A 72,089-nucleotide genomic window follows, 5' to 3' on the forward strand; every position below is an offset into this window, starting at 1 on the left:
CTTCTTGTTTTAAAAAGATAGAAGTTTTTTTATCGGTTGCTTGAAAGAATTTTTAACTGCATAAATTTTTGATATATGCAAAAAAGATGCATCTGAATAAATAAAGCATTTAAATGTTTTTGTGTTTAGTATTTGTACAGTTATTACCTTAAATGTAGGATGTAAATTTTTAATGATAACTATTTTTTTTAATATGGGATTTTTCAGAGGCATCTCTTCAGTTTGGCTACCATATTATAAAATTCTATAAAAAATCCTCAGCCTTCATTTTATAACGTGACTTATAGTAACTTCCAAAGTGTTGCAGATGTTTCCTTTCCTGCTAGCATCTAAGGAAACGTTGACCACCAGGCCTGAACTTTGGAAGTCATTGCTACTACTGTGTGCTCTGTAACACCACTCATGTCGATGGACAGAGCCATTGCAACTCCATCTCCGTCTCCAGTGATGTTGATGCACCAGCTGCAGTAATATTTCAAGTCAATCCCTGATTAGTTAGGGGAAGGTCAGCTATTTCTGACTGGCCTCGCCCAGACAGCGAAACAGAGCAAAGCTCTGCCATCAGTGTCCTAAAATAGAAGGCCCTTTTCATCTGTCAGACTTGAGTCAGCCACATGGAACACACACAAATTTGGAGACACAAATCAACTCACAGGGCATTGGGAAGAAGGGCACAGGCAGAAAGTCAAGTGAAGAGAAACTTCTTCAGATATGAGCTGTAGTCTCCAAACAGTTTAGTTATTTGTACAATATTTTTTTTTTATTTTACTGCTAACCTTTTAATTAATTAAGATTTTGATTTTTTTAAAATAACTTCAATAATGAAACTTAGTGTGGGGATATTTTTTGGAGGCTTCTTTGCAGCTCTGGGGGTTTTGCTTTTTTTGGTGGCATTTGGAACTGATTATTGGCTTCTTGCTACAGAAATAGGAACTTGTTCAGAAGCACCTGAAGATGCTGGGGTTAGTATGGACTTTTTATTTATAATGAGAATTATATATGTAGAATTCTTGGATGTGTTTATTTTCTAAGAATTTACTTCTGTATAAACTTTTGAATATACTCATTTTGACCTTCTGGAGGCTTACAAGCCTGCCTTAAAACCTCTTATAATAATTTGTAATCAGCTCTAAAATGAATTTTTATTTTGTGATACTGCTTTTGCAATATTATATTCTTTCAAAAGAAGAATGACCGTTTATATAGGCTATAGCTGACCTAAATTCAGACAGGTTGTGTGTCATGATGGTGGTGTTTTTTATGTCAACATCTAATTGAGCTTAATCCTTTCAGCTGTCCAAAAATTGAATAATAATGACTTTCTTTTTTTTATTTTTTCTCCCTCTGTAGGGAGAGAAGGCCACTTTCCATCATGAAGGTTTCTTCTGGAGGTGCTGGTTTAGTGGAAGTGTAGGAGATAATAATGCCAGCATGTGGAAGTTTTGGTATAGTAAGTAAATTTTTCCTTTTAAATTATCTGCAGTCATTTTTTCGCAAAACTGTTGCGGTTTGGTGTGTTTTTTATTTTTACTCATATCTTACAAATAATTAGATTTCATATAGCTTCTTTGGGGATCAGGTTCTTCAGCTACCCTAAAATAAATTCTTGACGTACACTTTTGTAATCTGTACTATAGGAAACACCAGGACAAAATGATACAAGTTCAGCTATCAGATTACACTACAATTGTTACGGATGCCCTCTTAACCTGAGTACATTCTTAGTTACACGGTCTTTTGCCACTTGCTGTTAAACAGATGGCTTATTTCTGTTAAGTAGGGAAAAAAGAGCTTGGTGGTTAGCCTGGTCCATGAATTTTTCTTTGATAGTTTCTCCATCTACTTCTTAACCCACTACAAGTGGGTTAAGATGGGAATGGGCAGCTCCACTGTGAAAATGGTGTAGGATACATCATCTCCGGAAGAGTTCCTCTATTACATTCACAGATGACCTGTTGCTTTTTTTCACTACGTCCAGGGTTTTAAGACAGATAGAATTCCAAGATCAGATAGTGTTTTACAACCAAAATCTCCCATTAAGAAGTCAAACAAAACTTCTTCTCCAGTCTTTGACACTCCCTCTGAGGTCAGGAGCTCCCTCACCTTTTTGCAAGATTTCCATAATCCTTGCGAAAAGCAGGTGCCATCATACAAATTTGACTTCAATAGCCCATATTTTGCTAAATATATTGCTTAGTCTTAGGTGAAAAATGTAATATTCACTGTAGTTAATTTCCACTTGTTATTTATCTGGAAAATTCTGTGGTCAGGAATCTGAAATTTAAATGGGGTTTAAGTTATAGTCAGCTTTTATCTTTCACCAGGAAGAAGTTGATATTTTTAGAAGTATTTAATATAAAGGGTGAAATTACCCTTTTCTTGAGGATATTAATTCGATTGACTAAGCTCATATTTATGGACATTGCAAACTTTCTGAAGCTGCTTGATATTTTTGTTCTTTCACAAAAGAAAAAGTAATTGCCTGGATTTTGTTTGTTTGATTGCTTTTTTTAGACATGAAATAATGAGAAGAACATAATTAACCCTCAAATGAGAAAGGTACATATGCATCCTAAAGCATACATATGCATCACATATAAATTGCAGTGTGCCTTCAGCATGGCTCATTTGCTGTCCCAGAGTACAAATCTGTATTGCTTTTTAAGAAACATTCTTGTTTGGATAACAAGACTCGTATCTCTTACTAAACCAAATTCACTGTAAGCTGTTGCCTAGGAAAGAACCTGAAATCTTGACCTATGAAGCTCAGTTTGCCCATTTGAAGAACAGACACGCAGTATTGTAAAGGTGGTAAAATATTAATCTTTTGCTTTCTTTCATTCTTAGCCAACCAATCACCTTCTAAGAATTGTACACATGCTTACCTGTCCCCATTTCCTCTTCTCCGAGATGAACACAACTCAACTTCCTATGACTCTGCAATCAGTAAGTATTGTTTGGTGCAAATGAGTACAATGCCTATAGTTTCAAGAAAACAATTTGGATGCTTCAAAATAAAACAGCCTTATCGCTCCACACAGTTTAATTAACAGAGTTTTGGTATTTCTCATAATTTTACAACATGCATATTTAAGCCACTGTTTAACAAAGCGCTTAAATGAATGCTTAGCTTTAAGCATGATGGCAGAATGGAGGTAATTTCTGGAAAAAAAAAAAAAAAAAAAGACGTTTCCTTTTTAGTGCTTTTTTTCCCCAATATAGTAAGTATCTTCCTTGGGCTGAATGCATTAAACAAGTACTTCTTGTCATGTATTTAAATAAATCTGTTTTTGATTTTGGTTGGGGTTTTTTTTGTTTGTTTGTTTTGTTTTTTGGGTGTTTTTTTTGGTTAAATAAATAACCACATACGGAAATGTATTGAATTTTTACTTTATGAGGAAGGAGGAGCAGAGCCTTGATGCTGTCTAAGTTTATTTAACTGACTCAGATATATTTCACTGAGAAATCTTGTACTGTAACATAGAGACATAAAAGTATATATTTATATATATGTGAAAGATATACATTAATAAAAACCTTTGTGTTTGAATAGTGCCTAGAAAGCTCTGTTTTTGCAACATTTAGAAACTACTTAAAAATATCAGGTACACTTAATCAGATTGAGATCTTTACGCAAACATATTTGAAGTAAATAACTTCTGATACCTATTTCATATGACTTTTTAAACAACCTGTGATGTGTGGATGCTACATGTCTCTGAGCTTGCTAAGGTACTTAAGTGATCCTTTCCTGTCCTGAAGCTGTAATTTTGCTTTTGCTAACCTTGAAGTGTCTTTAGAATCCAATTTTTATGCAGCAGACATGAAAAAGAAAATAAACTAGAATTATAATGGTTCTGTTAATCTTTAGAAATTATGAACTGTTTGTCCAGGAGGAATTCAGACCTCACCATTCAGAGATCTAATCTGTAACTTCATAGCACATCTAGAACAGTTTATCTTTCCATTTGAAAGTGACAGAGTCATCAGCTCCTAATAGCCTAGACAGAAATTGTATTCCACCGTTCACTCATACATTCACAAAGGTTCTTCAAATTATATTGCATGATTACACAGAAGTGGACAAACAAAGAAAAAGTAAAGGAGAAGGAATATCATCAAAAGTTTAATTAATTTTAGTTAATATTTGCCAAAAGAACCACTGCTCAAATATATTTTTCCTATCTATATTTCATATTAGGAGATTAAAAGTAGGCAGAACTGTACTATAGATGCTGGTCCAGGTAGAGTATATTCAGAGCCATTCCTGCTATATAAATAGATACAGTTGGATTGCTTTCAAGCTCATTAAAACTGAAGAGGGTTTGAGGGTTTTTTTGCCTACATTTCATTTGCAACATCCAAGCTGAGTTATTTACTAGAACAGGTATGATTGTTCAAGAGTCTTTCACAACTTTTTATGAAGAAGGTTATGTCATCAGCTCTTCTGTGAGTTCAAAACTTGTTTCTCCTTTAGTCTAGTTTGACAATCCTGCCCATGATATTTGGCAAACAAGTTTTTAAAACCTTGCTGCAACTGCAGTCACTAAGTTAAGAAATACTAGAAGGTTATCCTCTTCTTCTTGACTCCCAGTGCAGGAAATGGTTTTCTATAAAGCCAGTGGCAAAAGGCTTCAGTTTGGTTTCATGAATAACATGATTTCATCTATGATTTGTATATCTGGTTGTCTGCATCTAATACTTTGCATCAGCTAAACACAGTATAAAAGGGCACTACCAAAAAATGGAGGTTATTGTCCCATTTTTTGGTTCTGCTATTGTTTCTTGATAAAATATTAACATTTTCATGGCTCATAACTTTCTTGACATACTCTCTTCTGGGGATGATAAAAAGCCCAAATCTTCTCCCCAGGTTTATAATTTTTAGTGAGTCAATCTATTTTAAGTTCTATTTTAAGTAGGGGTGTATAACAAGAAATTTTCTCTTTCATAGAAAAATAAACAGCTGAATAAAGAGCTTTAAACTTCATTACAAAAATCAAACATGTAAGCAACACATTTTCTAAAAATCTCTACCTTTTCATTCAGAGGGCTATTAGTTTCTGAGCAAGTAAAGGCATGTGCCTTTTTTACAGACTATTTGGCTTAAGAGACTTTTGGACCTTATCAGAGGAATTTGAATTCAGCTGCAGGCCCTTGTGCAGTCCCTTGTGTGGAGACACAAGTGTGGTTTGGTTTTGGAGTGTGGTGTCACCATCCAGCTAGAAGAGCTCAGGCAAAGATAAGTTGCCTGAGGAACATGAAATCTCCGATGCTTTTTGAGTGCAGTGTCTGGACCAAGTTCTCTGTTGACATAACTGCTTTGGCTTTAGGAGGAATTTGGCTCAGCGCTTTTCTGGGCCAGATTTCAAAACAGGCTCACCTATCCTTTCTTAGTTTATTTACATCTTTTTGTATGTTGAGTTTGTGTTAAAGCACTGAGGACAGGGAAGTCTAGTGTTAGAATATGCCTTACAAAGATTTAGAGCAAAGGCTCAGTTCATTCTGAGGTACAAACCTAAACTATGAGCTCTTGGTGTCAAGGACTATAGCCTTAGATGGAAATGTAAAGACACAAAAGCCTGCAGGGGTGCTTATACTGGAGATTTCAATGTATACTTTAATGTGTCAGATATCTTTTAAACATTACTGTTAGATGCATGATCAGCTTCAAAGAGTTAGACAGCACTGCTTTGAAATTGCAGTTTGCTATACCTTTTAATCATGGTTATAATGTTTTTGTGCATTTATTGGTTTTGTTAAATATCTTGGCAGAGTGGGGAGGACTTCCCCTAGCTGTACTGTAAGGTATGGTTTCAAAAGCTGTATGAACCATCCTTCACAGTTAATGTGCTGAAGTTCATAGGCCATGTCATTTATCTTAGCCTGAAACAGGCTCTAAATGAACTCAGGGGAAGCCTGAGTCTAGTGACTTTCTGTGATGGTACAGAGGTGTAGAGTGACAACTATTATAATGTACAGCTCTTAAGTTGACTTAGCACCTCATTGTGTTGCTAGCAGATACATTTTTATGATGATTCACATACATAAGTGCAACAAACTACAACCTAGGAATAAAAAATAAATTAGACCATGCAATAGAAGTACCACAGCAGCAACCTACATATTCTAAAATAAACATACATTTGCATAATCATAACCAGATTAGTGGCCCCATCAGGCTATTCTGAAAACTTAATATTATAGTTCTTTAATATTAATTAATTGCTAGCTAGATTAATGCACAGTATTATGTCATTAGACTACTTAACACTGATGTTCAAGGGCTATCACACTGTTCTACAGTTCTTTTACTATAGGACAATATTAGGCCTCTTTTTGGAAAATGTGCAAAGTTCTTACTCATGGAAATAGTCCCATTGGCCATAGTGAGATTATTCCTAAGAAAAAGAAGTGAAAAATATAACACTTAGTCACTAATTCATTATTTTTACTTTTGAGGGGATTTTTTTCAACTTAATTTGGAAATAAACAAAAATTCCCTAAGTGTTCCCAAGAGCTTTTGAAGCTGAAGTGGAAGCATTTTAATGGGGCAGCACAGGCACATTAGTTTAATACTCTGATTTGTAGCTGCTAGTGTTGTTTTTCCTGAATCTTAGTATCTTATTTTGCCCAGTACTGGGCACATTGCCAGCATTTGAAATAACGCCTAATGGATTATACACAATGTTTATAGGACTGAAGCAAAAGTATGATTCAGCAACTGTTAAATCCAAAATGGTGAGATGAAATTTATTGGCAGGTTTGTTAATGGGTTGAAATTAACCTAAAGTAATCTGGAAAATATCAGCAATGAAATCTGAAAATAGAATTTGTACAAGTGAAATGTTAGCAGCAGTCTATTTCTAGGGGAAAAAAATGCTCTTATGTAATACAGTCTTATAATTGCCCATGAGAGATTGTAATACAGTACATTTATAAGGGAGAACTCTGTAGCCCCCAAGCAGCAACAAAGTAAGAAACATCTTAAACAGCAGTGTATCCATCCTGTGAATAATGTATTTGTTTTACTGTTAAAGTTATTTAAAAAAAATAGTACTAAGGGATAGTAAAGGGTGCTGAATGAAGCTGAGAAAAGTCTTGCAAGGTTTACTGTGTTGCCAGGTATATCTCCTGTGCTGCTGCTGAGATAGGTGATTTCATTTACAGTTGTTTATCTGCGGAGAAGATACTCCTGGTTGAGAGCAGATCAGGCACTTCACCTTTCACTGTATTGGCACTGTGTGTGGCAATACTCTTCTTGAAAGGATTTCAATATCTCTTACATTAAATAGAGAGGTAAAAAAAGACATACTCTAAAATACAATCTGCAGTCAGATGACAGGAAATGTTCCCTTTTGGATGTGAGCTTGTCCGTGATAGTTCAAGGCAACTTTTCCAAGTCATTTTGCCTTGGAAATGTCTATGTGGCATTGTACTCACACATTTCAAAAGGTTTTTCATCCTTATAGTGCTTAATAATTCATATTGATATTAAATTCAAGATTAAGTGGCTGGGGTTTTTATGGTAGACCACAGTACTTGTATGGACTGATGGCTGTGTTTTGAAAACACTTTAACTCAGCAAGGGCAATAAAATACTTGGTATGCTTTCATGAGGCTGATGTTAACATCTCCAACAGTGGAAGGGTGTTGCTTTGAGTCATTAACCTGGCTGTCCCTGACTAACTATTATGGAGCTTCAGAGGCGTGCATGACTGCTGCACAAGCGTGTGTTGTAGGTGACACAGCTCTGTAACTTTTCAAACATGTTATTGCTTGTCTTTTATATCATGCATCAGTAAAATCTTAAAATATGAATCTTTAACTTCAGTTTGTAATCAATGATGTGATCTACTAGATAATAGGCTTTTCTGATACTAGAAAACAAGGCTTTTGGTAATTTTCACACATTTCTCCAAAATTTGGTCCTTTGCACAAACCCAGATACTTCTTCTAGTTTTCAAATAATGCAAAAGTCCCTGGAGGGACCTAAATTAGGATCTTTAGAGAGAAAAGCAAGTAACAAGGGAAAACTACAGGTCATGCAATTTTGGAGGAATATAATGTTCTCATACAGGCTCAATGGTGCAGTTGTGTACTCCTGTTTTCTGCTCAGTCCTTTTTTATTTTTAGGTCTGCCTGTCATTTCCAAGGCAATTGCTGTACTCAACAGAGGGGCAACTTACCAAGACACCTTACAAAACCTTCTGTTTAGCACACTTGCAACACAGAGCAGTGGTATCTAAGATTTTAAACACTGCAGATATGTTTACTTTGCACTCTGCAATTATGACAGAGGGGTGAGGGGTCAGTAGCTCTGACCGAGGAAGCTGTGACTGGTCCAGAGAGATGGTCCCGAAAGAGATCGTCTTCCCGAGGCCCGGTGTCTTCCCTCAGCTGCTGGCTAGGACGGCCCGTGCAGAAGCTGTCAGCTCTTTAGTGATTGTCAGCTCGTGATTTCAGCTCAGCTCTGCAGGGCAGCCTCCAGGCCAGACCAGGGAGAGAGACGAGAGGCCCGTGTAGCTGTTCCGCACGAGGCAGCTTTATTGGTCCGTACTCTGGCGAAGGGGAGCCAGGGACAAGCATCTCTCTGCCCTCGCAGGGGCAGGGGGTTAGCTTTATAGGGATACAGGGGGTGGGTGTCAGAGGGTAAAGGCCAATGGGTTACAAAAGATCTGCATAGGGTCTCCCAGAGGATTCTGGGTCTGTCTTCTTCTCACCTTAACTGAAGAGTAGCTGCCTTCCCAGAGGTCCTGCTGGGAGATGGCTCAATCGCCTTATCTCAGCAGATGTCCCTCCAGGGCACTGGCTGGGCATACCCTGTTGGGGTCCCTCCCCCGCCGTGTAGCCCTGGGAGAGGGGCCCTGAGGGCACAGACACGGGGTTTCCCTGCCCCTGCTCAGCCTCGTTCCCATTGGTTGGTTTGTGTTCCCTGCGCGGGCAGAAGGACCCTTGGTCCCGTGACTGGAACAGTTCCTCAGCAGAGCTCTGGCCATGCGGCTGGAGAAATAAACATCTCTGAAACATCTAGCAAGAATCTGTCTGTCCAGATATATTTCCTTTCCACGGGACTCCTGGTTTGATATATGCGTGTTGCAGGATCCCCACTGCAACAAATGGTGGAGAATGCGGGCAGAACGATCCCCGATCCCTAAGCGACTGATTTGTGTGAGTAAACCCTGGAAACTTTGGATTCCTCTTCTTGGTTTTGCTTTGCTATTCCGTATCTAAACTATGGAGGAACCGTGGGAAGACTCTTGGCTCTCAGAGCCGCATATGGACATTTATCTTAAACTTAAAATGATTCTTGAACAACGATTTGTGAATTTTAGCTTGATTCAAGCTCAGAAAGAACTGAAACACTTCCTGGCATGGTTGTTTAAGAACTTTTTCTATGTTTCTTGGGATTTAATTCTTACCAAGGGCTTTTGGAAAACCGTTTGGACACAGTTAATATTTGAGTCAAAATATATGCCGATGGAAGAATATTTTCGTGAATATTATTTAGTTACCGAGACTGCTGAGCAATGTCAGCTGTGTCCTGGCGAAGGGAAGCCTGGCGCAGGGACCGTGCGGCCCAGGCCACGTGCACCGAGCGCTCTGCGAGCAGCAGCGAGGCAGTTCCCGCGCGCGGGCGGAGCCACGCGAGCCGCAGTGTCGGTGGCGGAGCGAGGAGCGGCGGGAGCGGCGGGACCCGGCAGTGTCTGCCCGGTTCTGTGCAGTGAGTGGTGGAGCGAGCCCCGTGAACGCCCGACCGAGAGGGGCGGCGCGCGGGCGGCGGCTGGCGGCAGCGGCGGTGGAGCGGAGCCGCGCCCAGCCGAGACGCGCGCTGGAGCAGGGCGCGGGGGGATCGTCGCTCGGGGGCCCGGCCGAGACGTGGATGCAGCGCCCGGCATTGGCAGCGAAGCTGCGACCAGAGGAGGCGACGCACGGAGAACTGAGCGGCGCGGCCCGGCCCGGCCCGCGCAGCCCCGAACGCGACCCCGGGAAGAGCGCGCAGGCACCAGCAGCCCCGACAATTCCAACACGGGAGCGACCGAAGGAGAGAGCAAAGACGCAGCGAGACAGAAAACAGCAGCCACTCGGAAAAAGGAAAAGATCATAGAAACTAAGATCTTAGGGATAGTAAAATGGTATAATGTTAAGCAAAATTATGGTTTTATAACAAGGTGTGACAACCAGCAAGACATATTCGTGCATAGAACTGCTATTAAAAAGAATAACCCTGAAAAATGCATCCCAAGCTTGGGAGATGGAGAGGTGGTGGAATTTAATATTGTACTAGGTAGAAAAGGGTTACAAGCATCGCAGGTCACTGGGCCTGATGGTGTTCCTGTAAAAGGCAGTATATATGCAAAAAATCGTAGTCATGTTAGACAATATCTCCATTGTAAGCCCCCCCTACAGTCTCCCTTTCCTAATCCCACCTTTCCCTTTTACCCTATGTCCTATTACCCCCAGTGTATTCCCAATCCGTTTTTTCATCCATGGTTTCCCTCACAAAACCATGCTTTTGCCAATTGTTTCCCCAAAAATCCCTTTCCAATGCCGAGTGGGGGATGAAAAGGGGGAGGGAAGAAGTTAAACCCTCTCCTGCCTCAGTTTCCCCACAAAGCATGCTCAGAGAATTCTGTCTCCCTTCTGTCAGCCCTAAGATGTTCCAGAGAATCTGTTTGGACATTTAAAGACTCAGGAGGGTGGCTTGTTTTGTTTTGAAACTGTTCTTGTTATGTTTATCCAGTTGTTTTCATTCTCCTTTTATTAAAATAAAACGGGTGAGGTGTTGGGGTCCCTCCCCCGCCGTGTAGCCCTGGGAGAGGGGCCCTGAGGGCACAGACACGGGGTTTCCCTGTCCCTGCTCAGCCTCGTTCCCACTGGTTGGTTTGTGTTCCCTGCGCGGGCAGAAGGACCCTTGGTCCCGTGACTGGAACAGTTCCTCAGCAGAGCTCCGGCCATGCGGCTGGAGAAATAAACATCTCTGAAACATCTAGCAAGAATCTGTCTGTCCATATATATTTCCTTTCCACGGGACTCCTGGTTTGATATATGCGTGTTGCAGGATCCCCACTGCAACAATACCCTACATAGTGGTTGTACTTTATTTCTTCTGTTGTAGGAAATACTTGGAATGATGCCTGTATTTGAGGTGGGTAACTCTAACATATCTGTGAAGTACTTGGAAGAGACAAGGGTACTCCTTGTCATCTGGGCCCGAACTTGGGATATCCTGTGAACTACCTCAGTGAGACTTGAAATTGTGCAAACATCTATTAACACTCTTTGTAGATACACTTTGCATGGGTACACCAAACCATTATTTCTTGAAACAGACTTTGGATCACAGTGTCAGCCCTTTTCATCGAATATAAGAAGAGTAATTTAAAGCAGCATCTTCTGTTGCATTTTACCTATCATTGTTCATCTCAACATTGGAGCAGCAAGGTCTTTGACTTCAAGAGTCAGGAGACTTAATTTCAACCAGCTCTTTTGTGTCCATCTGTAGGTGACAGCTAAGCTAAATGACAGCAGTAGGCCTGAGTTGTAATTTTGAATGATTAGCCCTGTAGGAATTGATCTTGCCCATCTAGGCAGAGAAGATGGGAAATGTGGTCTAAGCAAAAACGGTCAGAGTATAAAATAAGTGAAAACTTCTTTGCAGGAAAATGATGGCTTTTTAATTCCCTTACAAAAGTAAAAGTCTAAGTGCCCACTGGGTGTTTCCTCACACCTGGGCCACAAATGAGCTGAATGACTTTCTGCCTTGCAGATTAGAGGGGGTAGTATTTTGCTTGCAAAGTCAAAGATTTGTGAGCAGACTTTGTACCTGTCAATTACGCTCTATTTTTTAATTGATGTTTAATGACAGAATTAGCTTAATAAACAAGTATTAGGATAATCAGACTTTATCCATGATTCTCTAGAGTAAATAACTATTTCTAGAGAAATAGAATGGAACGTTCTTTCAGGTGATAGCTAGGTGAAATCAGTATTTCATATATAATACATAAAATAGTTACAGGGTTGGAGCAGAGGAACAGCTTTTCTCTTGTATAGTTGCAGAGAGGTTTAAACAAATTTTCATCAGTTGTATTTGTACTCCTTTTGTGCTCTGTTTCTAAGAATATTTGAGCATCAATTCAAAATTTTCTCATGAAATTTCACTAAAAGCAGACTTCAAAGCTTCCTGTATGAAGAGCAGATAATGAAAATGGATGTTGGTTTTGTAATGCTGGAGAATCTTGTGTCCTCATCCATTCAGAAAATAGAAACACTGCTGCATTACTTAGGTGACTGACCATAATAATAAAAAGAAAGCTTTTTCAAGGTCCATTTTGGCCAATGTGTCCTATTATGTAGTATGACTTTGAAGTACCTTGGGCCACCCACGTAAAAGAGTTGGGTGGTTATAGATTGATTTAGTGGTATTAGGCTTTAAATGAGGAAGTAATGTCCCATGGACTTGGAGACTGCAATGAAGCTTATCAAAGTAGCCCCATGAGTAAAATAATATGAAATTGCTTCAGAAACCCAAGACTGAAGGACTTGAGAGATTTACCTTTCTAGGTCTCCATTCACTGTCCATTTGCATTAAGTGAATCATTTAACTATGTGTTTAACTTTAAACAGGTGCCTAAAATCCCATAAGAGGTATACTATTTAAAGCAAAACACACATTTAACTGCTTTGCTGAGTCATAGCCTTATTTCTTACCTACTATTCCAATAATTTTTTGTTTATGTGGAGTGGAGACTTGGATATGAACCAAACCCCAATTTTAACCCTTCTGCCGGGTACTTTCAGACACATTCATCCTTTTAATGCCCAAATCTGCTGATCAGTGTGGTGGAAAATTATGTCTCTGAATGTTTGCCTAGATTAAAAAGGATGTTATTTAAAAAGAGTGGTGAATGTAATGTGATGAGTGTGATCTAGCTAATACATTTACAATGCTAGTGATGTATGCTTTAACTTGAGTTAAGCTGGTCAAGTTAAAAACCATAGATTTTTGGAATACATCAGTGGGAAACACAAGCTGCTAATGCCCTAGTGCGCCTTCAGATTTCAGATGAGAGCAAACCTGAATCATTGTGAATAGCTGTCTCTAACAAGCTGTATGAATTTGAATCTTTCAGGATATGAACTAGTATAATAGTTGCTTGGTTGTGTTTTTCCGTAACAGTAAGTAGGTGCTGTCAGATGATAAGTGGCAGTTTCTTTTGTGATACACTTTTCCTGACTTGCCAGCTGGCTTATATGCTTTCCCTCAGTTGGGTGGAAATGTTTTTCACTGACTGAATTGTCAGTGCTTCAAGATTTTCAGATCTGACGATGGAGATCTTTACAACTCATAATTTTACTAATGGGTTGTGTTAATGTACCAATTTTTAAATTCATGGGAGAAATTTATGTCACTCTTGTAGCATTTGTAAAATGATGACTTTGTTAAATGGATGTGCAATTAACCAGCTAAAAACTAATTGTTAGAAAGACTCTTTTGGCCAGAGTATGTCACAAAACTCTCAGCTCATTTATCACCAGCTGCATCCATTAATTCAGCACTGCTTGGCACTGTCTAACAGGGGCTTCTGAAACATCACATTTTAAATTTAATAAAATACAAAGAGCTTTAGAGCAGAAATAGGCTGGTTTAAAACTTAGCTGTTTTTCAGAAATATGGTTTACATTTTTTTAGTTTCTCCCTGCTCCTAGCTTAAGTTTCTTTCTGCTGAATATGGGTGTATATAAGGAATATTATCCTGCTGTAAATTGTAAAGAACTTACAAATTGTTATTGGTGATATAGTCTGGGAACTAAGAATTCAAGATACTGCATCTCTCTGCTTCTCCTACACAATTTTGGTAAAATAATTGCATCCTGTCAGTCCAATCATTTATGCCAAAGAATCACTGCTATAGCTTTGCCATACCATTTTCTAAGGAGCGTCAATTTGGTCAAGATGCTATCTTACAAGGTACTGCTAAATATTCAGCAGATGCATTTCATTCACAAGAACTTAGACCCTGTTTTCCATGATCATCAGGTAAGGACTGGTAATCAAACCCAATTTTATCCACATGATATATAAAGTATATGCAAAATAGAATTAACATTTCATTTGTTAATAAGGCAAGGGATAAAAGAAGGGGAAAGGAAAAATCTTTGTTAGCCAACTTGGATAAGTTCTAAAAAACATTGTATATTTTTCCTTTTTCTTCCTTCTTCCTTTTCTCCAGTTTATCGAGGCTTCTGGACGGTTCTGATGCTCCTGGGAGTGCTCACTGTTGTGGCAGCTAGTTTCCTCATCATCTGTGCAGCTCCTTTTGCCAGTCACATTCTATACAAAGCAGGAGGAGGCTTTTTCATCATTGCTGGTGGGTATACTGTTTGCTCAGTCAGTTAAAGAGTAGAAAAGATGTGTTATTTCTTCCATTCTCCTTAACCAAAAATTGTATCAATCATGGCTAAAAGAAATAGAAAGCATATGGTTCTATCCTTTGGCTTGTGGAGTGCCTGCACTTGGAGACAATTCTTTCCACAATTATTTAGTCATGAAGCTATTATAAAAGCTATTTTGGGGTTAAGGTTAAAAAAACCCCACGTCCAGGACAAATCATGGAATTACACTGCAATTTCAATCTACTTTTTTTTTAACAGGAAGAAGAATGCATATTTAAGGATCTTGCCTTATAGGATTCTCAAGGGCTTTAGCTAAGGAGAGGGTTTTGTCCATTATCAGTGATGCAAAAGATGATTACAGTGGACTCCTAAGAAGTTGGGAGACAGAACACATTTGCATGACCAATACAGGAAAATGCTTTGGATGTGATAGGACTAAACAGAATAGTTGTCATATATGAGTAAGTAGGAGCTCTAAACCTCTGTGAATGAAAGATAACAAGTAACTGAATTCCCTCCTTCCTCATAACCCACACATACCAAGGAGGATGCACCCCCCCCCAGGATTCAGCTGATATGGACAGCTCACTGGCACGAGGTTTGCTTAACCTTGAAAAGTCTGTGAAGACGTTACACTGGTGTGTAAGATATAGTTATATAGGATATAAATGATAGTATGTGCTCCATCACTGTTCTCCTTAGTTTAAAGCCTGGTGAGAGATAGCCCTGTGAGAGCATATTGTGTTACAGGGTAGAGCTACCCGTGTCAGGACCAAAAGGCCTGGGCCCTCTTTTTGCTTCTCATACTGACCCCCTGACCTTGCTTACCTACTGCACCTCTCAGCTCTTCATACACAGCTAGTGATCATTATTCCCTTCCAAAGGACTCAGTGAAGTATAGGAAGTATTTTATAATATTTTAGCTGAAGGAAATCCTGCATACTTACATTTTATCCCTTGAGAATTACTCCTTCACACATAAAAGACGTTCAAAAAATATTCATAGTCTGATGGAGTCTTAGATATTTCAATGCTCTTTGTCACTAATTTGCAGGGCAAGAGCCCATGCGAGTTTTGCTCTTTTTCTGCATTTGTAATGCATGAAAAACCTCAGCTGTCACTAGAAAGTAGCAGAAGATGTTTGAGAGGAAAAGGGCACTTGAAAGATGCCAGGAACTGACGAGCAGAGGTGCAAAACAACGCTTGTGTTCTGCACTCTGGGTCAGTTCGTCTGCCCTCATTTAGGTATGGGAAAGTTAGATCCCATAGTCTGTACTAGCCTCCCCTGGCTTCCCTAGGAGGCCTTCAAGAGGCTATAACATTCACTGGCAGCAAAAAAAGTAGGTATGTAAGAAGTTCCCCCAGCTGGGGATTCACTTCACACTGAAAGAGGGGCCTAATTGGATCAGATGTGTGTGCTATGGAGGAACCCTACACCTCTCTTTCCTTTACTGAGAGAATCTAAAAAGATTATTTCTTTAGGTATGTGAAGTTAAGTGAGCTTTATTATCCCAGTGTGTGACCTCGGGTCTGTGTCTTTGCCCCTTTTACCCTTTGTCCCTATAGAGCAAATGTTCTTCAAGGGAAATCCTGATTTTTTACTCCCTCTGTATGTAGTATCTTTCAACTTCAGGACTGTTCTCAATCAGGGCTTCAGAGAAGAGCTATGTTATTTTTACTATTACCATTAGTGTTGTTGAAAAGCAAAGATCTTTAGCAAAATACTGCTATAATTTGTCAAAAAGTAGTGGTGCCAGAAGAAAATAGGAGCCATTCAACCTGCTCAAGACAGAGCAAGATAAGATAGACTTGATGCAGAAGAGATGATCTACTGTGTCCCTGCTGCCCTGACCCCTTACTCTGCCCATCTCCATCAGGACTAGAGATCCTGTTCATTTACTACCTGCCAAATCAAAACAGGACATGGAAGGGGAGAGTGATGAGAAGTGGTGCATATTTACCACTTCTCAAACATGTGATCAGGATGCAGCCAGGGTGTACATCTACTTAAACATGGACCTAATGGGAAAATTAAAAGATGTAATGTGGCTTAGGTTAATGTGACTTAGATCTGGTGGAGTTCTTCTAAGACAGAAACTGGCAGCTTGTTTTGAAGAAAAAAAAGAATTATATACATTATTTTAAAAGAGCCTGGATGCTGTCTTACCGCAAAATTAAAGTATGTGTTATACTGTAGAGAATAGTCTTCTGAGAAGAAAGTTAGACAAGATAGTTCTGTGGAAGTTAGGAAGAAGATAAGGAAATCAGTTGTTTTCCTACTTACATGTCTTAAAGTTAGATGAAATAACTTTAATATCTGTTACTGGACAGAATTATTTTTATACTTCTGCAACCTTAACTGAAAAATTAGCAGCGGAGAAAAGTTCTGCCTCAATTGAAGAGTACGGCTTGTAGCATGGTCTGCTGTGACATCTTAGGGTTCAGGAAGTAGCTGAAGATATTTTTGGTAATGAGATTCATGCCAGCTGTTCAGCCATCTGAAAGATGTCTTGTATGAACCAACTGCTTAAATTTCTATTGTCAACAGTAAGAACACTCAGATGGACACCTCACCTTCTGTGTGATAAGGTAGATAGGCTTGCGTTTTGGAGAGACCCATTCAAGAAGCCTAAATGGAGATCCTGAGTGACACAAAAAAATTTAGGTTGTAAAGGACCCCTTGTGGCAATCAAGTCTGACGTCCCATTTAGAGCAGGGTTGCCTTCAAAAGTAGATCAGGCAGCTCAGAGCCTTATCCAATCAAGTTTTTAAAATTTCCAATAATTGATGTTCCACAGCATCTTTGGTTGCTTGTCTCAGTTTGACCAACTTCATTGTGAGAAATGTTTTCTTTTTCCCTTGTTTTCACCTGAAATTGCCCTTGATGCAGTTTGTGACAATTACATCTCATCCTTGCAAGTCTATAGGTCACTGAAAAGTCTATCCCCATCTTTTCTATAACTCCATTTAGAAAAATGAAGACTGGATTCTTTTCCAGACTAAAATTGCCCAGCTCACTCAGCCTCTACTTGTTCTCTGTTCTCCTAACCATTTTGGTGGTCATCATCTCAGTTTATCAGTATCTCTATTTCACCAGGGGACCCCAAACTGACATAGCTTACCACATATGATAACAGAAGTGTTGAACAAAGGGCGATAATAGTATTTTCAAATCTGATGGTGGTGTTCTTGATAATGCAGCTCTGTATGATATTAATTTTTGTTTCTGCCAGGTCTGCTTGAATTCTTGTACACTTAAAGGGGCCATTCTTGTCCTTTAAGAAAATTGCCTATGAGGAACACCAAGTTCTTCTAGGCTTCTTTGTCCTTTAAGGCAGCCTTTGCTCTTCAAGGCAGGCTCTCTTAGGATCTTGCCTACCAGTTCTCTACACAGTTTGGAATGTGTTCTCCTAAGTTCTGGGTCTTACTCACTTTCTGTATTCCTCCTAGGATATTAACCTTTGCCATTCCATGGCCATTATAACTACAAGTAATGCCACCTATCATTTTCCTGACCCATTTTTCCTTAATTTGGAGTAGAAAAACTTTGTAACCTTATTAACCACCTGAGGCCACAGGTGAAACTACAGCTGCAATACCTGTGGGGAAAAGTGAGTATCAGTTCAATGATACCACAGTAAGTGACTTAAGTGCTGCCTTTGCAGCCTCACCTCCCTGTCTGCTACCTCAGAGGATGGTCCAAGAGCAGCTGCAGTACTGCAAACTGTAAGACACCTTATAGTGTCTTCAAAGGTCACAGGAATAGAAGGGAAAGCTACCATAAAATGATCTCTTAGATTAGCCTTCAATAAAGTCCATAATTACCTTGTGCCTCTTTCTGCTTTGGCGGTGGTGAAAACTGTCCTCTTGTACTGATGCCAATAAGCAATATTCCAGGATGTGCACAGAACATTACGGAATCACGCCCTGGTGAAGAAGCAAGATTAGAAGGATGACTCCTGCTTCCTGACAGAAGAGTGAAAAAACTTTAATTTGAGATCCTAGATGAGGACAAAAATCTCTTTTCAGACACGTACCTACTTCCATAATTCTTACATGGGAAACTCTGCATGTACTTCAGCAGACAATGTCAACTGTTATTTTTAAATAAAGGTCGCAAGAGGCCAAGGTAGGTGGTAGAATCTGAAATAAGGACAAGAACAGAAAAATGCATTTAATAAAAAAATATACACATAAAAGTTTTCCACAAGTGAGATAAAGAGTTCTAAACTTCCAGGCAAAAGTAAAAAGCTCACATCATTCTTTCCAGCACCTGTTGTCTTCGTGTCTGCATAGTAAAAGATTCATGCCATAAACAGCCATTCACCATTGACAAGTGAAAGGCATTTCTACGTGGGAAGAATCAGTACTAAAGGCCAGCAAACTGCTTCTTGAATTCACAGACATTTCTAAAGGTTCTGTATTCTTTCTCCTCTACAATATGCACAAGTATTTGTTTGAAAGAAATTCAAAAGAATGAATGTGAAAGACAGAAAAGAGTGACCTCAGAGAAGTCCATGTCTTATCACACTGCACAGAACTGTGTTTCAAGCATGTGTGTTTATAAGAAAAAAAAGCAAAATGAAAAAAAAAAAAGAAAGAAAAGGAATAGAAGGGAAGTATTTATTTGTCTTAATCTCTCTCAGACATATTTCATGTTCTAGGAATAATTTCCCCCATCATTCCTGATTCATGCAACTGCTGTTCTATTTTTTGTTCATTAAAAGGCAAAGGCAAAAGGATGCTTGCACTCTATGAAAAAGGTCTAAATGCCAAAAACGTAGAAATGTAGCATAGCACACACTGTTCCTAAAAATATTTGCTTCAAGAAATTGCCGAGATTTTTTCAATCTCAGTAATTTTCTCGTGGAGTTTGGCTTTGAGAGTTCATGACATTCACAATAGATAGTGCAAGACTTCAGGAGCAGATTTCTCAGGATAAATATATATTCAGTAAACTCCTGTCTAAGCGCATAACGCCTGTGAAATCATAACTCTGTGAAAACTAGACAAAAAGAGTGCTAATGAATGAAATACTGATGGAGGCAACAGGACATGGTCAGTTTTTACTTAGCCTGATTCTATAGTTCAAGATATTTATTGAACATGCTAATACTCCTTTTAATTAGTCTCCATTAGCAGGTGATGAGAACCCTTAAATACTCCTTTAGTGCCTTAATTAACTAAGACGGTTTACATACTCTTCCTTTGTTTTTCTTCCCTTTTAAGGAAGAACATTTATCTCTGCTTGACATACATTTCTTCTGCAAATTTCCATACCCAACAATTTGCCACTCACAGGTGTAACAGCTTGCTGTGAAATCACACCCGATGGATGATAGATTCCCTGAAGCTGTTTTACCACTGGCTGCACTGGCTTGCTATTTTGCACCTACATGGTGTTGATTCTAGTTTAACCACCTAGGTGTTGCTTCAGAGTGCCCGAAAAGCAGGGGGTGCCCATTTCTCAATTAAGGCACCTTTGATGCTGTTTTGTTTTAATGACAGATGTTTCTAACTGCCCTACATAAATTTGCTTCTACCCAGGATGCCAGAGGGCATTCCAGATGTGCAAGGCCTGGTTAAACTTACCTGCTGCTATAATAATGGAATATGCATTACTACTTTTTGTAATTGTTATTGTTTTGGGCCAAGTTTTCCCCAAAGCAGAGAATGAGTAGAAGACTAGTTTCAAAATGCATAGGCACAGCCAGCTGAAGAGGTAAATTCCAATTCCTTATGGATTTTGCCAGATTATTAATGTATCTTTCCAAATCTTATGGCTATAATTTTTTTTTGTTCAAGTTTTGAAACCTTGAACAAAATCCATGTATCTAATGATTCATTTTTTGAATTTGTCCCTGAATCTTTCTACTTTTAAAATCAAAATTACTAGCTCTGTTTGGTTCTAATTTTCCTGTGTTGCCTACATTATCTGTTATCATTAGATGTTTTGTTCTAGGAATCTTCTGCTTAATTTGAATTATATTTGAAGAGTCTTCAATTTAATTTCTCATTCTTCATGTCTGGCCCTAAGGCAATCCTTTCCTCTGATTGTTTCAGTGGTTTTATGTTTAATACAGGCACAGTACTAAATTCCATCAAAATTGAGTTTTACTTAGGTAAAATACTTTCAAAATTGAATTTATGCCTCTTAGAGTTGTGTTGGGTTTTTTCAAACTTTGTTAGGAATTTGAACCCTAGCAAAAAATGTAATCCTGGAAGTGTATTTCAAAGACACAAAATGTGTCTGCCTCCTTCTTTATTCAGTTTTTCTACTTTTATTTCAGCCTCCTAGAAACTGCAGATCCTTTGGGAATTTCAGTTATGTTTTGATCATGCCGCAGGTTAACTACTTCAGCCCTTTCTTTGTTGGTCTTCAAAATATAGTGTTTATAAGGATTGAACCATGAGTTCTCACCTATCAGATGTTCAGGATGTATGTAAAGATATTATATTTTGTCCATAAAGCAATAACAGGAAGATCATCAAATCACCAGGTTAAGATGTTGTATCAAACCTGCCTGGTTTTGTTTGCCTCAGGTGAGGGGGTGAGGACAACAGCTGCTGGGGAAAGGAGGTTGTGAGGCAGCATCTCTGGTTGGGGATGGGGAAAGGTAACCATCAAAGGTTACCAGGACATGTGGATATGGAAGCAAATGGCTGGCCACGGGTGCTTACGAAGTGCATTTGCGGGTTTTGCCACAAATGTCACATTTGTTCAAGGTTGCATTGCAAGTATTTAGCAGGATGGAGAAGAGGCCACAAATACCTTTAACTTACAGTGTGCAGCCTCAAGTTTGGCAGTGAAGTGTTCCCAGGACTATGCACTGACTTATGTTTTAATGAGGCACCTAAACATCCTGGGATGAAAACACGATGGGGTGCTGTCCCTCAAATATTTTAATGTTAGAATAGATGGTCCTGCTGCTGCAATGCTGCTGTGACAGCTGGAGCTCAGGGAGCAAATGGGTACAGGCTGGAGCATGCAAAAAATTTAGACTCATGCCCTCGGTTCTCCAGCAAATCTTCTTCTGGAGCATCTGTGCTGCAGGCTTGCATTTCTCAAGTGTCCACATTCCTCTAAAGTGAAATGAAATATTAGGAATGCAACTGATACTTTGGAAAGCACTTTCTTCTTATATGTCCTTCTGGTGTATAGTAACAAGGAAGTTAACAAAGTTTGTAAGGACATGTGCTCCTGTTACTATAATGTATAAACAATTCAAAGGCCTTTCAGAGGAGAGGTTGGGAAAAGGCTGTGAATTATGTGGTGGATTAATTTCAGGAAACTGTTGTATGCAATTTGAGATTATTACTAATAGCCTGTTTCATAGTTATTATTTAATTATTGTTGGGCTTTGTTCCTATACCAAGAGCTTCTTTTCTAAATGTGGATGATTTTGATTTAAACATATTTGAATTTTGCTGCAAAATATTTGGGTAGAATATTCTAAAGTTGTCTGTTCTAAACACAGCCCTTTTCATAAGAATAGAGAAGCAAATGCAGAGAGGTGAAGAGGATAGAAACATTTCCTACTCCTTTCTATATCTCATCCAAAAGACTGATAAAAACAATGCCAGAATTTGGGAAGTAAAAGTAGATTTTTTTTCCCCCAGATTGTCCCAGTCCATCCCACCACCTTCCCCCACCTTGACCCCTGAATTCAAACCAGTAAATATCTGCATGAATTTTGTCCTTAAAGTCTGCCTACCAAAGCCAGATATCTCCTTTGTCTTGGAAGTATGCCTTTCAGGGCAAATCAGGAGCAAGATGGACATAGTTCTAGTTAGTGGAAGCCAAAGCCAAAAATTATCCAGTGGTGGCTGACTGTGCCATGCAGACAGGACCTCAAGCATTGATGGATTTTTAGGTAATACAGTAAATGCACCCAGCATCTGTCTCTCACTCTGTTGTTAAAACCTGGTGTTTCTTTTCCAGGTGTCTTGTTTTCGCTGGTAGTCGTGATGTATGTCATCTGGGTCCAGGCCATGGCTGATCTGGAAGACTACACAAACACGAAAAAAATGGATTGTCCAGACTTTGCTGTTTATGTACGTTATGGCTGGTCTTTTATGTTGGCTCCTATAGGAGTGTTTTTTGCTTTATTAGCAGGAATGCTGTTCTTGTTGGTAGGGCGTGCCATTTATTTACACTCAGACTAGTCAGGCACCGCTGAAGGGAATACAGCAATACTTGTGAAACTTCATGACAAGTGTAAACTGGAACACAATTTTGTACATTATTACCATTATGGCAATCCTAAGTGTGCAGGCAGACTTCTGGAAGTTCTCCTATTACTTGTTTAAGGGTAAAGGACACAAAACTCAATAGAGGATGAAACCACCTTTAGTCCCAACTAGTTGTTTTTAGTTCTTTAGAGAGTACACTTGTGGTTCTTCACACTGTACTATTAGCAGCATTTTTGTAGGTTAACAAACAGAAGAAAACAAAAATTTTCTGCAAGTAAAAGGCCCACATGAAGTGGCTCAAATCAACATTTTATACATTTATCTTTTAGCATTTACACTGTATTTCTGTTTGTAGAGAATGGCACAAGGTAGATGAGAAGGCAAACATTCAGACACAGTAATTTAATCTACCTCCTCTCCTGCTTTCCACTACTTGCCTTAGCTTTAATGGCAGCAAACATGTCTGCACTTTATAAAAATAGAGTGCAGTTGTTCATGCAGCATCCATAGGAAGAGGATGAGAGAGAAGATAATTTCCATGAATGTGTAAAAGCTTAACTGTTCTATTACCCATTTCTCTTTTCTGTATGCATTTGAAAGCTGTGTACTTCTGTATTCTGAAACCCATGTGTGTTGCATGATTCTGTAAGCCAAAATGCCGTAGTACAATCACTATCTGAAGTTATGCCAAAATTGTATTTTGAATTACAGCATTATTATTTTAATTAAGTTTTAACCCTTTTATTTTTCAGTGGAACAATTGGCTCCTCTAACAAATATTTTCATGGTTGTGTAAAATTAATTTTTTATTAAAAAAGGTTTATTATCAAGACAATATCTAGGACATAAAAATGTGTGTCTTATGCAGCCTTCATTTTCCCACATATTAAAAGTCTGCATTATAAACCAAATCCAACTTGCCTACTAGGCTTGCTAGGGAAAGCAATGAGCCTAGCTAAGACAGCAGGGGAGATGGATTTGGTTCTGCGTTGTAGGAGTGGTTGGTTCTGTGTGTGTGTGTGTGCACATCTGTGTGGAAGATGGGGTAAGGATGAGACTGTAGGCATGGTATGGAAAAGGTGGGGTTGAGTTTTAACAGTGGGGAAACTTTCTGGCATTGGGCCCAAATAGAAATTAAATCCATCTGAGAGTGTGCTGGTTTTCACTTTGTAACTCAATGCAGAATAGTTTGGGGCTGATGGGGAAAAGTAAAGGCTGCATGTCGGTTTGTTCTTGTTCATCATGCTTAATTCCACAGCTGTTATGAATACTGAAAGCATTGCTAAAAGGCAGGAAAGGAATGCCCACATAGAAGATGTGGTGGGCCAGATTGGATGTTACTTCCATTTTGGGAGCTTTCTTGATTGGAAGCTTTCCAACCTTTCCTGCTACTTATTTATTTTTCCCTCATCAAGATTAGTGTTATACATTATAGAACAGGAAGACAACAAGAGTGGGAGGTAGGGAAGCTGGGACTCTGAGGTATAGAATAATTACCAATTCACAAAAATATTTTTATTGGCAAATAACACAGTTTTTTTAATTACTGTGTCAGAGAGTATGATGGGTGAATTTTAACCAAATATTCATAAGCGTATATATGAACGCCACATAAATGATTGCCATCCGGAGAACATTAGGGTTACACCATAATGCATTTGGTTAGTCAGGAAATGCTGAAATTAACCCTGCTCGTTGTGCATATGGTATTATATTCCTGCCCTTAATTACACAATCACATACTGTTTCTCAAATAATACACCCTGTTGGTATTTGCCCTCTTTACAGTCTAGGACACTCACTGGTAATTGTGAAGGTAAACTCAATAATCAAGAGTTATTGACTAAGTACCCCTCCCAAACCCTGTCTGCTTCTCTGCAGGGGAGAGTCCTTCTCCATGAGAGCTTAGAGGGGGCAATATGCTTGAGCCACTTTCTTGCAGCTTTTGGAAGCTGGAGGAATTGAGAGGTGCCTCAGAGCTGGACCTCTTCCAGCAAACCCAACCATGTGTGCAGCAGCAACTAATAAACTCTGCAAGGAATGAGCCAAAAGCTCCTGTGGTGCCCTTAATTCAGCCCATGTGCATCTTCAGAAGGCTCTCCATTATGCAGCTAAATTAGTTACACTTTTGTGTGCAAGACGTCCTCTCTTGGAGGCAGCCCTTTGGGTCAGACTGTGAATGTAATGGCTGTTGAAGATCCAAGGTGTTTCTGAGGATTCCCTTAGCAATGTCTGGAAGCCTTTCCAACACCAGTAGAAATTGCTTGCGTCCTCATTAGTTCTTCACTCAAACACATACTTTGGCAGCAGTCTGTAGCTCTATCAATTTGCTTTTAGTGGATTCCATCTTAATGGAAGAACTGAAAATCAGGTTCCTTCTAAAATGGTGGGGTTTGTTTGCTCTCTCCAAAAAATGTATGTAGGTAAGCACGTGATACATAATAAGTAGTTGCTGCAGACCAAGGAATGGTGTTGAGGGTGGTGGGGAGGCGTTTCTGGATGGTTATTGCCTAAAAGCACAGTTTAACTCTTGTTCTTCTGATTTCATTAAAGAGCTATGTGCAGGAGAATGGGTTTGTAAGAACTTGGGGAAGACAGGCCAGCTAAGGTGACTTGCTCTGTGGCATTCTTCCAGATATGCTTTTGTCTAGAAAATCCTTGGCAGGGATGCAGGGATTTTCATGAGAGCTGAGTAAAATACTGTAAAGGGGATTAAAAACTCTAATCAAAATATTCTGTGAAATTGGTCAAAGAACTGTGTTCCCCACAAATCGGTAGGAGTTTGGGAGTTTGGTTGTTTTTTTTTTTTTTCCTTAATAATTTCCTTGCTGGCTTAATAGCCTGTGATCATATGGGAAGAAAAGAGATTTATTTTTTTAAGACATGGGTTTGGAAGAGTGATGGCAAAAGGAAGAAGAGTAAATAAGAAGCATTTTCTGATTACTTTCAACCTGTAACTCATCCGTTTGTCCAGTGCAAACATGGCAAGGACTGTGACTGCCCACAAAGGGGGCAGTGTGAAAATGAGGAGAAGGAGGTGAGAAAGAAGGGAGAAAAAGATGGGTGAGTGTCCCTCTGTGATGCTGTCTGCCAGCCCTCTGTGCAGCTGTTTTTGATCCCTGGGGGATGCACCGATGCAATGTGGCAAAGGCAGCTGCGGACAAGACCAGTCAGAAAAGGATTTGCCCCAGTTCATCCTTTTTACTCATTTGGGTGGCTGCTGTGAGTTTTGCTGGAGCTGACTTTCTTTAAATTTGTGGCTGTTTATTGGCATTTACATTAATGAGGTAAAGCAGTGTTCTCCTTTGAGGAAATGCAAAAAAAAGTCTGCTTTATTTCTCCGCAGGGTGCCTACCTGCTGCAGCCGAGACTGTACTCTGTAGTGAGCTAGTAAACTGCTAGTAGGACAATTGTAAGTAGTATCTATTGCTGTCTCCATTCTTGCAAAATCCTGGCTGTGGAGTATGTTGTGCTTATTATCTTTTATGGAGTCATGTTGAACATCTTAAATGAGCTATTTACCTTCTGATGCAGCAGCTGGCTCTCCCCTGGCTCTCCTATTTGTCCTTTTGGCAGTGTGATTCCCAGGCAATGAGGACTAGATAAAGTATGTTCACATGAAATTCTGCTGTGTTAACTTACAGAAAGTCTGAACTGATGCAGCTGAAGTCGGTGGAGACACTGAAATTAAAAACAGAAGTCAGTCATCTATAATCAAAAGTGACAGAAGGGATGAAGAATCACAAGTATTTACAGCACCACTTTTCCCTGTGTGTCTCTCATTCACAGTTTAAGACCAAAACTGGTCTGTCTTTCCAGTCCTTATGTGCCTTATCTACACAGGAGACGTGATAACAGTAGTGGTCAGAAGAGCCATTTGACTCGAAGGTAAGAAGGAATGGAGGGCTGGCATCAACTCCTATATTGGACATCTCCACACTGCACCTGATTTTCCCCTATGTCCCAAAGAGCCCAGAAAGGCCTCATGGAGTGCTGCAAAGCTCCACATTTTGCTGTGAGGAGAAGAAGAGGGCTTGGAGTACGAATCACCCTATCTTACTTGCTGTAGATCTGTTCCTTATCTGTTCCTAAAATCTGGCAAGGATACATTTGGTACAAACTAGGCAAGTGGGGGGATGGTAGCAGGGTGGAGGGGTAGGAGGTGGAGAGCAGCTCTGCACAGGGAAGGTGCCTTTCCCACTGAGAGGCAGCCACTCTACTAGGTTAAAACAAGGGAACAGTCTCGGTGGTGTTACTTCACATTTGTCACACTTTTACTCCCCACCTTGTACCCGGGTACCTTAGGAGATGTTATCCGAAATGACCTGGACATGGTTCAGGTTTTAAACCAGTTAAGAGAAAGAGCTTAAATTAATGCATCTTTGAGTTGGAAACACATTTAAACCAGAGAGAAACCCAGAAGGATAATGAAAAATGTTCCCCCCTCCTCTTCTATACCACATCAGATTGACTAATCCTCTGTTATGTGGCTTTACTTTGAAACAGATCATTCTCGTTGCAACACGTTTAATGCTGCCAGCCACCACATGGTTATTTGGCAGCTATTTAAAGCTCAGATCATATTACTCTGTCGCAGTGCTAGGCACCCATGTTCCAACTGGTATACAACTGATCTAAAGAGAAATCAGCTTCAGGTTTTGTTCTCTGAAATTAAATGTGACGGCATGATCTCTATGATCCTTTGTCCCCCCCCTTTTCTCTCTCTCTTTTTTTTTTTTTTTTTTTTATGCATTATTACTTTTTGGAACAGCGTTTTGCTAGCACCACAGGGGAAATTCAGTTAGGTTGTCAGCCTGATATAGTGTATTATCAGACACGTTAGCTTTTCCTCCCTCTTACATTTGCTTAAGAGCTTATAAACCACAGAGAATAAAAAGTGCTAAATAGAATGAAATGACCTGTCAAGGGTAGATATAGTATTTGTGAATGACTTAAAAAAATTCCAGCAGCTTCAAGCACTCCAGTCTCACTGACTGTCTGCATTATCTTGAAATTTGGCCTCTTTCTTTTTTCTCCCAAGTAAAACTCTTCTATGTCCGTTGATCTTTGATGATTCTGTCTTGAAAAGGACTAATTTTGTCTTCCTATTTTCAGTCCAGGGTGAGATTTTGTAGCAGGAGAGGATATCTTTATGAGATTTGAAATAGATTTGAAACCTGCTCTTAATATCATAAGACTAATCTTGAATTTTACAAAACATTGAACAAAGTCAAGAACAGCTAGTCCCAAGAAGAATTAACCAATAAATACAATGTATTTAGCAGGGAATTCAGTTATTCTATTAATGGAGAATAGGAGAATTTTCCATGGAAAATAAAGGGACTGATCCCATGCCCAGGTCATTGTTAACTCTGATAGATGTATTAAATTCAGGAGCTGGAGTGATCAGCTTGCATTTAACCTCTCCCAGGAACTATGGGATAGTGCTTTCAAAGAAGCTCCAGTAATTAGGAAACGGAAGTTTTTTATGTAATCTTTCTTTTACTCCTATTTTTTTGTCCTGCCCATTTGTATGTCATCATCCTCCCCCCTCCCCTCCCCCCGCCGCAATTATGAAAAAAAACTTTTCAGGGTTTAAATCTTTGCCCTGAACTTTAAATAACAAGTTGTTAGTCAAAGCAATATGTACAGCATATTCCTGTACGTTCTGGGACTAGTGCTAAGTAGCTTGGTTCTTTGGCATGTACATCACATAATCCAGTACAAGAGCACCCTTTCAGCCTTCCCTGAGAAGCAGGCTTTAGGGAGGCAAGTGTTAAGCTTCCCTTGAAGCACCACATGTTTTGAGGCACTGGTGTGCTTCACTATGCACACAACAGTCCTGCATGTGCCTGTTGCTGAGATGAGCCTGAACAGCTTTGTGAGCTGCTCCAGAACCCACACCGGGTCCAGGCGTGGGACAGCTCGGCATGCAGTCTCCAAGACATGTCTATGTAGCAGTGCATGTGGACAACTAGCTTGAAAAAGTTAGCTTAAGTACTGTGCTCTGCCAGCTAATGGTGGCTATGCCTGTGGGGTGCAAGACAAAGAGCAGGCCAAAGAGAGAGGAGGAACAATGACCTGGATTATGCTCTCTGCCTTCCCCACAGAAACAAGGCCTAGTGTACCAGTGCTGTGGTCCTATCACTGTAGCTCCAAATGCCTTTTACGTGTTTGAAGTTGCACCATACACCACTAATTTGTGGGTTTCCCCAGTGTTAGTTGTACCTGAGGAAATGAGACTGGTGGGATTCAGAACAGAACGTGGTATGTGTAGGTTTTAGCTCTTTAGCTGGATTGATACAGTACTATAGAAAAGCTGTGCAGAGCTTCATATTTCCTTGGAAGATTTTTCTGGGTACTCTCTGTATCTACAGAGAATGCAATCCATGGGAGGCACTTGCTTCTAGTATCTATCAGAAAATAAAAGTTCCAGCCTGATAAAAAAAAAGCTAACTCCTATCAGCTTAGTTTTTCTGGCTGTAATGAAAAGCTAGGGGTACTTCATTGTACAAATGAAGTAGAAATGAAGTAGAAATCTGTCACAAGGCAGTGACATACACACTCAAAGACAGGAGGGTGACAGTTGGTTCTATTACGTAAGACCCTCTTATAAGTCTAACCTGTGATTCAGCCAGTGAATATTTGGATAACCTTTCTGCAGCAAGAAGCATTACTTGTAATTCAGATGTATGGGAATATTAAGTAATTATATTCCAATTACGAATTGCTGTAAAAAATCACGTCTGACATTTTTTTCTCTGCGGAAAAGAACCCAAAGAAATTCTATGCATATTTCAATGGCAGTGAAATACTCTTCAGATTGGCCTTGGTAATCTGTGTCCATATCTCCACTGCTCTAGTGAAATGAACACATCCATTGAAGAATCTGCATGAATCATCTATGGGCTCTTTAATTTAATCAAGAGGTTCTGCACTCAGAGTGGGAAGAAATTAATGAACTAGAGAGTCCAAACCAGAAGCCCCAGTGAGAAGCTAAGGCCCTACATCTTGGTATCTGAAACTCCTTGATCAGCCATTTACTTGGGGTATTTGGTCAGATCCTTATTCCAGCACAAACAAACTGCCCATTTAGTTGTTGCCTGTATACCTACATGCACTAGATGCAAGAATTGTCTAAAAACTGCTCAATAACAGGAAAAGATAGGGCTTTGAGAGAGTGATTTAATAAAAAGCATTTGGCCCACACGAGGTTTTCAGTGCACCTGGATCCTTCCAGTGAAGAATGCCAAAGGTGTGGCTTTTAAGTTTGGAAAGAACATTTGTACCGTATCAGTGCCTGAACTACTCCAGCGTCAAGATAAATGGTTGGCAAAGCCAAACTCTCCTCTCATGAGACTGGGGCTCTTGCCAATTTCTTCCTCTGTGAAAGGGAGAATCTGCATCGTGTTTGTTGAGATTTGTTTTTTATCTGAGAGCGAGCATGGGTGACATTCACGTCCCACCCTGTGCAACTTGCTGCGGACGGGACGGAAATCCCCTGGGCTGAGAGGCGCTTGCTCTCACTTGGCCACAGATAACGGCGGGCTGGGGAAAGACGGCGGCCGGATTTTTGGCGAGGGGATGTGTGGGCCAGGGGCGCGCTGCTGCGTGCGCCACGGGGCCGGCCGGGCCGGGGCCAACCCGCGGGGTTCCCGGCAGAGCCGCGGACAGCGGGGCCGGGGCGCGGGGTGCGGGAGCGGTGCGGGAGCGGTGCGGGAGCGGGGGCTGCAAGGCGTCCGGCGGCCACCGGGGGGCTTCATTTCCCCTCGAAAGGAGCTCTGCCGGGAGCCGCTTCCCGGGAAAGCGGCTTGTTAGCGCTAATGAGAGCCCGGCTGTTCTGCTCCCGCGGCTCAGCTTTTACTGTTAGCTCGGGGTTTAGCCATTTAAAGGTATCTCGGCCTCCCTGTTTATTTTGAGGGTCGCACGTCTGTCAGCCTTCACCGAGTAGAGTCTAATACACCTTAAGCGCGTTTTACCCTTCGTGGGAGCCTTAATAACAACCAAGGCCATTAGTGGGGCAGGACAGCCCCAAATGTTGGGCTAAATGCTGTTTCCAGCCTCCCAGGCTCCTGTGACTGCGGTGCTGCTCTACTTTTTGCGGTAAATGGGTGCTTCAATAATTTCTTGCTTAAATAATTATCCATGAGGGTAATACATATTAATAACTATAATACATTGGGTTTTTTTTAAACACTTATATTCATTCATAAGATCTCAAAGTGCTTTATAAATGAGGTCAGTGCAATTAACCCTATTGAACCACTGCTGCAAAGAAATTCCAGATGTGCCCATAACTGATGCTGTCACTGTGCATCAGCCGGACAAATGGTCCTGTTTCTAGCACCTTTAATCCAATCTGGAATCAAAACCAAAACAGCGGAAAGCCTCCGTATTAGATAAGGTTTTTGGTCACAGAAGCTGCCATTGCCTTGAAGGGAGGAAGGAAATAGCCTGGAAGAATTTGGAAACTGCCCCGCTGTGCTTAAAGTGGTTGGGGATCACTGAAGAACTGAAATGAGGAGAAGCAGCAGTTGGCAGAAACTGGAAGAGGTAGCAGTGAGGAGAGTGAAGTTTCTTAAGTAACATGTAGCTTAGAGAACTGTCACAGTTTTTGAGAGAGACTCCTGCCCTCCCTTGGAGAAAAACGTTCCCAGTGATCTGAAAGAGTGAGGGGGCTAAAGCCCTAAAAGGAGGCCTCCAAATTTAGAAAAGTTTCTTCTTACCATAATCCCTCCACTTCTATAACATTTTCTACGTATGACATTATACGAACTGCGTAACTGACAAATCCTTCATTTGCATTAGATTTAAGTGGCTTCCCTCCCATCACTCCTCATGGTTAAAAATACATTACAGAAATTACTATCCTGCCTAGGAAAATGTGTGGTGACTCTGGTGTATGTCGTTTATTTCTAAAACATTTTGGCACTTCTCCTCCTGAGTTGTCTTTTCCCTTCAGCTTTGAGAGGGAGAAAGGAAAATGCAGGGTTAGGGCAAGATTTTTCCATTTCCCTGGTTATTGCATGCATGCATTGCAGCCCACACGCCAGGCATGACGGAATCTAAATGCTGGGCAGGAACAGTGAAATCCTCAGGAGGAAAGGAGAATAGAAAGCACAGAGAAGCCACAGTTTGGACTGCCATCACGATGATCATATCAAATCAGACCAAAGGTACTGGCCCAGGATCTTTTCTTCCTACACTGCCCAATATTTACAGAAAAACTGTCAGCAAACAGCGAGTGAAGCATGACCTTTCCTTTCATATGACCTTTCAGCTCCAGAAAGGGGGAAAAATTCAAACCTGCTTTCACCTCCTTGCTACATGGGCTAAATTTGGCTCTCTGCATGTAAACAGCCCTCTGATGTTCTTCACTCCTTTCTCCTGCAGGCCTACAGCTGATGCTCCAGTGTCTTGTCTCAGGGGCTGCTCGTATGGGGTGTTTCTGAGCATTAATCATGCTGCAGACATCCGTTTTTGCTCTGATAAGAGCCTGGCTCAATCTGTAAGGAAAGGAGGGGAATCAATCTGCCTGATTGCCGTAGACCCTTCATTTTGCACTGCTCAGCCCCTTGCCAAGCAGAGCAGCAGGGGAGTCTCCGCTCAGTTGCTCCCAGCAGGTGTCACTATGGAATGGGAAAATGCAATTCCAGGGCTGGGAAAGAAGTGTGGCTGCAGGCAGAGCATCCTCTGACACTGCCGCCGAGGTAGCACGCCTCTGTGTCCCGGAAACTTTCATAATTAGCTCTGAAGCAGACGCGCTGCCACCCTCTGCTTTCCCTCCTTTTTTCCCCTGCATCGCAGCAACCATAATAGTGGGTCGGAGGAGGTTTTGATTTTTTTAAAGCATTGCTTAGCAGTGAATGCAGAGACACCCATCTTCATGGATCACTACCCTGTATAGTAACACAGCACAATAACGTGTAAAGTTTCCAGAACTGTTGGTAATTACTGATAAGCCCAGTTCAGCTCTCAGTTACATACAAAGCTGGGTAAACAATGGGAGGAAAAAATTAATTAGAGCCCATGTTTGCTAAAGCTAGCTAGTGATTCCATCTGATCGCGTTCCTGCTCCTTTTATTCCCTTTGCACAAACATTTGGGTGGTCAGGTTTTCCTGGCACCTAGGTGTGCAGGGGGAGCTTTTGTCTGTGCAAATAAAATGTCTCTCTCAGGGCATGGACCCTTCTGGCAAGTGCTTGACCATGCTCTGCCCTTGTGTTTGCAGCTGGGAAGGTGTTTGGAGGCCTGGGAAGGTAGAATTCAAATGGCCACCTCTCCCAAGCAATACTGGGAGTCTAAACACCAGCAAAAGCAATGGGGGAAGAGAGATAAGAGGAAAAGAATGAATGGGAGACAGTGGGAGAAGGACACTGATATGGAGATATTTCACACGTGTCTTGACTCCAGAGTACCTTTGTACAGTATAGCTTCTGTGACAGCAAATACAGACTCTGTGAAGAGGCAGAGGGCAATTTGCCATCTCCCAGAAAACTCCTCTTAGGCATGCTCTGAATGCACTGGTGACATGAACATTGGGCCTGGCTTGGATTGCCTCACTTGTTGAGAAAACTGAGGTGGACTGAGTTCTTAAGAGTTTTATCCTGGTAGGAAGGCTCAATAAGTGCTATGCAGCAGCTTGAACACTGCATGGGCCCTTTGTCCCTCCCCGGCTCCTCATCAGGGACTCAGAGAACTTCTGTGTGTTCAGGGGCACTGAGGGTGTCAGAAGATGTTGCCAGAGCTCTAAAAACCATGTTGTCCTTTATGACTGGTCCTTTATGAACCCCCTTGCTGTGGTAGGTCTGAGTTACTAACATCAAAGCAAGACCAGTTTTGAAAAGGTAATCAGAGCAGATGACCTCCAAATGTCCCTTCCAGCAGAAATAACTCCATGATTCTATTAATGTGGGGTCATATTTACTTATCCATGTCCTTGAACAGTGCCCTTATTTTTCCTGCATGCCATTTACCAGTTTTATGCCGTAGCAATGCCTATTCTTCTGCTCTGCCATTCTCTGGGATCAGGAATGTGATCAGGATGAATGTGGCATCTCCTTGACTGATTATAAATATTGTATACGTCTTTCCCTCTTCTGCATCCTCAGAGAAACTCAGGTAACTCTGCAGGTGAGGACCATGTTTGGTCAAGGGTAAACAGAGGAAGGACTTGAGTGTCCTCAGCATCACCTCCTTACATTTCCATTCCCTGAAGTGCTCCCTCAGAGTCAGTGCATCAGTGATTTCTTCAGATTCACCTCCAAAGCGTAGCAACCAGGTCAGGCAATTATGTGTGTGGCTTGATGTTTTGCTGTCAATGTACAGTTTGGTGAGACCTGGCATCTGCTTAGACTCATAATGTGTTTCTCCTCTTGTGAAGAAATGCTTGGCAGATGGATGCATAAAATCCTACACTTAGGTTCACCCCTTTTATTGCTGTTGTTCATGCGTTGGTATGCAAAGCTGTGTTTTATGGGGTGTTGGGAAAGGCTCAGATCAAAGCTAATGTGATTTGCCCATGATACCTTCAGCAAGAAGAGGCATTCAAAAGATAGGAGATCAACTATGAAGAAATCAGACTTCGCATATCTTTTCCTGTACTTTAAGTAGACTTGGGACACCACAAAAAAAAGGTTTCTGGGCAGAGGCCTAACATCAGTCCCTCCTTTTCCCACTAGCTCATTGGACAAGAAACCCATCTAACTTAGCCTGCAGGGTCTCTCCTTGGCCTCCAACCACAAGTATCTGCCCTGGCAGTGTGCTTCTAAAACAAACTCAGAGTGTGTGAATGTAAATAAATTCTTCCCTCTCCCTATTTGAGCTACTTTCAGGAAAAAAAAATCCCTATGTTCTAATTTTTGTTTATTCTGAATACAGTTGCTGGATGTAAGCCATTCTAATTAAACTGCAAACTTCTTTTGTAGAGAGATCAGATGTTGAAGAAATCTATGTCAAGCATTACATAAGTCTGTATCATTTGTACTCATCTTTTTAAATTCCACTGGCATAGAAGAGTAGCAAAAACCACCACCAAACTCCAAAACAAGGCCCCCAGATCTGCTTTCTGTTGCACTTTGGTTGCCCCCAGGGTCTTTGTGGATTTTTTGAAACCGGGAGCAGAGCCTGGCACAGGGTGTCAGCTGGCAAATGTGGGTGGTATTTGGGTGTCAGATAAAGATTCATTTAGAAATTCAGCCAAGGAGAAGGAAGCCTCCTTCTGTACCCAGCACAGCCCCTGTAAATCAGGTGTCAAATTTGATATCATGTAGCGGGCAAGTGCTTGGCAATTTGTTGCTCATGCATAGGTTACAGAGGTGGTGCTACTTTAACACGCACAGTTGTACTGGGTGTCCAGCAGAAGACCCTGAGACACTCTGCTCGCTGTGGGCACAGCCTGGGCCACCAGCCAGCCGAGCTGCGTGCGCTTGCTCATACTCAATTAGCAGGTTCAGGCTGTGTATGCAATCCACACTGACTGCAGTGCCAAGGCACCAGTCGCCCTCAGCAGCTAATAATATAGAACTGCAAAGTACAGTTAATTAACTAGGTACAATTTATTCCATAGAATGTTCCCTACATACGAAATGGTGTGTGGCTTTCTGCTAGCGATGTAGATTGTTCCTCCCAGAGTTGTCCCTTGTGGTCCTGGTGTCAGGTGCTGATTCCTTCTCTCTGCTCTGTGCAAGACTGTGGCCTGCACCCAGGGTTCAGGAGGCCATGACTAACACCAAAAATGTAAAGTCTTCTTTTGAACTAAACTCTTGGTTAGTCTTGGAATCTGGATTTTGGCTGGTTTTTCTTTGGCCATCTTTGACATCTTTTGCCTTCCAAGCTAGGATCCCAAAGATCTAAACAGTAGTTCTCTGCTGCTGGAAAACAGGCTAGTGTCAGGATTTCTGTGAAAGCTTCCTGCTGATCGCTCACTCTAATCCCTACTCGTGTATTTTCAGTGCACTGAAACACACAGCAGCCTAATGCAGAGATTCTTGGTTGGTTTCAGTCATTCACAGAGGCAGAGAGCTATGACTTATATGTCCAGAAGATATATGGGAAACACTTTAAAAATAGAAAGCATCTTGTTTTATAAGCTTCCAGTGAGTCCCCTTTCAGAGAGAAACATGTTTTCCAGACTGTGCATCAGGTTTGAAGGAAGATTTGTTACAACTGCATTGTTAGTTTGGGGTGAAGAGAGATGCACTGGTGCTTTATAAGGACACTAAAAATCATTAAAGAAAAACAAAATCAAAACAACACAGGACTAATTTATGAATGATTGATAGTCATCTGGGGGCTAGTATATGAACAAACCTTGCTTTCTCCTCTGTCTCTGCTTGCTACAGTAAGTGTTTGGCAGCATCTGCCATTTGTCTGAGTCAAGGTGAAATATCCATTTGATTTTGAGGAGGAATCAAGCATTTTTACACTGCATCTCATCTTAGTTAAAATGTTATTCTTAGGTTGCAAAGAAACCTTTACTGCCACACTGTAAATGAAGTTTAAGTCCACTGAAATAAACTCAGACTGGTTTAAGCAGAGACCAGAAAACTCTACTACATTTTTCTTTTAAAAAGAAGGAAAATAAAAAATCAACTAGCAAACCAAACAACAAAAAATCTGGGAAAGGTATTGAAAAATAATGATATATGTGATTGATCTGGTAGTTATATCTACACCAAGAACCACTCATTCATTAATCTATTCTTGCTTTGCCAGCATTGGTGAGCAGGTAGAAATGAAACTCTTCCAGATTTCTCAGTCATTGGCTGCTTCTCACCTGCTTTCCAGTTTGAAAACCAAACACTTAGCTCTTCCTCTGCTATGGACATTTGAAAAGTTTCTGTTGTGTTGCCTTCCTTGAGTTGGCTTCCAGTTCAAATGGCAGTGGACAGGCCACATAGGAAAGGTTAAATGGTTAATTTGTAAAACTGAATTATTAATTTCAGGAGAAAATAGAAGACCACGAATCCTGTGTACTGGGCATGTCCCTTGCAGTGACAAGGAAGGCATACAGATGCTAGCAAGAACTGATGGACATGTGAAGGACACAGCTCTGTACTGCTTATGTACCACTGGTATAGGAATAATTGCCCTACACACATATCTGAGATGTCAGGAAGGCAAAATGTCTGACTGCAATAGCCTATGGTTTGACTTAGAACAAAACACAACAAAGCTAGGCGGGAAAAGAGCAAGAATTAGGAGAGCGGTAATAAGATCACACAGTAAGTAACTGCCTACATGCACAATTAGACGGTTCCAAGCCATTTTAAAGAGGAGTTGTGTGAATAATTGATTTTTCAGTTCACTGGTCAAACTGAAGAAAAAAACCATTCATTTTGGATTGACTTGAAGCATAAAATTTTATTGGCTTTCTCAGAAAAATTAAAAAAAAAAGTTAGGGAAAATGATTTGGGGTTGAAGTCAGAGTTAATGATTCATTTATTTGGAGGAATTGAAATGCTTGTTAAATGCATTTTAAATTTAGAGACGTTTAGAAATAACTTTTGAATACAAAAATTATTTTTTCAAAATATATGAAAAATATTGTGAAAATATGAAAATAATTTCTCTTTTTGTGAAATAATGGTCCTTTTCAGTCAAAATTTTCACCCAAATCAAGCCAAATTCAGAAACAATTTTGACCTGACCTGTTTGCCTAGTACCTAACAACACTGCTTCCCTCTGTCCTTCCACCTTTCTTTCACAGGACAATGCATTTGTTGGAAGATAGGTTGCAAACAAATTCTGAGGGAAATGATGGCTTGATTTTCAAATGAGGATTTTTAACTCTTGTTGGACATGAACAACATAATTCTAAATCTATTCTTCTCTTATGAAGCTAAGATTACAGAGGAAATATTGAAGTGAAGAAAAAATTTAGTTTTTTATTTTAAGTAGTACATAAATAATATAAATAAGGCTTAATAAATGAAGAAAGTTTTACTTAGCCAGTCTATAACATCCATTACTGGCAAAATTACCCATCACCAGTCCTGAGGAAAAAAAAGAATAAAATAGCCTGTGGTGTCAGAGTATTCAGATAAGTATCACGGGTTTTCCCTGTAGTTCCAAAGTCATTATTCCTGAAGCAAGCTGGTGGTTACCCGAGGTGCAGAGGGAGGTTTGGGGGTCCTGTGTGGAGCTGAGGGTGGGCAAGATCACTGTCTGGTCACACTGACTGCCCAGGTGTCAGCTCCCAAGGCTGGATCTCTCTTTTTCACTCTCTAACGAAAAGCTGGCATGCCTACTGTGGGCTGTGCTTTCAAGCTTGCTCTTCTTGCTGAAACAGTTCAAAGATCAAAGAAGGAGCAGAGGCTGTTTCCCAGGAACCAAAAGACACCCATCACACAGACCCTGTGGGAGATTCCTGGCAAAGGATCGGTATTTAGTGATCATTTTGTTTGGAAGCCAGTTTCTCCCAGTCCCTTAATATTCATTATATTGAAAATATTTTCTCTCTTATAAACACCATTGACTCTTTATTGGTTCCCTCTCAAGTGTGCTTTATTTTTGCACATTATACTTTATATATACACTTACAAGTTCCTGAATGGATCACTTCTTCTTACATTACCTGAGTAACTTTGAGCAAGAAAAGTAAGGAAGTTGTCTAACATGACCACCCTTCTCACATCCACCTCTCAGAATCACCGATCTGCTGTATTTGGTGCCCAGGTCCTCTGTCTGGGTCAGGGGGGGTGAGATCTTTGCTCACGGGGGACTGTATTGACCTCTCCTCATGTGGGCTCAGCAGAAGAGCACAGGCAGTTATTTATGGCTCTGAAGCCTAAGCAGCTCTTCGAAATGAAGACACCTTGATCTAGTTAGGTTATGGAAAATAATGGGCACTATACATGTGCTTTGATACATTTGCTTTCCTTTTGATTTGTCTGAAAGCCTCTCATTCTCTGTCTTTCTTCTCCCTACTGTCATTTTCCTTTTTTCTCTTCCCATTCCTATTCTGACTTAAAGAGTTTATGAAGGAGAACCAGGCCCCAGCACAGCCATTGATCTTAAGGGGATCAGGTTTCTGCCCATATCACTCTGTGCTTTGGATGTTGCTGAAGCAATCAGACAAGCAATTTATTTTATATTAAAAATTTTTTAGGGACAACCAGTCTTGTTTTTTGTTATGTGTTTCTATATTTTTTTCTCCAGAAAAAAATGGAAAGAAGCAGTCACACCAAGATGCATTTATAAAACAATTAATAATGATAAAAATAACATCCTCACTATTATTAATGACCACACTGATATTCCTTTTAAGGCAATAGATCACCTTATCATGACTTCTGTGGCTCTCTGTGCAAAAGGAAAAAACCAACCAGCTTCTCATGGTGTATAAAGAAATTGAAACCTGTTTATTTACGACTGGATAAGAATGAGCTGCCTCATTAATGTGGTATAAAATGGGTATAATTCAGCATTCTGTACAATCCTCCATGACGTGTTGACAGGTGCTGTCATGCACTATCACTTTTAGGTTATTGCACTCTAATAGACTACAATTATAGCTCATTTAATATGATATGACAGTGGGGAAGCACGTGCAAGGTTACAAGCAGTTACACTTACCAAACAAGCTGGTGGCAATGTATACAGCTACAGGTAAATATCGCAGGGGGCAAATCCGCTTTCCACTGTCACAGAGCCCAAATGTCTGCGGCTGCAGGTCTTATGCATACAGTTCTTGCAACGAAACATTTGTGCCTCACATTTTCTCTTATTTTCCCCACAAATGCCAATATTACTGCTTTCAGTTGTGCCTCCTAATGTTGCTCCAACAGTCGAAACCACAGCAGGGGGTGGAGTAGACTTGAAGAAAAGCCGAAGCTGTAAGTAGCACAAGATTTATAACAGTTGGCAACCCAACATCTCCTCTCATACAAACAACTCAGTTTCCTTTTGGCGGCCTGCTGTGCCACTAACAAGGCAGGCTACAAAATTCACCCACTGGGTGATGGGGAAAAGGCAGCATGAAGCACACATCAGCACCATTTTCTTATGGTAGGAGAGCAGCAAAAAAGTTGGGCCCCACGCATTGATTTCATTCATTAGAGGGGAAAACTGCAGAACTGGATAGAAATTCCAGATAGAAATACTTTAAACTGGTTAAAAACAAAAGTCCCCCCAGGGGACTTAAAGATTTCTCAACAACATTTGCAACCCAAGCATTGCAGGGTTTTGCCAGGGCAAGTTTTGTGCTGTAGCAATGTAGGTGGTGTTATAAGCCAAAAAGATGCCAGCCAGACTGTGTTTTTGTCTAAGCCATGTACTGAAGTGAGTGATTTTGCTACTTTCTTGCCTAAAATGTGTTTCAGATATTGTTTTAAAAGCTGAGGTCGTAGCTATTCTTGTACACTGAGCAACTGTATGATATATTCCTTCTGGGAGTGGCCACACACTTACACTGAAGGGTTTAAATATAAAAACTTAGACGCTGCCTCTGTGCAATATTTTCAGAAAACCAGCTTCCTGGCCCATGCAGCCACGGTGCCTCGACAGCTGGGTCATGCCATATGGGTCAGGATGCTGCCTCTCCGTTTCACGTGCCCGCGGAGCCGGAGTAACACTCCTCAACCGGTTTGTAATGAAACATCTCCTTTGCATTACAAAGAATGTGCTTGTTCACTGAGACTCTTTCCCCATCAGCAGCAATCATATGCTTGGCATACCTCCTGGAAGAGCACACACGCAGCCTCCTCTGCTCCTCTTCTGCAGCACGGAAGGCTCAGCCTGGTTGCCTTCCTCCCTTCCTTCCTGAACAGACCCACGTCTCCTTCAGAATTCATTTTTCCCTGCCATTCCTTACATATTTTCAAATCTCTAGCTCCCACCATGTTCCCTTTGTATCTGCTTTGGCTCCTGCCACGGGCTCAGTGAAAGAGAAGGGAGGTAACTCTCAGGTCAGGTCCGTGATGGGACTACTGCTTCTCTGGCAGTGGGAAATGATTCTCAGCCAGCCCTTTGTGCCTGAGAAAGTGGGCTTTTCTGACCATAGCTACTTTTCAGGGGAGATGTCTATGCACACTTCAGCTTGATCATCCCAACTGGTTGCTATGTCTCGTGGGCTTGCCCAAAGGATGCATACTGGAGCCATTGTCTCATACAAACCCTGTTAAACTAACCGTGCCCTTTGGCTCTCCAGGAGATTGCAGTCCTAAAGAAAACATCGCAAATAAGTACCCCTACTAAAAATGGTGGCATGTTATTTTGCATCTTTTCATGCTATTTTCTGCCTCCAACCCAAGGGAAATATTGAATTAATTCAGTATACTCGGGTGCTGGAGAGAAAATACGAGAAGTGCTGATATAATCATGCTACACTTGCCATTTAATATTATTGCTAATTTGATGCAGATCTCTGAAAAACTGCTGTTACTCTTTGGAGAAGAACCTCTTCTGCAGATCAGTGACATAAATTCTATGGTTCTCTCTGACAATTTCCCATTTAATGTCACTGTTGTTTTCAAATTCTCCTACAACAAAACGTAAATTGTGAATTTTAAGATAATATTAAGATACACCAGACTATATAAACTACTTTTTTTTAGTATCTCTTTGACATTTGGAATTGAATTAAACCAAATAATATCTAAATATTTAGACTATATTCATTAGTAATGGGCACTTTTAAAAGAAAGTTGATCTCATGTGACAGCCATCAGCCCTTTTGTTTGTGACCAATCTCAAATCTGATAGCTGTTTTTCAGTTATGAAAGTACTAAAATATCAAAGCTTGCTTTAGTATACCAGAAATGTCACATGGCTAAGGTCTACTAAGAAAGTGTGAGCGCTAACAGTGTCCTGACAAAGAAAACTCTGCAGGATAAAAGATACAAAGTAACATCCACATGCACCAAACAATATTGCTACAAAAAGGAAAAAAAAAATCCCCAGACCAGAAGGAAAACAGACTGGGGCTGAAGGGGCACAAAGCAGAAACCTTCACTCCCAAATTTTCTATTTTTGTCTTGTTTGGCACGAGAAGTTGTCTCTGTAAATTGAGGCACAGTTGGAGCCAAAGCTTCTGCCTCTGATCAGTGTTTGGTTGGCAGGAACCATGTTATTGCTTTTGGCTGGGTTTTTTTTGTCCATACCTGAATAAAGATTTTTTCACTGAGTGGGAGAGTTAGGAAGAGGACTAAGGGTTAATGCTGCTTGAAATAAAAATCCAAGTGAATTTCTACAATTATCTTCTGAAGTCTCCTGAGGGTTGCCACAGATGGCATGTGATCCTCCTGCCTTGGATGGCGCCCAGCACCTGTGGATGGGGCTGAGGGGTGAAAGGAGCAGTGCCAGGAAGATCATTAGACATGGAGATTTTCTGCAAGCTGGTTGTCTAACAGCACCAGCAGCAGAGTCCCCGTTACAAACTTTGGTGATTATATAACTTCTTTTAATGCTTCATTCTTGTAATAAGCACCCTTCCTCCCCCTTCTTATTGTTACTTTCCTAGTCCTGGGAAAGCAATATATTTAGTGCCCTTTGCTATGCACAGAATGTTCAATTGTGGTTGTGTGATTTTAGTCAAGTTTTCAGGAGTGAAACAATGTGTTTCACCCTGCTACTCTAGAATGATTTCTAACACATTTCATAAGTTTCATTATGAAATAAAATGTCAAGCAGAGAATTCAAAGTCCTTTTTTTAGCATCTGTCTTCATGAACTGCTCACAGTGGATAATGCTATATCCTCTACCAGTATAATGAAGCATTATCAAAGGCAGGCATTTGCAAATCAACAGGGAGGTAGAGACCTGAAAGGCTTTTTGTTTTGTTTTTAGTTTTAATGAAGGATGATCAGCTTTTTTGCAAGCACCTCTAGGTTTTAGGCTTTGTACTTGACTTGATAAAACCATGATGAAGTGGTGAGCAATATCTTTTCCCTCTTTGTTCTTAAGAGCTATGACCTGCACTTTTTGTATGAATCAAATATCTGGACCTATGTATGTGTGACAAAAAGAAAGTCTGGTACATTAGTGGAGATCTTTTTGACTACATGCAGAATTCTTCTATTTTGTCCTTACATAAGGAAGACTTTGGTGGTAACAAAGTAATAATTAGAGGCATTGCATTTTTCAAATTATGAGTTTAAGATTATTGAACACTTTTGAAATCAGATTCCTTGTGAAATCAACATTTTATTCCTTGCCATACTCACTGAAATACTGCGGGTCTTATTAGAATTTGTCCAGTTAGACAAATTTCTTTTTCTGTCTCTTAATTTTTTCCATTTACCTTTATTTCTTTCCCCTCTCACTTTTCCTTCCTTCCTTCCTTCCTTCCTTCCTTCCTTCCTTCCTTCCTTCCTTCCTTCCTTCCTTCCTTCCTTCCTTCCTTCCTTCCTTCCTTCCTTCCTTCCTTCCTTCCTTCCTTCCTTCCTTCCGAATTCCTTCCTTCCTTCTCTAATCCCTTTTTCCTTTCCCTTTTCCCTTCTCCTTTCCCACCGCCTTCATCTCTCCTTCCTCTTCCCCTCTGTCTCTTTCTCTCCTCTCTGGCCCTCTCCCTTTCCTCTGTTTTCAAGATAAATCCCATCCTTGCAAATTCATAACTGACAGGACTGACAACTAGAATATTTACTGGAAAAACAAGAACACACAGCAAGACTTCATGATTCTATTTCTCATATATATTTTTTATAGGTTGCATTCTGCAGTATTTGGTGCATGTGTCAGTGGAGATGAAAAGATACTTTACAGGGAAACTGAAATCTATTTCCAATGTCATTTCTATAGCATAAAATGGAACACTATGAATGACAGTCACTCAGATTTCCATAAATGTGGTTCCTCTATAAGCAAAATTCTGAAGTGATTTTTATTTCTAATGTCACCCTTGGAAGCTGTGCAATGTCATTCTCATTTTTGTCAGAATAATTATATTTAATTCTGGGGTTTGGTCTATCAGAGGTCTACAAATTTATTTTGTAAGTTAACACTACTCATTTGTCAAAACCAGACAAGAAGAGATCATTTCCCTATTTCTCTTCTATACTGTGTGGACATTCTTTAGTGGTTAAAATATTATCAGGAGGGAGGAAGAGAGAAAATGCCTTTTATTAGTCTTTTCCAGTGAGCACAAGAGTCTTTGTTTGCCTAATGTGGAAGGCCAGTTGAACCCCGTGTTGCATGAAGACCTGAATACCTGCCAGTCAAAAAGGAAGAGGTTACTCAGTGAGGGCTCTATAGTCTTGGAAGTTTGAAGTGTGTGTGTGTGGGAAGCTAGATTTGGAGATTTTTCTTTAGCAGCACATTTTGTAGAGTTTCAAAATGAGATCAGTGAAGTCAAATCAACGTTCCAAGTCCATTTCAGGCTTTCTTATTATTTTTTTTCCTCTTTGGACATAAAACACTTCAAATAAAAGTTCTATTAATAAATCTCTAACCACAGATTAAATATTTCTGCTGACATTATTTGACTGATAATATCAATTTCAAAGTTCAAATTTTAATAAGGTATTACAAAACATAGGAAGAAACAAGCTAATCAAGCCAAGTTTCATATTTCCCCTCTTTGTATAAAATGATAAGTGAATTTAAAGCTATGCTTTGTCTCTTTAATATCTGCTAAATATGGATGAATTACTGAATATATATTTATTCTTAGCCTCATTTGAAGGCAAATATTTACAAGGCTTTTCTGTTGTAATCTGATTTTAATATCTCAACTGAAAATGATTCATAACATGTGGCTTCAAATACCCTGTAGTTAAAGAGGCCAAAAATTAATTAGCTGATTCTAGCAAGGGTTTCTTGGAACTGACCTTGAAAGAAAAAAAAAATGGTACTGTTTATCAGATCATTGTACATTGTTGTTGCTTGTGCACAGAATTTCAGGAGTAAATAACAGAGAGTGGCAATAACTTGTATCTGATCCTTGGTACTGATGTGCATGTGCATTCTTTGATTTTCTGTGGCTCCTGTAGTAGGGCTTCAAGGGCCAAGTATGTTCTGTCCTTTTGGCATGGAAATTGTTCGGACAGGCATGGGCATGTGAAGTGTGTTAGTGACTGTTATGCAAGCAATGGAAGCACCTCCCTTTAATCCCTTGTCCAGATTAAAATGCAGTCAGTGCGGAAATATTTGCAGGTCCTTTTTTTCTGCATCTTATAAATATACTCAGGAAGCCATCTGGGAACAGAAATACTCCCTAAATACCGCTGACCTGAAATGCAAGTGTCTTTGTGAAGTCAGTTTCTCTCCTTCCTTTGAAAGACAATCTTGCTGATGCTGACTGCTAAAAATAAGGACGAAAAATCTTTTCCAGCATCTGGAGTTTTCTGTGCTTTAATCCGTTCATTTCCTTATGTATTGTTATATAGGTATTTCTGTGCACACTCTGATTTATGTACAAATATATATTTTACTCAGTAGGATTAGAGTCAAGCGGGCCTGATTCTCCACTTCCTTGCAACTTGCATCGTTAGCTGTAAGTGTAGGTACAACGCTTTTAAGAACTGTCATTTTGTAAGGAGCTTTAGGGAATTAGATTAACTCTTGCTTTGCCACTTTACAAATACTGTCCATCTATTGCGAGCTGAAAACAAATCTTTCCTCTGACTTATTTTTTTTGAACTGCTTTTCTAAAAACCTGAACAATGGGCTATCTTCTGTTCCACTGAAGAATCTGTTTCCAAAGGGTATTGTGTGGTCCAGGACTTCCATGAGACCTGAGCATTCTTGTAATTGTGTAGAGGTATGTGTGGGGGTATTAGATAGGTATTTACAACATCTAATTGCTAACCATAAAGGTGCAAATAAGGTGTTTAACAGCCCTTGCACAAACCACCTCGGATATATCCAATTCCTGTCATGAGTGATTTGCAGTGCCTTTGGGGAGGTCTCCAATTTTACAGGGTATGTGGACTGTCTTTGTGTTTTGTGGTCGGTGTTTGTTCTGGACAATGGCTCATTCGGCTTTGCATTAAATCACAAATTTGATTTGCTTGTGTCCATTCTCCTCACCTCCTGTGAAACTGGGCATCATGGTATGTGCGCTGTCTTTGGTTGCTACAGGAAGTTATCTCAAAGTTGTGTCAATGGCAAACACTGCAATAGTTAGCGCTCTCATATAATCCTGTATTAGAGCTTAAATATGTATAATCTGCATATTTCTGATACTCCCATTTGCATATTAGGTTGGCAGTAATCATCCTTAGAAGAGTCAAACAGTAAAAAATATTTGACATCTTTTCTCCAGCAGCAATGAGCCTTGGTTTGTCATGAGAAAGATCCTCATGATCATTCTGAGTATGGCAGGAAACTGGTACCGGAGTACTGATTCAGCTACAATTTCTAAAGTGTGAACCAGCTTAGGAAGACTTTCAGGATTTCAGTTTTTCACAGAAAGGAAACCAGGACAGGGTTTGTGTATTTAACCAAAAACAGGATGTAGCTTTAGCTCCAGGGTTTGGGTTTTCTCAGCAACTCAGCATCTGCTTTGGTCTTGATAACGTTAATTAATTTCAAAAAAGCTCATGGAATTTGCTCAGTTTCAAAGCATGAGAGTTATGTATGTAAATACACACTGTGGGATTTTATCTTTTCACGTGGGTGTGTACATGCACACACGTGTGTTGTGCATCTCTAAGAACCATGAAGCCCCATGTGCAGGCTGGCAAGAGGGAGTGCTGAGGGTGCAATGATTCTGATGAAGCTGAGGTGATGTGCACGCTCCTGGTATCTGCCCCAGTGTGTCATTTGTCTTGGTTTGTTCATGAGTAGCCTTTCTTACAAAACATAAAAACTTAGGTGTACTTGCAGGACTTTGCCAGTTTGGTGTTGTCCAGTTTTGCACTATTATTCCCTGAATTAATGTATTTAATAGAAGTTCTTCTGGCAGTAATGGGAAAAAGTCAAAACCTTGCTGCTGCCCCTGATTTATTGGAGGGTTTGTACTTCAAGGAACATGAGGGATTTAACCCCACACTTGCAGTTTGGATCAAGTTACATCTAACTGGAGTAATTGCGTTTTTATCAATGAATGGGTTCACTTTAAATAGCTTTTCCTCTTTCCACAAGGCTAGTTTTTTCTTGGTATAGAGTTGGTAACTTTTCTTCTTCTCTGAAAACAGTTTCTGGAAATGCAGGATACATTTTTCCTGAGAGTGAAGTTGAGGCCCAGTTTTAGGCAAGCTCATATGCTCAGTTAAATGATGTACATTTACTGTTTAAAAGCTTCTTCTCTATACAATGGCACATCTTGCATTTTATCAGTGTGATGTGGTCTAGCAGCCACAGGAAAGACAGAATACCATGAGTGACCAGCAACTGCTAAAAGGCAAAGTGATTTGGCAGAATCCTACTTGTAATTGCTGATCCTGAGCTGAGCCAAGGAAATATGGATTTAAAAAAATACAAAATTATTTGTCCTTTTTTTTTTTTTTTTTTTTTTTGGTGAAAATGTCAGGCATTGCTACAGAAGTCTGGACTCCTGATTTTTCACTCTTGTTATTTGCTTTAACAAAATCAAAGAAGGAGTGTTTTGAGTGAAATTTTCTGTGTACACAGTATCTGTGGTTTGGATACAGCCTCCTCATTATAGGAGCCACATCCTTCCCTTCTCATAATAGCTCTTTTGCTCTCAACTATAACACCACTGTGTAATTTTTCCCTCTTCATTATCTTGTGTAGTGGACTTATAGAGATCCCTTCTTTACCATACAACTAGATGACTAGCCCTAGGCTGGGCTTGCAATAAAATGCACGTGCTCTGGGAATACCAGAGAGCTCATTGTGATCTCTGACCGATGATTTTCTGCTGAGTTTGCTGCTGCTGTATAATTCCTTTTTCCATAACACCCTCCTGGCTTCTACCATTACCACCATAATAAAAAACCCCAAACCAACTGAAAAACAGAAGAAGAAAGTGGTTCATTGCAATGGTTTGAAAATCAAATTTAGAATCTAAGGTTGTAGCTACTGGATGGTTAAGATGTTTTGACAAAGATAGCTCCAGGAAGCTGGCAAAATACACTACTGAATTAGCAGATCAATCCAAAGACCTTGCACAAAGTCTGCTGGTTTATGGTTCCTTGAATGCTCTGAGTCGTCAGGTATTAGCCGGTTGTGCTACAAAGTTTACAGCATAGCATGTACACTTCATGGCCTGTTATAGCCACAATCCATGTTTTAATGCTTTATGTCAGGCATCCCTGCTGCCCTCTAACCATTCTTTAATAATAAGACAAAAGTGATATTTTAGGGTAACAGTTAATAAATAACGTGACTTATCCAATCACACCTTTCACTAAAATATTATTATCTTTTGACAGGTTCATTACTGTAGTGACATCAGGGACTGATGAAACATTGTCTAATTCTACCACTAGTACATTTTCTGTAGTTGTCTTTCTTTTAATTTAATTCTCCTACTCTGAAAGCATACTGTCCATTGCAATTATTGAATGAGCATTTAATCTAGTATAACTAAGGCATTTTAATATTTTCTTATGGAAAAACGATTAAATGGTCATAACATTGCTATGATGTGTACTCATCTACTCCTGACTTTGAGAATCAAAGTTTTCTCCTTTCTGATAACCAGACCTCAAGTAAGATTTTAGCTTTAGTGCAGCATGCTGGCTGCTTGAGCAAGAAGAGGACTGTTATTTTTTTCATAATACTTCAGAGTCGGAAAAACAACTTGTGGTTATCAGCCACTTTTGGTAGGATTGTTTCTGGGGAAATTCTGCATATGTTGGTGCCCTTTGATAAGCACTATTTTTTAAAAATTACTATTTTTTTAAATTGGAAGTAAATGAATAGTACAAATGCAAAAAAATAATAGATTGAACAAAGAAGAAAAAGAAGTATGCTAAAACCACTTCCTGCATACTCATGTGATCATGTGCCAAGAAAAAACATTACTTGCTGTCTAAGTGTCCTTTTTGTCTGACATTACATGTACAAATGTAATGGGAAGTGGATTTCAAGTATGCAAGCATACATACAGCAAATAGAATGCTTTTCTTCAATTTTTGTCTGTAAAATTTGTTTAGAAGCACAGTTCATCCCCATCAAAAAGGAGATTGAAAAAGAAACCAAAATTAACCATCCCAGAACAAAACAGCAGTTCTCAACCTCTTTTCTTGCTGAGATATGGCCACTGTCTGTCTAAGACAGGAGTTTTTGTTGACATCATGGAAAGGGGTAGTAAGTTCATTGCTCTTTCAGAACATGCTGCAATCTCTAAATTCCCCTGGAGAGACTGTATCAGATATCCACAGAGTTCTGTTTTAAATCAATTCACAGACTTGAAAAGAGATTTTAATAATGGGTAAAATTGTGAAAAAGAAAGCTAAATTTAACAGAGTGATTTACTGCTCACTCTAGTCTCCCAAAGATTTGTTTTTTAGTGGCTCGTTATTTGGCTCTTAAACAATTAAATCTGTGATATTAAGGAGGATATGTAGTACCTAACTTTCTACCCACATAATAAACAAAAATTTAGGAACTGAGTCACTGTCTTTGCACAGAACCATAAGTAAAGTCATACTTCTAAATTCAAGAAGAAATTGCTGGTATGTTTGTAACAGGCTTTAGCACATACTAAAAGTATGACTTGACCAGACAGACACTCAGATTGTCATCATTCAACAGTTTTTCATCCCAAGCAAGAATGAAACGTCTTAGTCCACCCCTGCAGGAAAATACAGCTGTTTACAAAAACCATCCAATATTAATGTTTTGTTTTTTTCCATTTGCTATAAATTTCGGTTTGGAAGTGCAGTGAGCAAATGGTCAGTGTGAGTCAATTGATGTGGAAGGAGACCAGCTGTGCATTTAGTGATAGTCACCATTGCAGCTGACTCTGACACAAGAGCCTCACTAGAGATTATAATGCTCCAAAATCCAGCAGAAGTAGTAGCGGACAAATTGCATCAGCTCCTACCCTCCAGAAGTGTCTTTTAATTTCTTCCCTAAATTCTTAGATTATGGTTTTGAGGGACAAAAGTATTTTTTAAAAAAATGCCTCATGAGCATATTTACTGCCATGCTAGGCAGATAAAGGGGGTAAATTCCTGTTGCCATTGAAGGATTCATTTAATATTTCTCTTTCCTGACAGATCCTGACAAAAACTATGCTTTCTCTAAGAGCAGCATCATCATGAAACTGGGTAAAATTTAGCTTTTTGGAGGTAAATTTTCATAGGCAACTTCTTTCATGCTGACAATGTAAAGTCTGAAAGACTCCTCTATTCCTACTAGCAATGAATGGAAAAGACTACTTCTGTTCAGTTTTGAACCTGATCAGTCATTAGGAGTTTGCAAGTTCAATTCAGACTTAAAGATTAGAGTGCCTGCATGCAACTGGGAAAAGATCAAAGCAAGGAAAGGAGCAAACACCTAAGCCATGTCACAGAGGAGGGACACTTTGTAGGCTTGAACATTTACTATGGTATTAATTCACGCTTTTGATCTTTGAAAGAAAAGGGCGGGTGACCTTTAAAAACATCAGGGAAAACATGCATTAGCTTTGCATTAATTGATTTCTGAAAACCTAAAATGATTATGAAATAAGCAATAATTGCCCATATATTTGCTCCCACTAATACAGGGAATGCATCTGCTTTTAGATCCATGTTGCATTTTTAAGCAGAATAAGATCTCTCTTTATGAGTTGTCTAAGGGCTTATCAGGATGGGAAGACGTGTTAAAAAACAGAGCAGCCCCTCTCTGCCCGTTTAGCTCTGGCAAGGTGAGCATCCCAGGTGTCTTCTTTCTTAACATGGAATAACCATGCCTGGGAATAGAAAACCAGGAAGATTGTTCACAGTGTTGGGTCATGTAGCTGGAGAACACGCTTACTAGCCATGGCCACTGGAGAGCAGGAGTTCATGCTGCATTCTGCCCCAAACCGTGGCAGAGAACCAGTATCTCTGCCTTGCAATGTGGTGGGCATAATTTCTGCATTTTTTTCCCATCCTCTTCAGTTAATCAGTGGTCTTGATCTTTGTTTTGTGTCTATGATCAAGGGAAAGATGAAGGATCATTTATATTTTCTTATAGTAATGAGAGAGGGACATTGGTGGGAAAATGCTAAAAGAAGGCTGTCACTCATTCATCTAGCTCTCCACTGTTTCTCCCTCCATTTAGGAAGTAAAAAAGGGGAGATGCTCTGACTGCTTCTATCATTCTCTACAAAGCTAGTGAAGGATTTGGTGCATTAGAATTTTATTCCCAGATCATGAATCTGCTGTTGAAGCAAATCTGTCCCTGGCTTTTCTTACCTGTTTGGTTCAAATCATGGCGTAGACTAAGGATCTGTGAAGCTGACACTTTTGGTTGAAGCTAAACCAAGAGACAAACAAGGTATTCAGTTAGTTGTATTATATTTGGCAATGGGTTTGAAATCACAGGCCCATTTTAATGCTCTCTTATGACCATATGGTTCATGACTCAAATCCAAAATAAGGGCAGCAATTTGCTTATGTCATACCTAGCTTAGTGACAAAGTATGGACTTCATATTTCTCTCTTAGCCACAGGTGAAGTCACAGTCCTTACCAAAGCTCATTTTCTTTTGTTTTATGCTTTGAAATTTATTTATTTACTCATTTTATTTGCTTCTTTCTTTGTCCTGTTCCATGCCTGATTTGAAACCTCTGATAGTATACAAAACATACCTCTGTATACCTTCCCTCTGCCACTTTCACATTTCCCTAAGTAATTTATTGCACTAAGAAAAAGCTTATTGGCTTCACTTCTAGTCATAAAGCATGCATTATATTTATTTGACTTGGCTCAAAAAGGTTTGCAACTGAAATGGCACTTATTTATTAAATATACTGATTCATTCAAACTTTTCAAAAACCTGGTAAATTATCAGTCTGTTCTGAACTTAGCTGTATTAAAAATATCACTGTTTCCAGAAGAAAATAACTGATTGCTTAGTGAGCTAGAGTAATTTACTGTAAACTTTTGTGAAAGTCTGAGACGTAAAGGAAATATTTTAACTGCTTTAATACAATTTTTTCCCTGATTCTCAATGTGGGAAAAATTTCAAAAAGCTGACATTTGTCCCAGCTTGAGGATGAAAAAAATAGAAATCTAGAAATATTTTGCTTAGCAGTAAAGCCATATGGTTAAGAGGAGCAAAACGCACATATGGCAACAAGATCATCTCCTGTAATTCAACCCATTAGTGCAAGAAATTTGTTCAGACAGGTATGGAGTTGGATTCTCATTTATGTTTCTGCCATCCCATTCTTGTCTGGCTGTAAAAAAAGGTCCTGAAACGCTAACGGCAAATATAGCATATGCTCCCAATAAAAGGTGTCAAAATCTCGCTTCCTTACACCAGATTAGTGTGTGTGTGTAATGTACATGTATTTAGGCAAAAGCTGAGTCTCTTTTCTCTTTTTTTCCTATTTTTTTAAAAATTTAATTTAATTTAATTTTGTTTTATTTTACTTTATTCTATTATTGTTTTCCTTGATCTGAAATTAAACACCTTTAGAAAAGCCACAGGATGATTGTAATATTTTTACGTTGAAACAGAATGAAAATCAGTGCATTCTCTATTTGTGCATACTCCCATTTTCCTACAGGGAAATCCCTGTTTTGACAATTCCTTCTTGTGCAAAGTGTTGATCCCACTGCCTGTGGAGACACTTCTTCATGATGAAGCATACACACAGTCACAGATTAACATCTTTAACTTCAAAGGGGTTTTTGGTAAGGGTGTTCGTTGGTCAGTAAAATCAACAAAAATATGTATTTATTCTACATATATCTAAGTTCAGCTGCTGGCTTTGTGGACATTTCAGTATCTTCATAATTTCCACGTTTATCCCAATTTCCCGTAATACTGCTGACAATTACCTTGACAAAGCTGAAAGACTTGCTAGTTCAACTGTCAGGTTGCAAAATACTGTGCATAGGGAAGCTGTGTTACAGGAGGAATGGGAAAGAGTGTCCCTCTGGTCTGATAAGTGATTTCAGGTAAGTCCCTTCAACTCTTTGCTTCAGTTACTGTGATGCTAAAGCACTCTATTGTGTCTCTAAAGCACTTGCAAAGCTGGATAATGTTAATGGAGAACATTAATAAGTAGACCTGGTATAAAGTCATGGTCATTGCAGATGGCAACAGCAGCATTGTTTCCCAAAGGGAATCCTCAAACAAAGTTGTACTGCTTACAGTGGGAAATATTTATCTCCGAGGAAATGCTCATATTTTGCGGCTCCTACATGCTCCATCTCCAAGTTTCAGCAAATCTCTGCCTTCCAACCTCTGCATGGGCGGGTGAAATTGAGCTTTTACTGTTAGAAATGTAATACTAGAATGTATTTATTGCAGAGAAGCCAAACAGGAGAAGATAAAGCACTTGACAAAATCAGATACAGAGAGTGCAAGCAGTACACAATGCTAGGAATGCCCCCAACAGTTATTATTATCATATAGAAAATATTAAAATTCATAAATTATGCTAAAATTAAACAGAAGTTATAGAGCTCTGATATTGTGAAAGAGAATGAAGTAGCAACTGAATAATTGTTAGTTCTAGTGACTGTGAATTTTGTGTATTTATATTCAAAGCCTAACCCTTCTTGTGACCTTATATTCTCTATAATAAAGTTCCTGGCTACTGCAAAATTAAAGGCTGAGCTGAAAATAATAAGGCTTCCTAAGCCCTTTCTGAGAAAATTATCTCTCTAACAGAGTCATTTTGTTTAAAAAGTAGCTCTGAAAATCACAACAAAAGTGTTTAAACACACTGCCAAATTGTTCCATAGATATATCTCATTTCCTTTTGTTTGTTATTTATTTTCATGTTCAACAGCTTACTCTCATTCAGTCTTTGCCCTCAGGTTTGTTTGGGAACACAGATTAAGAAGACTGTCCCAGGAGTAGATTTTACTGTCAAAACCATCAGGATCTGCGTAAATCCACTGCATACTTTTTAGGGGACAAATTAACAATACTATCTAAGTCTTTTGATAATGCAATAGCTAGCAGGTATGCATAAGGAAAAAACCACGAGCAGTATCCGACATTATTCAGTGTCAGAAAAAGGTTGTTTAAACATAAGAAAATGTTACCAAAGTTTGTCTGATTTTTAATGCCTGAGTCCACAGGACAGCTGAGAGAGTAAGTGAAATTTTTCAGAGGATATGAAGATCATTCTGGGCAAGAGGCTAGGATGATAAACCACATATAATTTCTGAGGTTGTGGAAGATTTTAACTGGCAGAGATGACGTATATTATTTCTACCTTGCTTATGTATCTATCTATTTCCAGCTTTGTCCTAATGCAGCTTTTGAGTTGCTATGTGCCTTAAGATTTTAGAAGTCATTCTGCAAAAATGCTTGTGAAAAGACTCCCTGCTGAAATGGTCTCAAATATGCTCATCACATGAAACCAAGCAGGCAAGAGAAAATGACCACAGGAATAGTCAATATTTAGCCTAATTTTGATTTTTCTGTAAACAAAACCTCTTCTGACTAAGAATGTCAAGAAATATTGCCATTGGTCCTATGGTAAATCACTGTGAAGGTATTTATATAACACAGGTCCCTGACTCCTGCTCCAGCCTCTGGACCATGCCAGTTCAATGTCGTTCTGCTTTCTCCTGTTGTTTTCAGAGAGCATCAACTGTTTTTTGGCTTACTTCCCAGAAAATATTGTTCCAGAGCAGAGATTTTGACCCTCACTAGAGACAAAGACATTTGAAATAAAAATAAAAAAGAGGTAGTAAATAAAACACTGGAGATGCAGGAATGATAAGAAAATCATAGGCAGTTTGAATGATAGATCTTACCACTAGTGTGACCTCTAAACTTGTGTCAGACTTGCACACCTCCAAAATTTGATTTTGCTTTTCATGGCCAGTGCTTATCCTTGGGATGTCTTGGCTTTGAATAACAAATATTCTGAAAGACAAAAATCTTTTCCAGATTCCCAGGATTGGTCACTTGGGTTAGTAGTAAGGGTCCCTATAGTAGCAGATTAGAGGTACTGTGAGGGATCTACCGAATCTAGCCTAGCTAGACTTAACCAAAAATGTGCCTATATTTTCAAGTGCCTGTCTTTGGAAAGACATTAAGCCAGGTCCTTAAGAAGCTCTTCAGTTCAAGCTGTAATGTGCTTGAATTTGCATGCTCAGAAGCCTGAGACAATCTGGGACTTAAGTGAAAGTTCAGTGCCTTCCCTCGACAATTTATGGTCTAAATCAAATGATTTTCAAAAAGATCAAATGTGTGCCATCCATATCAGGAAGCAACAGAGAGGAACCCAATCCAGTGAAAACCACTAAGAAGTCTTTCAGACAAGAAAAGTCAGTATAATTGATGTGAGGGATGGCCTTCAGGAACCCAGTCCAGTGAAAAACACTAAGAAGCCTTTCAAACAAGAAAAGTCAGTATAATTGGTGTGAGGGATGGCCTTCAAATGACTTTTAATGGAAACCCATAGCTGATCCAGTACTAGGAATAACAATGAGCCATTTTGTTTAACCTATGAAGGTACTGTATATATGTCTGTATTAACTGTCCATCAAATATTGCCTGCTGGCACTGCCAACATTTTGAAGCATGCACGTATGGATCAGATATTTTCTCTTTGCTTTTCTGACACTGATGTTAGTATTAGCAGTATGAAAGAGGGAGTTGGTGTAGAACAGTACAGTCTATGGGCAGCTCAAGCACACTCAGGCTCCTAACATGTGCAGTGATGTGGGAGGATTGGAGTCAGACCAGAATTTCTAAATTTCTGATTGCTGGATATCAGTGTGGCATGGAAAGGCACTCAGTGTCTTGGCTTTGTTTCTTCATTAGGGAATAGCATTTGATCTTAAAAGTAATATCAGCAGGAGACTGGATGCTCTGAAATTGGTCCCCTTTGTAGGGTAGACAAAGGCCTTTGATAAAAGAGAAAAGCTACAGACTGGAGAGCAGGCTGGCTGAGGAGTATGATAACCTGCACGGAATGGTGCCGTTGATTCTCCTCTTCACAAGCCATGCTGCCAGTCCTTCGTTTTCCACCTCTCCCTTTTTGTTCATTCCAGTTGTCTAATCTCTCCTTCCTCAGTGTCTTGAGTCAAGCCCATCAGTTCCCTTGTGCAGCCTTTTGTGTTCACTGATCGGATGCTGTCATCTCCTCCACTCTCCCCATCTGCAACCCAGCCGTCCGAACCTGCCTCTCCACCCTCCCGCTCCATGAACCCCTTGCTACCCCTTACCCTGGGCTGTCGGCATAATGAGGGCTTGATTTCAATACTTCCCCTCATTTCTCTGTTCACTGCTCTGCAGGTTAATGCAGATTCCAAACTTCAACAAGCAGCTGTTAAACATGTCATTAACACTGCTTCGGCTGCAAATGAAACTCTGCTATTGGGATTATTCCGGGGAGCTATAGTTTTGTGATGAGCTTTGTCAATCACAGCTGACCTGCTGTGTACAGAATGAAACTCAGATTATCTTCTTTCTTCCTCAGACTCTTGTCATTTTTTCACAAAGAATTACTATTCTACTCCCCGAAAGATTGATTACTTGCACAAATAAGAGAGTCTGAGACATTAATACAAAATTCACAGGCTTTTCTTTATCTCAAACCTGCAACTCCCTCTACATTTCCTCCTGGTAATTATATTAGAATTGTGTACACTAGGAATTGCCATCTGATTATTATGAAACTAGTTTTGTCATGACAAAAATGAGCTTAAGTCTTGTTTTTTTGGAAAATGATCAGTACAGTGCACTGGATGAGAGAGAAGGAGATTAAATCCAACTTGCTTTCATCCATGAATGCTTTCATCTCTTTTTCAAACACAGGAAATGATTACCACTGCTATAAGCTGCAGTTCATATGAGTGAAAAAGGATAAGAAAATATTGAAAATTCTGTAACCAACAGTAGGACATAATATAGGTCCCTGGTACCCACTGAGAGACATGTACTTTATTTTTCTATTCTGGCAATGTCAAGGGTTTCACATTTAAAGAGTTTCCTTCTACTGAGGTGTCACTAAGTACTGGAGAATATGTTAATTAATTTGCCATTTCTCCAGGTTAGGATTTTCTTTTATTGTAAGACAGTAAAATAATTTAAAAAATTTCACTCAAATAGCCTGTCCTCATCAGTCACTTAATGAACCTTCCTCTTGTTTCTTCCAGTAATTCTAGAATTGTTGAATATCTCATAACTGAGCCCAAGCTGTCCTTTTTTTCATAGTTCTTGGAGAATATTTGAAATTAGGAAACATTTAATGTTGGCCTGCGAGCCTGACTTTGGTTCTTTCATGTTCTATTTTAATACATATACATAATACATATATTTTTTCTTTTACTGAATCATCAATCCCAATGAATTCTGTCTCCCAAGATATAAAACTAAATATTTGGAATCAGATGCCCCTTTGGACAGGGATACATTTAAATTTGAGCTCACCTCCTCCAATACTGCAGTCCAGTAAACAAAACCATTTCAAGTTTCATTGCCTTTGTCCAACAGATTTCTCTTTACAAGCCCTGTTGAGCTTCTGTTGAAAAATATCTCCTGGTATTATTTCCTTCAAATCTCTATTTAAAACATTTGAGTTTATTAAATGGTGTGTTCAAACCAGCAAGAAATTCAAACCCGCCCTGGCACCTAAGCCAGGGAGCTGCTAATGTGAGGACATGTTCAAAGTCAGATCATCACTTCATGAATCACGATCACACCCAGAAAAAGTGAAAAAAAGACTGAGAGGAGAGAGAACATGTTTCAGGGAAAGAGGAAAGGAGCCAGCAAGAAAGCAGCAAGCACAAGGTCTGAATCAAAGGGAGAGACCAGGATGATGAAAAGCAAAGAGCTGGTGAAATCTGGGTACCTCTTCACTCTGGGAACTGGAACTTGAGCTGCTAATTTTCTTCTCTTTTAACCCTTCTGTCTAGAAGAGAAAGAAAGGAGGAGGATGTGAAGTGTGGAGTGAGTGACAAAATGCTCACCAAACAAAACCCCACAATTATTAGTAATTGAATATTTCATATTTTGAGTCATTCAAGCTCTATGAGCCCCAAATAGCACTTTTAAGGATTCAATTTTTTTCTCCATTGACTTTAATTAATTTTGCCCCAGGCTGGCAATCCTGATGAACGTGGAAAAGATTTTTTATAAAGGAGTAAGCTTTCTACCAGTGCAGACTTTTTTCTTTCTGAAATCATCCAGCTGTTATTTAAACTCAAACTCTTATTATGTCATCAGGTACAATCTTAGAAATATAAAATACAGATATATTAAACTACTGCACCATAAATATTTTCCACTTGGTGACTGTGAAAATTACCATATTATTTCCTGATTTAGATATGCCTGGTGAAACCAAGTATTAGTGATAAGTGACTGTATGTATGGTAACTTCTGCATAGGGACTAGAATGAAATGCTTTAATGATAGGATTCACATACATATCTGCATTAATTCACCTGGTCTCACATTTTCTTCTCTGTCATTTAACCAGTACTACAGCCTTAGCAGCAAAATATCCAAAATGACCATAGGGTAAGACCATTTGGAAGCAAGTTTTCCCCATTATCAGTGACATTCTTTGCTGGCATACAGTGAATTTATTGTGTCCTCCAACTGTTGGACTCACTGACTAAACTGCTCTTGGTGGCAATGCACTCCTGTCACAGAAGCCATACAAATCCGTGCTGACTGCATTTATCCCCCTATCTGTCACTGAAATACAGCCAGTTTGGTAACTGTGATCTTTCCCCTGAGATGTTAGATATTCCGGTGTTAAAGCATGGCCTTAGAGCACATAGGGGTCTTACAGAAGCAGTGACACAGATATATTGATAAAGAACTTCATTTCAGCAAGTTGGATTTGCTGTCTGGATTCTCCCTCAATAATACTTGCTGTAACTGTTGACTTCAGTCTAGCTATACTGATTTATACTGGTGGTGAGGTAAGATTTAAAAAGCACCGTGATCTGGAGTGCTAAAAAAACCACAATTATGACAGAGTGAGACACCAAGGGGAAATAATTGCTGCAGTCACACAAAGCTTGCTGCAGACACCAAGGGCAGGCTGTCGTGTGGTTGCTGAGAGCGCCAAGCCCAGTGCTTGCTAAGGAAATAGGTGGAATATCTTTTGGGGTCCCAGAAACCCCAAGCTCCCCATGAGATCAATAGTAGTGGTGTAGAGGTATATGTTAGAAATTGAGCCTTTGGATGATTGAGAAATTCCAGGGTCAGTGCAATATGCTGAGGGCTTCAAAGGTGGTATTGGTGACAGCTTATGCTTGTGACTGTCCTGTAATGAACAGATAAGCCTCAGCATCTTGCAGCACAGAAGGCTTGCTATGAAGAACTACCTTCTCTCATAGCCTCCAAAATTATCCTTGTTTTACCAAGATTTTTGCTGAGATGGTTCAGAAAGCAGAAGGATACTCTAGGCTCCTCCTGAGATGCTTGAACATTACATTAGAGCTAATCTGAATAACTTTGCCCCTCTACTCTTTTCCACTTCAGTCCATCTGCTGCATATCTTCAGCTCTTTCCAGTTAAATGACATGGCATGTCAGCAATCACTTCCTCTGGAGATCGACATCAAACCAAAATCTCTTCATTTGTGACCATATGGAATATCTTTCTCGTGGGCTTCTGAGACTGTGGATATTTTCTATCCTTGTATTTACAGAACTGGACTTGATTTTCAATCTTTCAGTGACCCTTTTGGACAGATTTATGCCTGGCTATGCTGAGGCACTGACTCACAAGGCGGAAATGCATATTTTCACATAACCTAACAGGACTATCTGCAACAGTGCCCCTTACTAAGCGGATCCTGAATCATCGACTCCTCCAGAAATTGCCAAAGCTTTTGCTGCCAGAGCTTTGTTACAATGAGCCAGGCAACCAGTGGTAGGGCATTGGGATTCCAAAATATGGGCTGCATAGGCTGGCTTAACAAAAACTTCTTTATGCACAACCTTATATGAGTGCTTCTCTTGCTGATATGGGAGTAATCACAGAATACAGGCTCGGGGTGGGGGGGTCTTCTGCTACAAATCCAACTTTGTGCTGATGCTGCATTAGTAGGATAGAGTATTAGTAGTAGTCAAAAGCAGAATCAACTTTGAGTGGGTGGCTTTGCAGCTTATCCATATAAACTCAATTTCGTCTGTGTACCAGTGTGAGCTGATATCCATATCGTAGTTAATGCTAATTAATTTTCATAACAGGCAAAGTGGTCACACCAAGCCCAACACTGGTCTGCCTTGCTTTGGAGTTTTCTGTGCAAGACTGTGGGTATTTTGTTCTGGAGTCCTTGAACATGAAATGCCAAAGGTGAATATGAAAGTTGTGCATGAAAATATCACCTACTGTATCATTCTGAATGTTTTTAAAAAGACTTTGTTTATGGAAATAGGGCTAGTTTCTTTCCTTTGGCCAAAATTGAAGGATTTGGGTGGTCCCAAAGCCTCCCTATCCCTTTTTTTGAAGCATTCAAGAGCCTGAACATTCAATTTTTCATCTTTTCCCACCTCTAAACTTTTGAGATTAAGTGGCATAGTCAGCAGCAACACAACTTATCTCCTGTGTACTAGGGGGGAGACCAACATAGGAGTCTGAGTTTCTGTTGAGCAAGCAGAATTTAAATGGCCCTGCCCAGGCTGCAGACAAAAATAGATACAAATACATTCAGTGTGAGAAAAGATAGAGTTTTTTTGCTGTTGCCCCCTGCTGGTTTTGGAATATTTGGAGTTACCCACACTTACAGATCTCATCATACCAAAATTATAAAATGCAAAATTATTTTACTATTTTTTATGTCAAAATACAGCATATTAAAAACAAGTCACAGACAATTCTTTTCCTGTAAAGGTTAGGGATTCTCAATGTACATTCAGAACCATACACACAAGTGCAAATAAGTCAACTACCACAGCTATTTAATCAGGAGCGTTTGTTGATTTGAGCAGAGCCCCTATGCTGTGAAATGAAAAAAGAAAACCAAATTTTCTTGAGCAATCTTGCTGTTCCTGCTTCAGGTGCTAGGCCATTTCACTAAAGCAGCTCAGACGAGAATGTCATTAGTTCCTAAGCCCCAGGTGAATTTGCCACTGTTCCACATGATTAAGCCAGATAATTGTGTGTTGATAGCGAATGTGGTTGGTGAAATACAATTTCTAGGACCTTCCTAAACAAACACAATGTAGAAGTGAGTCAAAGTGCTGTCATTTCAGTCCTTTGTCACAGGCTTTGCACTTGCAGACATCTCTAGTGAGGACTGGCGAATAATTCTGGGGCATGTCACTATGCTCTTAAAGGTGACCTGGCTCCGAAAGTGGACCATACATCGTTTGGCATGCAGTTTAGGGGAGGAGGGGGAAAAAGTCCTGGCTAATGTACTCATCAGCAGCACAGACTCCTAACATTAGTCCCTTTTAAACTATGCATGTTGGAGATTGCTTTGTCTTCAAATAACTTTACAATTCCAGACAGTACTTTCAGAAGTGATTAAAATGCCACACTAATGTGCAATTACATATCCTGAGAAGCTAGTTGCTAAAACTTTTTAAGAGCTATTTTAAATAGTGTTTCTCTATCAGGATGATACAGACCCAGTAAACAAACTTTGGGACCATCTCCTGCCTCTGCTGACTTTCTCTGTGACCTTGAGTGGGTGACTAAAGATTTGACTTTTGACCCTGATCCAAGAAGAGGCAGAACCCTATGTGTAAATTATTCTTTTTAGATTATAGGTAGATATGCAAAGGCGGTGATAGCTTTAGCAGGCACAGTAATGCCCTTTTGCTCTGTCGGCAAATTGTTTCTGCCCTGGTGCCGTCCTGGCGCAAACATGCATGGTGAAACTCAGCTGGGGACTGACTTGGCTGAAACACATGTCCCTTTGCCCCCAAAGAAAGATATTTTTTTCAGCATAATTAGTTCTTTGATACCATCTACCACATAGCTCACCAATGTTTGTGCAAGACGTAGAGGTTGGAAAAAAGATGCTTAGAACCTTGGAAAGGGAGAAGGGAAGGCAAGAGGTTTAATGATATTTGCACTGCTGCCAAAAAGTGGTGGTGATTTTACCTGTAAAAAAAAGTGGCTCATACTCAAACTAGCATTGTGGGGATTATATATTGTAGTAGCACTCTCTGATAGCCTTAAGCAAAAGCGACAGTAGAGGTGGAGAGCATTAGTGGGCTGATTCTACACACTTACTGCTGGTTGCAAGAAGTGCAAAGTGAGTAACTCTTAATAAAGGAATCCATTTTTACAAAAGGGAACAAAACAGAAATAAAGGGATATAAGAGAAGCTGATATTTTTGTTTTACCTACATACCTTGTGTATCTTGCGGTGCCAGGAAATTATGTCCTTTGATTTTTAAACCACCTTTTTTTTCTAGTTACTATGTTTATTTGAAGCTGGGAAAAGTGAGATTGTTTCTGAGTCGAAGTGATGCCTCCAAAACACACTGTAAGTGTGTGTTTGTCCTGAAGATGCATGTTGTTAGTCCACCAGACTTTGCATAGCAGCCTTTAAGACTAATATCAAGTTAAAACTTGTGTGCATGCATGGGTGAATGTGTGTATTTTTGTGTGTGTGTGCAGACTTGGGTCTTTATCTCACCTGGAAAGCCATGCTTGTCAACTGAAAGAAGGGAAGGGAAAAGACTGGAGGTGCACGAAAAGAAGGCAGCTCCTTGCTTTTCTGAATACTGTAGAAATATTTATCAGATTATTATTTTTAGCTCTCTCATGTCATTCAATAAGCAGGCATCTATTATGTACAATCAGAATCCTGTGGTATTACCTGGCAGTCCTGGTGCCAGATGAGGAAAGGAGTTTTGCCTTGTGATTTATGAAGTCATTAGATGTTGGTTGTTTATCTGTGCAAGCTAAACATTTCCACCGTGCATTCCTCATTCATGTGTCTGTCTTCGCCATCCCTTTCCCTACAAACTCACTTAAATCACACTTGTCATGTATCTCTCAAGACACTGAAGGAAGAGTCCCTTGAAAGACCATTTCAGCTTCATTTCATGACCTGGCTGAGGTGTCTGCATAGTATGACTACTGTTTTATTTCCTGAAAGTATTTTTCACCAAAAGCCAAAGCACTGACTGAGAAAGCTGTTCTCACCTGCCTTCTGGGTAGTCTATTAATATTCAAAGGCAAGAGAAGAAGCCAGAACGTGTGTACTTTTAGCAAGCAGGTATGGTTTTATCTACAATAAGACAAACTGATCACATTGACAGTATGGCAAACTGGTTTGAAGCACGTACTTTCAATTAATTTTAATTAGACTGGAGTAGAAGGAAATTTTAATTTTGATGTAATTAGTGGAAACTTTTAAATTGTATTTTGTTTCCTGATTCAGGACAAATTAGATTTGGGGAAAAACATTATTGTATAAGTTTTGAGCAAAGGTGCTCAGAACTGCCACAGGGATTGATAAGCTCTATAAAGCCTAGGAAACTATATTATGCAGCAAACTGAGTATACATTTAATTAATTTTGGTGAAAAAAAGGGAAAAATAAATTTTTAGTTTTACTCTGATCTAAATTTTGTGAACATTCCTCCTGGTGAGGAGAAAAAAAAAATCTTGCTAACACCAAGTCTTTTTAAAGACAACTTTTCACTTGGAAAGATTTTGGACTGTAAGTATAGTCATCAGTGTCAAAAGACAAATTAATTTCTGATTCTTCACAAATTGCTACTAATAATTCTCAAGGCAACAAGACAGCCATAGATCCAAATGGCCAGAGTAGAGTCCTTAAAGCAACTTCAAACAATATTTTAAAAAGACAAGGGAGAAGGAAAAAATATTCATTGTCTACGCTCCTGTCAGAGCTGCCCTAACAGCATCACAATGTGCATTTTAGAAAAAGCAGAGGCAGATTTTAACAATTTCAAATAATTTCTGGAAAATAGCCTTGATCTCTCCTTAAACTGCTAAATCTTTTTAACGCTTCTCAAAAAAAAAAAAAAGAAAAAAGGCCCCAAATAGTTTAATGGTTTTGAACAGCTTCGACGAATGTGAAACTTATCTCTCTGCTTATGATATTTCCAGAAATAGTGCTATTAAGTTGATTTGTACATGGACACAGATCATTAACAAATTGGACCCTCTATGTTATAAAGGTTCTAGTCAGAGTTTAACTGTTATGGGGAAAGCCATGGTCTAAACAGGCTTGTAGAATGGAAACCTTGAGTTTGATAAAATGAAGCACTGATCTCTCTTACCCTTAATATTCAATGTCATGCGCATTGCATGTCAGAAACTATGCTGGTCACTGACACAAACTTGCCTTATGCTTATGCCTGAAGGCAGTTAACATCCATGTGCTGAGCACTCTTCTGACACCTCCTGCAGCAGAGAGATTTTTCCATCTATCACTGACAGTCTTTTCCGCTTATTGGAGGTGATCATATTCCTTGAATTCACGTGGGAACCAACCACAGGACCATCCTCAGCTATGATACACAAGCCTACAGATCTGGTCCCCAGACACAATTCAGTGCAGCCATCTACTCCTCTTACTTGCCTTTATTTTAGTGAGACAGTTTTAACTTTGGGCACTCGGAAACCTACTTTTCCCCTTCTGTGTCTCTTTCTGAATTCCCAGAAGACAGGCTATTTTTATGCCCATCTGTATCTAGGGACCAGAGAATAACACAGTCCACAGCTGCCATGTCATTCTTTTTTATTTCTGTTTAATTAGTGTCTGCCTTTTACTTTTTCTGTTAAAGAAAAACAATCATTTGGCTTTCATAATATTTCAGCAGTGTTCCATACCAAAGGCTAATGTCACAGTTTCTTGAATACAAACTAAATGAGCTAAAGCCACAGATCTAGTCTGCTACCCTTTTGTCTAGCAGATTCAGACAGATGGTATCAACCAGTTGGAACACTCATAGTTATAAGCCATTAAGATGATCAGTGGGTCAGAGCCTTAAAAAACAGGTAAGTATGTATTTGCTTATAAAATGAGTTTCTAACTACTGAACAGTATAATTTAGTAAAATGGAGGCAAACCAATTTCTGTTGCGAAACTCTTGGAATACCAATTTTGGACTCTGGTGATCAGAACTATTCTTGTTTTCAGTTAGCTTTATTGTAAGAGTGAGAGAATTAGTAGAGAATGCCTTCCTTTCGTTTACAGTAGGATATTTCTCAGACATCTGGATAACTGCAGTTCAATTTTTAAAAGCATGCTCCAAAACTTTCACAGATTTCAAGAGGTTTTGATAGCACCTTTGAATGCCTATCCCCACTGCTGGTTTTCTTGGGTTTAAGTGAAAAGGAGAAAGAAGAGAGTCTTAAAGCAAAAAAGCAATTTTGTTAAGCTGTACTTCCCTCTAGATTTATATTTTAATTCCAGTTGTTCAGGACAAAGACAATCTTTCCTCATCTGTCTGCAATGCACATGCAAACAATGAAGTCTTGTGCTTGATGGGGTATCCAGCTTCTGTTATAAGGCAAATAATGAATCCTACTTGGTTTAGATTTCTAACACATCTTGACTTTCTTGTTGTTGCCTGTTAAACTGCAGGACCCTTGAGGCAAGGGCTGACTTTATGACAGATAGCATGATGTATGCTGTTGGAGATTAATTAGGAAAAGAAACCCAAAATGTAACAAACCCTTCCATAACAAGGAAACAATTCTAAGGAAAATTTTGCCATAGTTTAAAACGCTATATGATATTATCAGTATTAACAGCTTTATTATAGCCTTATATTAACAAGTTTTAGTACTGTATATTAGTAGCAGCTGGCTCTGCATTAATTATCTACTGTTTTAAATGTGACAGCAAAATGTATTTATAGTGGTCAGAAAACTTGTCATTATCTTAGCTAACTTTATCTCAGTCAAAAAACTCACAGTATTTTAATCTCTAAGGATAAAATGGCACCAGTCATCTGTATAACTACTCGGTGATGCACGTTATTTTACCCCAATGGAGTCCAGAGTATCTTTATGAATGACCACTGTACAGATACATGTAATTCAGTATAATATTTAACAATCACATCAATGCCTTTAGAAGTCTGGAGTGTGTCTTGCTTGGGATTGGATCAACACAGTCCAAAACCATTTGTCTTGTTCAACGAAGCTAAATATTTGCTATCAGCTCTATTTGATATTTTTCTGTGCTGCTCTGCAGTGCTGTTGTGCCTAACAGTCTGATGACCAAGATCCGTATGGAGGCATCTCTTCAGTGGATTACACTTCACAAGATGCAACTGGATGTCTTACTGGGGGTTTGTATGATGGGTGATGTGTAGCTTGTGGCACATTCAGAAAATCCATCCATAGCAAAAAATTAATAATGCAAGGCATCTAATCTCCAGCTTTTTTGAGGTATCAAGATCATGTCAGGGAGACATACATTGGTACTGAACAGAGATAAAATGAAATGCTTTGGTTTCATTCAGAAAATGTTATACTGTATTGCAGTTTTGTTATAGTCAGCATTCCCTTTAGATCAGAAATACTAAAGTGGCATGTTTTGACATTTCTGAACTTTGTGATTTTCAGAAGTTTCAGTAGTCAATGCTTAACTTTCTGTTCCAAATTGGGATAAAAGCAAATATGAAGACAGTGAAATTTTCAGTGGGACTGAAAACACATGTTCTTTCAGCCCTAGCTGTATCCTTGTTCCACATAAAAGAGTTTCAGATATTTGCCAGGGATACTGATTTTTTTACTAGTTTCACTTTATTTCCTGACAATATAAAGCAGTGGGGATGCAAGATTTGTACAACTGTAATAGGTGACTTAGTTTATTAGCTGGCCTTCTCAGAAGTGGAAATTCAAGCATGAGAAAATTAAAATTCAGCATATGTTTGACTTTTTCTGGAGATGTTTAAACTTGAGCCTTTCTTCTTGCAATGATTTTGTCTCCTTTTCCTCAGGGGATTCAGTGTTTCTGTCTGTTGCATCCCTGTCCCTGCACGCTCCTTAAGCAGAAAAAAGGGAGTGGAAGATGACACTTCTGTTGGGAATATCTGTGCCATATGGGGATACACCAGCTGCAGGCCTCTTTTTTGACAACATCCTTGGGAAAGTTTCAGGCACAGGGATTCCTGCAGAGATTCAGGCCAATTGAAAATCACTTTCTGATAAACTTTTAGGATCTCAGTCATGCTAAGGTGAAGTGTATAATCTGGTGTCCAGTGTCTTCTACCAACATGGAAATGTGGATACTGGTAAAGAAAGGAGATAAACGTCTCTCCTGAGTCATAAGTGAACAGCAAAGGAAATTAACCCATTGCAGCCTATCTGGTGTGTCCCATCCATGTACACAAAGAGGCAAGTTTGCAGTCAGGGTGTTGCTCTAGATGAGAGTGAACTTCTTCTCATGCCTGACTAAAAGGCTGGAAAGTTTATCTTGCTCCTGTAGAAAGAAAGGTGAGCCCAATACCTTGGATTCCAGTAAGATGTTATCTATAACGTCTGCCATATCCTGACACCAGGACACTGATGAAACTGCATTACATCTCCAACCCCCACCATTCCTAAGATTTCAAGATATACTCTGTTATTCATCAGTGCAGAGTGTCAAAGTGCCAAGGCACGTACAACAACGTGCAGTGATTCACAGTGTGCTGGGGCAACCTGTGTGATTTGCTCCCCTCATTTATCCCTGGAGCTTCACTACTTGGGAGCATTTCAGACTCCACTGCAGCAGGCAGGGAGAACTTGATCCCCTAGTGGGGATGCTCCCTTACCTGTTTCGGTGTTTGTCTTCTCTCCATTATGACAGGTATACTTCCTATGTACTGGCAGCTCTCAAGCTGCAATAATTAGGGATGAGTGAAACAGTCCAAGGGATAAGCCAGATAAAGCAGGATACAGAGCCGCTCAGACGATGAGATGCTTTTACCTTTGAAAGGCTGGAAGACTACTTTCTGAAGAGAACAGGGGCTTCTTAAAACCGCCATAAGCTGTGTTGGCCCTGATATGGATGCTTTCTGTATCAGTGGCCTTGTACTTCTGTGGTGAAGCTGAGGATGTTGAGGGAAAGCACTGCACTACAGACAACATGCACATGTACGGGCGAGAATGCACTTTAGTCACCCAGTGCCTTTTGCATGTTTTCCTTTATTATTATTATTATTATTAAAATACATAGATATATTCAGGACCAACACTTACAGACCAGCTCAGGGTGCTGTCAGCTTGGGGAGGGAGCTTCCCACACAAGCCATCACATGTGCACGTCTCCTGGATCTGTGTTCAGTGAAAAGTGCTGGTGGCCTGAACACCTTAATGCATCTTCTTGGTGGTGCTGTATTGAGCTGCTGTGGTCCTCCTAGCACACACCTCACATTTCCCACAAACCAGGTGCTAAATTTTTACAAGTGCCATATTCTTGCTGCAGAAGCAGAAGCTGAACAGGCAAGCGTTGAAGTTGCAGAATTTCCCCTGCTATGACCCCTCCCACAGGACCTGAGCAGCTTGCTTTGCTCTTTAAATAGCTGGGAGGTTCACCACACAAGCCAGTGGCATGCAGCTGTTGCAGGCTGCCCGTTTTTATTTTGTTTTATTTTATATTATTTATGTAGATTGTAAGTATCAAAGGGCTCTCCCCAGGTGTAAAACACGGGTACAGCCAAACCTCAGTTTTGTTTGGAAAGTAGTTTTTAATACCCATCTGGAGTGTGGGTGAAGGTGAAAGTTGTCAGGCTGTGAAAAATGGAATTGGTGTTGGCTGACCTGAAATAGGCCGTAAAGTTCTATTCCTCACAAAGGCAAGATATATTATTGCTGTAACGCCATTATTCCGCTCCATCACTTTTAAACCTTGTTCCCATTATCTGCAAGTTAAATATAACCCTATGTAAAAACAGGAAGGACAGCTCTAAGTTGTCCAGCTTAACAGCACACACTTAAAACATAATAGAGCACTTGTTACTGTATTTTATGGAACGGAAACTCCAAATGTAAAGATGTATTAAGGAAATATCTCAAAGTTATTAGGGAAGGATATTTACAATTACAGATTGCTTTATATTATGCTTTTATGAACATCTCAGGAAATGAAATAGCCCTCAGCTGTAGAGAGTGAAGAGGGAGGTAATTTTCCTTAATACGGGTGATAAAATTAATCTGATTGAAATCGCTAGCGATTATTTCGCAGAATACTGAGTGGCAGTACAATCACTTACACTCTTTTATATTTTTTTAGTCAAAGCTTGTGTAGATGAAAGCTAATTACAAAGTAGTGATGTGAAGCGCTAAGGAAATAGTTTGTATAGCATAGAACAGGCACAGCTAATTGGGGTTTGTGATTACACAGATTGTTGTTAGGGGGAATTAACTACCAGCAGTCTCTCCTGCAAAGCTTCTCATCAAGGGAAAGTAAAAATAGACACTGGATCTGTTATTTATCTAATTATGCTATGAATATTTTCACAAGCATGTTACACACTCTCAAATGGTTTGTTGTTCAAAAACTTTCAGTCTCATGTTGCTTCTGATCAAAGTATCAATATGAAGTTTCTGACATTTGATTTTTTTCCCCTTAATATTACACACCCATGACAGTCCTCCCATGAAATTAATCCTGGGAACTGAATAGTATAATTTTAGGCATTTATACCTAACACTGTGGCAGCTGAAATGCATCAAAATGATTATTAGAAAGGTAACTGGACAGAGAAGATTGCAGTGAGTGACTGAAGGGAGAAAAGCCAACAAAGGTTTAAATAGCACTGAGAAATATTTTCTTAGCTATTATCATTTGAATCATTGTACAAGCCTATCAAACAATTATAACCTTGCAAGTATGCAAAAAAGTAGGCCTTTGTTTTATACTGCTCTATTCAGAACAGGAAGGGGTGAATGGAGATGTTCCATATGGAGAACCTGATCTTGTAAACTAATCTGCATGGGAGACTCCTCATGCTGCATGGAGCCTCACTGAAATCATTAGGACTCGGTGTGGTGCAGCGTGTAATCAGGCTGATAATAGATGCTCATTGAATTTGCTAAATGTTTTGCTTTGCTTTGTTACTGCCTTTTACTTGTTGACCTGGAGGAGCTTGGTGAAATTGAAAACTGTCATGTGATGAAATTTCAGAGAAATCCACAAAAACTGATACTGAAAGCGGCTTAGAGTCCTAATTTCTGGTGGATTATTGAATTAATGGCTATTACTTAATAACAGATTCATCAAATATTGGTCATCAACAGAATATCTGCAAGCATTTTGGAGGAAGACCTCTCAAGATCTTAGTGGAATGTTTTAAAACTCTATTAGCAATCCTAGCACAAATGTTTGTCAGTCTCCACAGAAGTTCTCAGGGATGGGGAAAGCAATCATAAAATTCTTAGGCAGTAGCATTCAAGGAAATTAGCAAGCATTAATGTCACTGCTGAAAGGAGCACCACACCTTCCTGTGAGTATCGCTTCCTGGAATTACTGCCTCTTGGTGGAAGCCTCAGATGCTTCTATCTCCATGCATATCTTCCTGTACCATCCCTGAAAGAACTACTTGAATGGCACCCAGCTGCATTCTGCACAGCGGCTCGGTGTTCAGTGTTTGTGAGGCATCTTAGGAGAAAACTGCAGCAGAGAAGTATTTTCCATCTGCATAATCTTAATTTTCTGTATTATACAGAATGTACAGGATTTCAGACTGATTTTAGAAGCCTGCAGATGAATGGGTAATTCATAGCACCTTAATAATTCATGCACAAAATAAAAGTAAAAAAGCATCACAAGGAGCTTTCTGACTTTGGGTGGTCAATTTAAGACACTTGGGTTTGGATTTGCTTTGTGAAAATTCTGAGTTCCCACAATCTCCTCTCTGAGTTAAAACTGAAATGCCCCAAGTCAGAGGACCATTATAGCATAAGCTCATATGCACTTATTTTGCTATGCTTTTATTTTGCTCTCCTTTTTTCTTCTAATTTCTTTTTCTGAAAAATCCTCGGGCAACAGCTTGCTAAACTGTCCTACAATCCAGCAGTTTCCAAACTTATTTGAACTAATAGCACTGAAGACTTCTGTCAGTGCTCCAAAAATTAATCCTTCTGTGGGAATGGCCCTGTACCCAGAGGTACTTCCAGCTGTTTGGATATCATGGTGGGAGACAGAGCCCATATCCTACTGTAGACTGCAGGAACGGGCTATAATCAAGGTTCCTGTGTGTTCAGATGACTTGGGACCAGATGACTTGGGACCGTCCAGCCACCAGCTGTCACTGACAAGTCTCATCCTCACCACAGCCTTACTGACTGTGCTTCTGTGGAACAGTTGGAAAATCTCAGGACAGGTGATTTATACTACTTCCATGTAAATAAATAAAAGAAGTTTCAAATGTAGCAAAGCTTACTAACCAGCAATGCAAAATGTAGTATTTCATTTTCACAGAAAACAATAGAAATACTGAAATCATTGTAAAGGGAAAGCTGTGAGATTTTATATCTCTTTAACAACCTGAAGGGTGTTATACTTCTATATAAAAAAAGTTGGCAAGCAACTGCTTCTACAGAACCGGAGTAAAATTTTCCTGGAGAAGCTTTTGCCCTGGATAGTCAACTGAAGACAAGCTGGATCCGATTTTCCAACATGCTGGATTCGTGCAGCTTTTACTGACTTTACACTGAGACACCCAAAATCAAAGCAATAAATACAGAATTAAATGCCTGTAGTAATGCTGGTTCCCCAGCCCTCACACTTCCCCATCCCTTTTGAGGAGCAGAACTGCTGTCCCAGTGGAGAGCCCTTGGGAGGAAGACTGGATATCCACACTTTGTAACTGGCACCCTTCCTTTAAATCTGGAGTACAGCTTCCTGTTGAATTCCCTGCCTGGATCCTGCGTGGAGGGAAGAAGTGTAAGGTGTGTCACAGCCTAAGTAGACCACATCACATATAGTACAGTGGGGGACTATAAGCCCTAAAATGCACATACACTGGAAAAAGACTGCTTAACCTCTCCTGAGTCAGTGTACCTGTAGCTTCTGCCTCAACCCTCTGAAATGCTGTTCCTTTCTGATGGGGCTCATGTAGCGAGTTTTAGTTACCATTTTAATTCAAGCCACCTTATCAGGAAGAAGGACTGCAAACAAAAATATCCGACAGGTGAAGTGAAGCCTCATATGAATCACTCAGTGCTAGGGCAGAAACCTGGAAGGGCCTCACAGCTGGTCTCTTTTTCTCTTCCTGTGGTACTGCCAGAGCTCCTCTGACCTACAGCTGTTATTTCCCAGACATGCTATATGGCTGTAGTGTAAGGAGATGGCATTTTATAGTCCTCTGCAATGGGGATAGGAATAGGAAGAGGAGAAGGTATACAGAAAAGGAAACCTTATCCACCAGTTGGTTTAATTTACATTTGGAAAAGTATCAAGAACAGAGTTATAGCAGACAAAACTGCTCATGGTAGGCATAATATAAAAGTCTCTCATTTTTCATTTGAGTACACAGAGGACATGCTGGATCAGATAAGTTGTCCACCTTCTTCAGTAGAGCTTTTATAAAATTGGCTAGCTTCAGATGAGCATGCCAGAAACTGTGCAGTAGGTTGTTACAGA

At 39.8% G+C, this 72,089-nt stretch overlaps 1 protein-coding gene across 1 annotated transcript; it reads left to right on the forward strand.

The window, feature by feature from the left end:
- Positions 1-607: 607 nt before the first annotated feature.
- TMEM182 (transmembrane protein 182) lies at positions 608-23,445 on the forward strand. Its single transcript, XM_032100416.1, has 5 exons — positions 608-962; positions 1,351-1,450; positions 2,848-2,946; positions 14,238-14,375; positions 22,343-23,445. Exons 1-5 carry the CDS (start codon positions 822-824, stop codon positions 22,564-22,566), a joined length of 702 nt encoding a protein of 233 aa, XP_031956307.1. The 5' UTR covers positions 608-821; the 3' UTR covers positions 22,567-23,445.
- The last annotated feature ends 48,644 nt before the right edge of the window (positions 23,446-72,089 follow it).

Source organism: Corvus moneduloides, chromosome 2 (assembly GCF_009650955.1).
Source record: "Corvus moneduloides isolate bCorMon1 chromosome 2, bCorMon1.pri, whole genome shotgun sequence".
Classification (NCBI taxonomy): domain Eukaryota; kingdom Metazoa; phylum Chordata; class Aves; order Passeriformes; family Corvidae; genus Corvus; species Corvus moneduloides.

What these genes read in the sequence shown, in the direction of transcription:
- TMEM182 (XM_032100416.1), top strand. Translation starts at nt 822, where the DNA reads ATGAAACTTAGTGTGGGGATATTTTTTGGAGGCTTCTTTGCAGCTCTG. An exon ending in TTCCTATGACTCTGCAATCA is followed by an intron (nt 2,947 to 14,237) that starts GTAAGTATTGTT and finishes CCTTTTCTCCAG; the next exon opens with TTTATCGAGGCTTCTGGACG. An exon ending in AGGCTTTTTCATCATTGCTG is followed by an intron (nt 14,376 to 22,342) that starts GTGGGTATACTG and finishes TTTCTTTTCCAG; the next exon opens with GTGTCTTGTTTTCGCTGGTA.